This window comes from Nerophis lumbriciformis, linkage group LG32 (assembly GCF_033978685.3).
Source record: "Nerophis lumbriciformis linkage group LG32, RoL_Nlum_v2.1, whole genome shotgun sequence".
NCBI lineage: Eukaryota > Metazoa > Chordata > Actinopteri > Syngnathiformes > Syngnathidae > Nerophis > Nerophis lumbriciformis.
In genome coordinates, this window is record NC_084579.2 from 11,689,391 (window position 1) to 11,750,338 (window position 60,948).

At 37.5% G+C, this 60,948-nt stretch overlaps 2 protein-coding genes across 2 annotated transcripts in view; one reads left to right on the forward strand and one right to left on the reverse strand.

The window, feature by feature from the left end:
- Positions 1-12,786, reverse strand: part of oaz1b (ornithine decarboxylase antizyme 1b) — a 15,931-nt gene extending 3,145 nt beyond the window's left edge. The window contains 4 exon segments of the mRNA XM_061927457.2: positions 3,888-4,060; positions 4,148-4,234; positions 4,236-4,287; positions 12,449-12,786. Of these exon segments, the coding sequence (XP_061783441.1) occupies positions 3,888-4,060; positions 4,148-4,234; positions 4,236-4,287; positions 12,449-12,573 (437 nt within the window). The 5' untranslated portion in view covers positions 12,574-12,786.
- Positions 12,787-17,518: 4,732 nt separating this feature from the next.
- On the forward strand, positions 17,519-58,210 carry ermp1 (endoplasmic reticulum metallopeptidase 1). Its single transcript, XM_061927114.1, has 15 exons — positions 17,519-17,867; positions 28,199-28,503; positions 35,684-35,811; positions 35,891-35,996; positions 36,092-36,238; positions 41,457-41,549; positions 43,673-43,885; positions 43,961-44,181; positions 50,346-50,520; positions 50,594-50,784; positions 50,853-51,005; positions 53,197-53,399; positions 53,484-53,599; positions 53,668-53,831; positions 58,021-58,210. The coding sequence occupies exons 1-15, from the start codon at positions 17,587-17,589 to the stop codon at positions 58,195-58,197; spliced, it is 2,673 nt and encodes an 890-aa protein (XP_061783098.1). The 5' UTR covers positions 17,519-17,586; the 3' UTR covers positions 58,198-58,210.
- Positions 58,211-60,948: the final 2,738 nt, after the last annotated feature.

A 60,948-nucleotide genomic window follows, 5' to 3' on the forward strand; every position in this document is an offset into this window, starting at 1 on the left:
CGCTTAATTCAATACTCGCCGTCATTCCGGGTGGATTGACAAAAGACCTCCAGCCGCTAGATATTGGTGTCAACAGGGCATTCGAAGCTAGACTGCTAACTGCGTGGGAACAATGGATGACAGAAGGCGAACACACCTTCACTAAGATGAGGAGGCAGCGCCAGACGACGCCAACATCTGCCAGTGGATCGTAAATTTGCCCAACTTTTCACTTCGGACACCGAAGACGAAGGATTTACGAATGAAGAATAACTTCAGAAAGTGAGCGCTATGTTTATTTTGTGTGTTGTGACATTAACGTTCGAGCAACATTATGTTGCTATTGCTCTGCACTATTTTGAATTTTACTATGTTTGTGATTGCACATTTGCGTACATTTTGGGAGTGAACAGAGTTGTTAGAACGCTGGTTTTTAATATATTATTAAAGTTTGACTGACCTATCTGACTGTTTTTTTGACATTCCCTTTAGCGCAGCGTAGGCGCGGCTTATAGTCCGGGGCGGCTTATTGGTGGACAAAGTTATGAAATATGCCATTCATTGAAGGTGCGGCTAATAATCCGGTGCGCCTTATAGTGCGGAAAATACGGTAAAGCCGCTGCTCCTCCACATCGAGAGGAGCCAGATGAGGTGGTTCGGGCATCTGGTCAGGATGCCACCCGAACGCCTCCCTAGGAAGGTGTTTCGGGCACGTCCGACCGGTAGGAGGCCACGGGGAAGACCCAGGACACGTTGGGAAGACTATCTCTCCCGGCTGGCCTGGGAACGCCTCGGGATCCCCCGGGAGGAGCTGGACGAAGTGGCTGGGGAGAGGGAAGTCTGGGCTTCCCTGCTTAAGCTGCTGCCCCCGCGACCCGACCTTGGATAAGCGGAAGAAGATGGATGGATGGATGTTTCATATTCTCATGAACATATATTCTATTATTCTCAAAATATATTTTCAGAAAATATTTTTCTTGTGTTATTTTCATAAATTACGTTTTTTTCTTGTCACTTACTCATCTGTTTTTTTCATGTTAATCTCAAATTATTTTTTCTCATGTTATTTTATTCTCAAAAATATGTTTTACACTAATTGTATTCTCATAAAAATATTTGTTTTTTTTGGTCATGTTTTTGTCATAAATTACTCATTTCCCCCATGGTGACTATTTCCTCATAATGTTCCTGACTTTCTGGTGGGCATTATGCTTATATCTTTGCAATATTACAACTTTTTTCTTTTATTTTTTTATAAATTTTGTAGTAGTTCCCGCATATTCGGAGATTTCTTCTCTGCTTTACATTGTGAATATTTCTTAACTAATCTATTATGGCAGTGATTTTTAAACTGTGGTACAATGTACAACTATTGGTAGGTTGTATCCATCTACTGGTACGCCAAATAAGTCTGTGAATATGTCCTATATATAGAGTATCATTTTTAATGTTTATGCTTTGTGTGTAAAAACAGTAGCCAAAATATTGAATATACTTTTTAAATAAAACCTCTGTCTTGTTTTTAATAACTACTTGGGCCTATTATACTACTGTATTTCGATGTTGGTCATTATGGTGGTGGTACTTAAGAGAGCCAAGTGTTTTCTGAGGTGGTCATTGGTGAAAAACTTTTGAGCACCACTGTATTAAAGGTACCAAAAAGTGGTTTGATTGCATTATCCGCAGAAGAAGAAAAAAGTACTGCACTGTGAATCCAGCAGAGGGTGCGGTCTCACGTCAATCCATTTAACTTTTTACAGCAGGAAGATTCTTTGACAGATGGGAAGTACATGACTACCGTATTTTTCGGACTATAAGTCGCAGTTTTTTTCATAGTTTGCCCGGGCGTGCGACTTATACTCAGGGGCGACGTATGTGTGAAATTATAAACACATTACGGTAAAATATCAAATAATATTATTTAGCTCATTCACGTAAGAGACTAGACGTATAAGATTTCATGGGATTTAGCGATTAAAAGTGACAGATTGTTTGGTAAACGTATAGCATGTTCTATATGTTATAGTTATTTGAATGACTCTTACCATAATATGTTACGTTAACATACCAGTTGGTTATTTATGCCTCATATAACGTGCACTTATTCAGCCTGTTGTTCACTATTCTTTATTTTAAATTGCCTTTCAAATGTCTATTCTTGGTGTTGGCTTTTATCAAACAAAATTCCCCCAAAAAATGCGACTGATACTCCAGTGCGACTTATATATGTTTTTTTTTCCTTCTTTATTATGCATTTTCGGCTGGTGCGACTTATACTCCGAAAAAGGCGGTATATTTATTAGTGCTGTGAATCTTTGGGTACCGCACGATTGGATTCAATTCTTGATTCAAAATTAATACTTTTTTAATAACATTGGATGCCAGTTCTATGATTAACTAAATTCCTCCATAAAATAGATACAAACTTTGATCACTTTCTATTTTAATTAAAAGAAAACAGTTTTTGGTCAATAAAATGCTTCCCTAACATTTATTTAAATCAAATACAAATAAGGCAACAAAAGAAGTATCTTCTAACTAGGGCTGCAACAACTAATCGATTAAAATCGATTATAAAAATAGTTGGCAATTAATTTAGTCATCGATTCGTTGGATCTATGCTATGCACAGAGGCATTTTATTTATTTTTATTTTTTATAAACCTTTATTTGTAAACTGCAACATGTACAAACAGCTGAGAAACAATAATCAAAGTAAGTATGGTGCCAGTATGCTGTTTTTTTTCCAATAAAATACTGGAAATGATAGAAATGTAGTTTGTCTCTTTTATCCGATTATTAATCGACAGATTAATCGATGATCAAATTAATCGTTAGTTGCAGCCCTACTTTTAACATTTCTCTAAAGTAAATCTACATCAACAATAAGATTTGCCTGAATGGCTGGACAGGACAGATTGCAAAAAAATATATATACCGCATATTACCAAATAAACGCCCTTGGGCAAATAAACGCCCATGTCCTAATAGCCGCCCGGGGTCTGACCCCATTTTGTGAATTAACCACCTCTTCCTAATAACCGCCTATGTCCAAATAGCCGCCCATGGGCTGTTATTTGCATAATTTAGATTAAAATGCAGTATTATTGTTTTGATGGTTTTATAGAGTACTTGGTACCATAATTTTATTTTTCCTGTATGCTGCTTTATTTAAAACTTGAGTACTGTAGCCTTTATTTTATTTAAGTGACAGTATTATTGTTCTGTTTTAATGGTGGGTTTTATACTTGAGTACTTGGTACCATAATTTTATTTTTCCCGGTAGGCTGCTTTATTTCAAAAGTTTATTTATTTTTAGTATTGGTATTCTATGTGACAATTGTTGCACTACTGCCATGTAAAGGCCTTGTTGAACTCGTCTTTTGATAGCCTCTTATTTTTTTGTTTGTATGTTTACAATAGCTTTTACATTTAAAGTTTTTTGTACGAAAAAAAAAAATACTGGACAGTAACCATTGTAACCAAATAATGGCCTGGTGCAGGCTGGTGCAAAAATAAATAAAAGCCTTGTGCAAATAACCGCCTGCTTCTTTTAAACGCCTGTCTCCAAAATCGATTGTGAAATAAACGCCCGGGCTACTATTTGGTAATATACGGTATATATTTATTATTTTCTTTTGAATCCATTAAGAATCGTTACAAATTAGAATAGCTATTAATCAGGAAATATACATATTTTTTGACACCTCGGGTATTTATACTGTAATTGTTTGTGTGTGTTTCAGAAATGTGAGAGGCATATATTATTGTAGGGCACACACTATCAAAAATAGGCATTTAGGGGCTTTATAACCTTTGCTTGATTGACCAAAAATGATTTTTACACTTGAGTGAGCTGTGTTTTCTCTATCCCGAATCAGAAGTGGAAAAATAAAAGGTGGCGCTCACCTCTCCTTGCTGCCTTCAGGAAGTGGGTCAAGGGGGATCTCCACAAAGAGTGCACTGCTGCTCAGGACAGCATCCCACTCAACTGTCTTGCTGACGGTGGGGCGACTTTGGAAGTGGAGTATCCCGGGGCGACCGTTACCCGCCGGCTCCTCACTAACGGTCAACTTCTGGTCCTGGGTGAGCAACAACAACAACAACAACAACAAAAAATCAGATGGGAAAACTGACACCGCGGGAACTTTTGGGGAGTTGCGCCTTACTGAGTAGAGCAACCGAGCTGAAGGAGCGTGATCCCGTGTGCCATTCCCTCGCCCACCTGGGATCTTCAGGGGTGGGAGAGGGGCATCAGGAACACCACAGAGGCCCCGGGCCGCGGGTACTACTACAGTGCATGGATAGACTAAGGGAAGAACGCGGGTTAGTTAGCACTGGAACTCACTCGGTCGAAGCTTGTTAATTAAACGTGGTCAATGTGCTGCCACCAGCAGGGGGGGCTGTTGGATTTGGTGTCTTAGGAACATACAGGAAGTTGACATCTACACTCTAAAATCTCTCTTCTGGACAGCATTAGTCTGCTTGAGACAACATGGAAACGGGGGTTCAGAATATTATATATGCACATGGCAGGGCAAACGAGCTTGAGACTAGCAATTAGAGATGTCCGATAAATGCTTTAAAATGTGATATCGGAAATTATCGGTATCGGTTTCAAAAAGTAAAATTCACGACTTTTTAAAACGCCGCAGTGTACACGGACGTAGGGAGAAGTACAGAGCGCCAATAAACCTTAAAGGCACTGCCTTTGCGTGCCGGCCCAGTCACATATCTACGGCTTTTCACACACACAAGTGAATGCAAGGCATGTTTGGTCAACAGCCATACAGGTCACACTGAGGGTGGCCGTATAAACAACTTTAACACTGTTACAAATATGCGCCACACTGTGAACCCACACCAAACAAGAATGACAAACACATTTCGGTAGAACATCCGCACAATAACACAACAGAACAAATACCCAGAACCCCTTGCAGCACTAACTCTTCCGGGACGCTACACTATACCTCCCCCCCGTTACCCTCTTTCCATAACTTGAGTTGATTTATTTTGGAAAACCTTGTTACATTGTTTAATGCATCCAGCGGGGCATCACAACAAAATTAGGCATAATAATGTGTTAATTCCACGACTGTATGTATCGGTATCGGTTGATATCGTAATCGGTAAGAGTTGGGCAATATCGGAATATCGGATATGGCCAAAAAAGCCATTATCGGAGATCTCTACTAGCAATAAATCAAATGGACGTCGCGTTAATGCGTGAAGAGTGTAAGCTAAAAATGCGGCTTTGTTCCAAGCGTTCTAATCGAGAAATATGAAAAAGCTCCTATTAAAGTCCTGAAAAAAGTGGTTCACAAAAGGAATATTCAAGTCAGGTAAATTACTAAAGTGCACGGAGGGAAATGGTCCTCTTACGAGTCGCTTTCATCTTGTGGAGTACTCGGAATATGTGCGTGTCTGCAGCGATCACTTTGTAAAAGGTTTGTTTGAACATTAACAACTATCTTTATGAGAACCAACAACAAAAATATGTCACACTGGACCAAAAATCTAAATATTTATTACTAGAGATGTACGATAATGGCTTTTTTGCCGATATGCAATATTCCGACATTGTCCAACTCTTAATTACCGATTCCGATATCAACCGATACCGATATATACAGTCGTGGAATTACCACATTATTATGCCTAATTTTGTTGTGATGCCCCGCTGGATGCATTAAACAATGTAACAAGGTTTTCCAAAATAAATCAACTCAAGTTATGGGAAAAAAAATGCCAACATGGCACTGCCATATTTATTATTGAAGTCACAAAGTGCATTATTTTTTTTAACATGCCCCAAAACAGCAGCTTGGAATTTGGGACATGCTCTCCCTGAGAGAGCATGAGAAGGTTGAGTGTGGAGTGTGTTAGGGAACGCATACACACAAAGTACTTACAAGCAGACACGGTGTGTAGACAGGAAAGGGAGAATGGACGCAATTGGCTTAAAAACTAAAGATAAAGGTGAAGTTATAACACTGGAACGCCCTCAGGAAAAGGTGCTTTAAAACATGGCGAGCGAGCTATCAGCTTACGTCCATCCGCAGTCTGCAGTGTTTGAGCTACTTCTAAATTACTTATCCTTGTCTCCATGGCGACAAAGTAGGTTTGTCACAAGTATCATCCCTGCAGGACGTGGAATAGCTAAACATGCTTCGATACAATAGCTCACCAGCGTCACCGCTAAAAAAAAAGCAAGTGCTCACCAATGTTAACAAACGCCTTGGGTGGATCTATACCTAACATCCACTGTAATCATACCTAGTACAAGAGCGTATCTAGTCGATACTACAATGATTACATTGATATTTTTGATCGTCACAAAACCTTTTTTTCAAAATTGATATTGTTTATAAACTCAGAAAATACGTGCCTGGACACACGCCTTTATTTGTTTACTTACTACTAAAAGACATGTTGTCTAGTATGTTCACTATTTTATTTAAGGACAAAATTGTTCTTTGATTGCTATAAGAAACATATGTTTAATGTACCCTAAGATTTGTTGTTAAATTAAAGCCAATTATGCAATTGTTTGTGGTGCCCTTCATTTAGAAAAGTATCAAAAAATGTTGTGCCGGTACCAAAATATTGGTATCGGGACAACCCTACTCGGAACTTTAACATGACGTTACCGTAAATTCCGGACAATAAGCCGCTACTTGTTTCCTACGCTTCGAACCATGCGGCTTATAAAACGGTGCGGCTAAATTATCAAACATTTTTCCGCTGATGGCCAGGATGCAAATAGTTTTCAAAAAACAAGCAAATCTGACAAAAGGTGTGTTCTTGTTTGTGCACCATCTTTTAGACGAGTTTGCTTACTGCAGGTTCTGCAGGGTAAACGTCTACAGTACTTTGTTCTGTTTAGTGCTTTTAAGCAGAAGTACAAGTGCCGGTCCGTTTTCTCGTCGTTCAGTGTTTCTGTTCGAAGGGATTCTTAATTCATCACTCCGTGCAACGTTTGTGTAAGTTTTACAATATAACAAAAAAATATTTATACTTACTAAACCTTCCCATTTGTGATGTCTGTAGGAATGTTTTCATGCAAACTTGCTGGTTCTATCATAACGTAAACAAGGTAGCATTGTTAGCATTAGATAATATGCTAACATGTTACGAATGTCTGTGTTAGTATTATTAACTTACAATGGCATTATTTTTGTATTGTTTAAGTTTCACAAATTCCTCAGTAAATTTACCAAAACGTCACCAATGAGTTAGTCTGTTTAGCTGATTGGAACGCCGGCTTCCGCAGCCAGTGCGTCCATGATGATGACTTCTGTTTTGTTTGATCATCCATTTTACTGCCATGTTAGAGACATCATTTGGAAAGCATTAAGATATGTGAATAAAAATGTACAAAATCATTCTGTGTGAATAACTAATTTCACAATGTATATATCTGTGGCTTTTAGTCTGGTGCAGCATATAGAAAAATACTTTTTCCTTCAAAAATGTTATGGATGCTGCTTAGAGGTGGGAATCTTTGGGCATCTCACTTATTGTACGTATGCATATTAATGCAGTTTTAAATTTATTTTTGTTTCACTAAATAAGCGTTTAAAACTTGCAACTTTTAAAAACAGTGTTTTTGTAAAAAACGTTAAATAATTCCAATCACACTTATCAAATTCATGGAAATGTGTGCAAAACTGGAACATGAGTGCCTTATAATAAAGGAGCTGGTCGGATCGCACGGCAAGGTGGCTCGCTGCAGTCAGCAAAATTTAGAACTGTCTGCATTACTTTATTTACAATAGATAAATTAATCATCAAATAACGTCTACTAACCGATCCATCTAAAAATCAATTACTTCCCCCACCTCTAGTGCTGCTTATATACCTGTGCGCTCGAAAATCTGCAATATACGGAAGTTTATTTCCACAACCAGAGGTCTTTGTAGTTCTATTTAGGCAAAGGAATTATAAGATACCTTAAAAGAACACAAACTAATGCAATCGCTTGTCCTTTGTTTGCAATAAATCTCTTGCAGACTCAACAGCATACTGAATCTTGATATTGCTAAATATCATTGGAAAACAAACATTGCTGAACCATTAAAAAAATTGCAATAATGATTTGTAGATGACAGTAAAATATGCAGTTTCCCACACATTCATTTATTTGTGGCGGCCCGCCACGAAAGAATTACGTCCGCCACAAATGGATTTTTCGGCTTTTGACTCGCTCGACCGCTCATAAAAGCAATGGGACTGTCTGTGAATGTTGCTTGTAGTTACAACTCCGGTGCAGTAGGTGGCGGTAGCCTACTATGCATTGTAACTCCGCCAATAGCACTTAATTCACCTGGTGGGCCAGAAGAAGAAGAAAAAGAGGGACGGACGGGATAAAAATACTCGCCGGCTACTTTTCATAATGATGGCGCTTCCTACGTTTCTACCTCAAACGTCCAAAAGCTGCTGAAAGCCTTGATAGAGGATGCCATGGGGGAAAAAACTTAAATGGTGCCTTTTGGCGATAGTTAGCAGCTTGGTGGCTCATAGCAGGCTAGCTAACGCTTGCTAGCGTGGTACCATTGCTTCATTTTTACAGGTGTTATAGGTAGATAGGTTATAGCTGCATCGCTCGCGGCTCGTCATATATTTAACGTTAATCCGCGATTTCACCGAACGTTTCACTGACGGTTTCGCCTGACGCTGCTTCATTAACACCGCCGCTGTTTGACTCGTGGGCCGGGCAGACGCACGTAGTAACAGTCACCTGTTTTCATACCGACGAGCTAACGTGTCCAGGCTATAACCCTGTTGTCAATAAACACACATGGACTGAAGCTAAATTGTCCACTGCAGCATGTGAATGCAATGAAAAGAATAAAATCTGAGCCAACCAGCTGTTAAAATGTTGTCCAGGTTAATGTTTTGGCCATTAAAGGCCCTTCATTTCAAGATTTCAACTGTGATCGGGCTTTAAACAGGTGGCTGACCTGTTCAGATGAGTGTAACTGCTTCTGGTCAAATAATGTGAAATAGCATTTAATTTTACATGTACGCAATGCCATTTAAATGTAATTATAGAAACTAATAATAATAATAATAATAATAAATACTGTGTAGTGTTGTAAATAGTCAATGGGAAGAATTTTAGTAAGATATAAGCCATGAGCACTACACAGCCAGAAAAAAACCTAGGCAGGACAAGTAAAAATATTGGGGCAAGTAGATTTGAGAAGTCAAGCAAGTAGAAAAAAACCTTAACGTTGAACCCTGCATGTGTTGAGCTGCTGCCGCTTAAGGTTAGACGGCACTGTACATAGAGCGGTTCTGCTCGTTAGTAATAAATTCTAATGTTGGATGTTCACTCCTTCACACAGATGAGTATAGAAAAATATTTTCAACGGCCGAAAAGGGCTCGACTTGGAGAGGAGGTAGGCCTACAGCAGGAGGAGGAGGAGGAGGTTGACTGACTGTGGCAGGACACCTCTGCCTCTGTTTCACTTCATGTTGCTGGTAAATAATATGGTTGTAGTAGTAGGCTAAAGTTAAATTATTTAGTATTCACTAATTAAAGGGGCAGAGCTTTAAGAAACATTTTAGCTTTTATATTTTATCCATCCATCCGTCCATTTTCTACCGCTTATATATATATTTTTTGTAAGAACCACAATTAATAAATATATTTCAGTGAATCACTAATTGTTCAAATCTGTATATAAATATGTACATAAAATGTTGTAATTATATTCCAACTCCGCGTTCTTCTTGGTCATCGCCGCTGCCGCCGCCACCCCCCAACCACACCACCACAAATAGATGCCTGTCCGTGGGAAACACTGATATGTGTACCAAGAAATCAACTGCGAAAACTAAAGTTATTATTTTTCTTATTAGCATCAATATCACAGCAGTATGGCGCTCATAAAGGTCAAACAAAGAATACTGTCTTTCACGGATTAATTATGGACCTGTACAGATGTAAAGATAAGATGCGCCACCAATATTTTCTCCTTTAAATCCTTGTGAGTGTCCACGGAAATGCAGTCGACTAAGTTGATAATAAATTGTTTAAATCTTTAAAATAAAATATTTTACTTCAGTGTATAAATCCACTCCATCCCATTTCAATATTTTTATGATAGCTTGTATACTTGACTCTACTTGTCTTTTTTTTATTATATAAATATACCCAAATCTGCACTAACCTACTCAGTGGCCTAGTGGTTAGAGTGTCCGCCCTGAGATCGGTAGGTTGTGAGTTCAAACCCTGGCCGAGTCATACCAAAGACTATGAAAATGGGACCCATTACCTCCCTGCTTGGCACTCAGCATCAAGGGTCTGCTGCCCACTGCTCCCCTCACCACCCAGGGGGTGAACAAGGGGATGGGTCAAAAGCAGAGGACAAATTTCACCACACCTAGTGTGTGAGACAATCATTGGTACTTTAACTTTTAACAACACTAGCCTAATGGGACTCTCACCCTCCACCTGAAACGCAACACAGCAATATGCCAAACATTAGGTAAAAGACTATTACATCACCGTCGTTTAAAATAATGCATCACAAAATTCACTCAGTTATAACGCTAAATTAAAAAAAATGGTACTTTGAGGTTTGAGAAACATTGCATTAAAACAGCTGTATTTCTGAATAATAGAAACATTGTGTTGAAACAATTGCAATGCTCGATTATAACAGGGTTTACAGAGAAACGTTTAAAACCGGTTATAATGCCTTAATTATAAGTGTTTATTGAGAAACATTGTGTTGAAAGTAGAAATAGCCGATAAATGCTTTAAAATGTAATATCGGAAATTATCGGTATCGGTTTCAAAAAGTAAAATGTATTACTTTTTAGAACGCCGCTGTGTACACGGACGTAGGGAGAAGTACCGAGCGCCAATAAACCTTAAAGGCACTGCCTTTGCGCGCCGGCCCAATCACATAATATCTACGGCTTTTCACACACACAAGTGAATGCAAGTCCTACTTGGTCAACAGCCATACAGGTCACACTGAGGGTGGCCATATAAACAACTTTAACACTGTTACAAATATGCGCCACACTGTGAACCCACACCAAACAAGAATGACAAACACATTTCGGGAGAGCATCCGCACCGTAACACAACAGAACAAATACCCAGAACCCCTTGCAGCACTAACTCTTCCGGGACGCTGCAATATACACCCCCCGCTACCCCTTAAAAACCCCGCCCACCTCAACCTCCTCATGCTCTCTCAGGGAGAGCATGTCCCAAATTCCAAGCTGCTGTTTTGAGGCATGTTAAAAAAAATAATGCACTTTGTGACTTCAATAATAAATATGGCAGTGCCATGTTGACATTTTTTTTCTCCATAACTTGAGTTGATTTATTTTGGAAAAACCTTGTTACATTGTTTAATGCGTCACAACAAAATTAGGCATAATAATGTGTTAATTCCACGACTGTATATATCGGTATCAGTTGATATCGGAATTGGTAATTAAAGAGTTGGACAATATCGGCAAAAAAGCCATTTTTGGACATCTCTAGTTATAATACTGGATAAAGGTGTACATTGAGCATATGTTGAGTAACGCAGCACAATAATAGTGTGGTGAGACGCAACCTCACCACACACAAACCCATTCATTGGAATATTTGTATTAAAAATGACTATTTAACTCGTAGTTTAAAGCGATATTACAATATACATACAGCACGCTCCTGCACTCCGTGGGCTTTTCTATAAGTGTCCCATTGTTTTTTTTAGTTTTCCTAGCATCCATGCCAGCTTTTGGAGTTTATACTGAGGCTACAAAAGAGCTGCAGCGGCGGCGGCGTGAGCGCGCATGGCTGCGTCACTAGGCACAGTGACGACGTGATGACGTCACACCACTCTTGTCTTGTTACGTGGTCGTCAACCCTGACACCAGCGTGTCAGCTCACGAGACCAACGTGGGCCTGAAACGTGGGCTTACCTGGGAAAATCACTAAGGCTTTTTTTAAATTTGTTAGACAATACTTTAGAATGATGACCAGGTTTGGTTATTATGACGATTTGATGGTACAACAACAAAAAAACAGATGGTTGTTACATATGTTAACAGCGTGACGCAGTATTATTTATTTAGTACTTAAGTCAGTTTAAAAAAGGCCACTGACAAAATACAGTGAGTCATTCTAAAAAAAAAAAAGGTTAATATTATGCGTTATTTCTAAAAGTAGCGCTGATTGTTCCGCTAACTACCCGATGACGCAAGCTAGCTCACTAGCATAACGTTAAGCAACCGTCGCTAACGTCAAGTTTAACCGCCAGTATTTATGTGAATAAACAACGCACCTCTTAACATTAACGTTTTAATTATACTTCCACTTTACGTGATTTCGAAACGTCGACTTAATAAATTGTACACAAAAACATGCATTTTATTTCACTTCCGCTTTATCAAGCCCGCCCCTCCCCCACACACAGTTAGCGTTAACCGGTTTTCTTTTTTTTACTTACTTCCCAATCATGTCACAAATACCGCTACTCAAATCCGCCATGGTCGTAAGAGTGTGTTGTTTTCCTTCCTTTTCGCGAGCAAAGCAATGACTGTTTAGGATCCGCTGGAGGTTGGATTTTACCATCCGGCCTCGGAAAGAGACACGACCGTCCGACTGCTCTCTTTGCTATGTTCTCAGTTGAGCCAGGGGACGTCAAGCGACCCGAGCGAGGGCGTGGTACTTCCGGTGATTTTTCAAAATACAAACATAAAATGCGTATCGCTCGTGGTTTTTTTCGCTCACTCTTTAAACAAAGGCCGGCTTTTGTTATGAAAGCAGCCGTACATTGAGTGTTACTCTCTGTAACTTGATATATTGACAGAAACGTCAAATGCTAAGGATGCTAACACATATGACGACTTCTGCCGTCAAATATCACCACGTATAGTAATAACATTTGGGAATCGACACAAAGATGCACAAAACTTTCAAGTCGATTATGTCTACCATCAGGAAATGTCCCCATTCCATATGATTCACAGATGCTAATAAACGCCTCGCTTCAAGGCATAAGCCAGTTAGCCTACATTTGATGGAAAAGTACTGAGAGCAGATGGGAAAAAAAAAGAAGCTGAGCACAAACGTAAACATTTTTTCACATTTGTATTATTTAAAACCCGCACTTAATAAAATAGTATTTTGATTTCATTCATTATACATACTGGAATCAAAGTTGTTGCAGATAGTATCATTTTTAGCGTGCACTTTATACAATCTGCTTCCAGAAACCAGAAATCGCAATTATAGTGATGCTATTGGCAGATATCATACGCAGTTTATTTGTGTAATAGTCTCATTTTGCGGGGAAAAATAGCTTTTTAGTGTATGTCCAAATATGTTCATTTGATTATGTACTGCTGTGTATTAGACATTGTCTCGGAGTACTGCAATGTTTACCTTTAAACACATTTCTGTTATTTGCATGCGGTCAACTCAAGCTATTAAAAAAGATACCTGCCATACTCGTTTTTACCACAGAGTGACGACAAAAACAGTGTAAACAAACTATATTGGACTTTTACGGCATTATTTTATTTTAATGTTTTTTATGGCAACATTTTAATGAAAATCAACCATTTTTTGCTTGCTTTAAAATCTGCCATATATTTTTTTTAAATCGAAAAACGGCCCTATTTTTGTTTTTTGATTTGCGTTTCAGAATTGGAAATAGAATGAACGGAAAGTACAAGGACCAAATTCAAATAAACCAATCGGGTTTTTATTTTTATTTTTTATTTCCATTCATGAAAATAATAATAATAATTATTTTTTAAATCTTTATAAATTTCACTTCTACGGCATTACAAAGATAGCTGTCTGTCAGTACGTCACAAGATAAAACGCAGTAGACTATGCAAATAGGCGATGACGTCACATCAATCTAATTGGACGTTTCAATTATTGCTCTGAAGCGACACCATACCATCATTCACTTCTGTCTATGACCTGCAGGGCTTTGATTCTCTTTCAAAAACAGTGTTGCTTTGAGTGCATTGTGGGCCAAAAAGAAAACCTTTAGAATCTCGTGTACCAAAAATGGTACTGGAGAATCGTGCAGAGATTCTAAAACTGTGGCACGGTTACCCCTCGTGGTATACGGTCTTCATCTTGTAGGACGCCAAAAAAATCACTTAATTAAATATTCTAATGACGTGACTTGAGCCCTTATCACAGTGTTACTGTTCAAACTATGTAATTGGTAAATGGGTTATACTTGTAAAGCGCTTTTCTACCTTCAAGGTACTGAAAGTGCTTTGACACTATTTTCACATTCACCCATTCATACACACTGATGGCGGGAGCTGCCATGCAAGGCGCTAATCATGACCAATCAGGAGCAAGGGTGAAGTATCTTGCCCAAGGACACAACGGACGTGAGTAGGATGGCGAAATCTGGGATCGAACCTGAAACCCCCAGGTAGCTGGCATGGCCGCTTTACCAAGCGAACCACACCGTCCCCAATGTCTATCCATCCATTTTATACCGCTTGTCCCTTTTGGGGTTGCGGGGGTGGGGGGTGCTGGAGCTTATCTGTAATGTATAATGTTACAGTGGCCAGAAATATTGAATATGCTTATTAAATTAAACCTCCGCCTTGTTTTTAATGAATACATAGGCATACTGCGCTACTGCATTTTAATGTTGGTCATTATGGTGGAGAGCCAATTTTTTTTTATATGGGTCTTAGTAAAAAAAAAAAAAATCATGCATGAGCTTCCGATTTGTGAGCCTCTGATTCAAATGTTGGGCAATATTAATGGTTGATCATTTTGACTTAGAAATGTTATTGAATAATTTTGTCACTCGTGCAAAAATAATGGCAAAAGTACAAAAACAATGTCACAAATGTTGTGTATAGAATCATAGCTAAGTTTATGGTTTGTGAAACTTTTAATTCATTTGCGAAAACCCTTTTTAAGCATGTAGACCACATTAGTCTGGGTCCAGAGTCAAAACTACTGAATGTTAAATTGTCAAATATGTAACAGAATTATCAAACAGACCCTGAAGATTTATAAAAACGCAGTTTGTGATTTGGGACTTGCAATAAAGAAACAACCAGATCAAAAATCATCGAACTTAAAGTTTTCTAATTTAGACTAAAGATTCATAAAAACAGTTTTTTGGTTGTTGTTTTTTTTCATTTCAACCCGGACTAATGTGGTCGACGTGCCTAAAACGTGTTAAATGTGCAGTTATTGCATTATCACAAGCAGAATAAAGGTTTTACAAATCACAACCCTTGTTTTTATTTAAACTTCGGGGTCTGTGAGATCATCTAGCCCAGATTTGAGGAAGATGGGTATAGTACTTTCTAATCTGGGCCTGGATTAATGTGGGCCAAATGCCTAAAAAAAGGGTTAAAAGTGTATTAATTACATTTTCTCAAATAAATGAAATGTTCCATAAATCACAAACTATGGGATGATCTAGTCCGGAGTAAATAACTTTAAATACAGTGGTTTTTAATCTGGACCTGGACTAGTGTGGTCTAAATTCTCTTTCTTAAGGAAAAGGGGCTATAATCTCTTAAAATTCAGAATGTATGCACAACCCGAATAAAATTTTCAATGTGTGGAGTTAAACTATGGAACAGGTCAAAGAATGTCCAACCTTAGTTCAGTTTAAAAAGCGATACAAAGACATGATTTTCAATATATACAAGAATGAGGATTTCTAACAATCACAAGGTGTATACATTATTATTATTATTATAATTATTTGGGTAGTTATTTGCTTGTTAATGGATGGTGTTAATACTTGTATGTATGTGACTATATATGTGTATATTGTACATATGTACTATATTATATTTTTGTGCCAAAGAAAAGTAAGTAGAAGACTACTGATATAATGCAATAAGACCAGCAAATGATTGGATATAATACTAATTATGAGAAAGCTTAGGTATTTTATTTATAAACTAGAAAATTCCCTTGCTATCCATGCCCTGGACCTCTGGCCGGGGGTCGTCGGAAGCCGGCGTACTTTGAAGATGTTGCCGAGTGTCTGAATCCGAGAGTTTTAGGTGTAACTGTAAGAAATAATTTACAGAGCTAGCCGAAAACGTTAGCATGCGCACATTAAAATGCTAACACTTAGCATGTGTGCTAACAGTTAATATGTCTCACATTTCAAGTAACACAATGTAAAGTGTATGGCTGCGGGAATATAGAAAAAAAATGTAAAATTAGATGAAAAAGTTAGCTTGGTTAAGTTAGCTTGCTAGCAAGCTATTGTTTGCATGCTAACAGTTTTTGATTGATTGAAACTTTTATTAGTAGATTGCACAGTACAGAACATATTCTGTACAATTGACCACTAAATGGTAACACCCCAATAAGTTTTTCAACATGTTTAAGTCGGGGTCCACGTTAATCAATTCATGGTAATTCATGGTTAACAAGTGTCACGTACCAAGTAATATGACTCTGGGGTAAACGGTTACAAAACTAGTTCAAAAAGTTATTTTATTTATAAATAAGGGTTTGGGAGTACATAAGTTTCACTTCCCACTATTTTTGGACATGAAAAAATATATTGTTTTAATTTTTTATGTGTTTTCATTATGAAGTATTTGTCTTTTATTTCTGTACTTTACTGTGATGTTACTAAGATGATTTCCTTTTTAAAAATGATGTATTTCCTTTGTTTTTAATAAAATAAACCCCTACTAGTAATAATACATTTTTTTCCAAATAAAGACATTCACAAACCATACACTTTGCTATAATAGTTATTTACATTTATATTTTTGTCACATTATTCTTGTTTTTGTTCTAATCATAACATGTCAAGTAAAATGTATCAATCCGGTGTTGACTTATTGACTACTATTTCGAATAGGAAGCCAACTTTAATCTCTTCACACAGAAGCTTTGGCAATAAAAACAATAATATGAAGGGAAATGCATTTGTTTCATTTCTGATAAATCGAATGTTGCCGTAAAAACGTTTGCTCTTTTTTTATTTATTTGTATTTTTATTTGTCTTTTTAAACTTTTTTTTTTCACACGAGGGCCACTTTATTTCCTCTCTTTTTTTTAAATTTATTTTAGTTTATTATTTTTACTTTTATTTATACATTTCAACATTTACAAACAGACAAGAAACAATAATCAAAATAAGTACAAAAATAGTACAAAACAGCGCCAGGGGTTAAAAATTCAAAGTAACTAAAATGGAATGCAAAAAATGTATATATAAAATAAACAAAGTGCAAAGCTATAGGCTCACTCAATTTCAGTACATAACTTAAATTTGGAACACAGCATCATCATTTTCACAGCTTTTTGGTTGTTAGAGGTAGAGAGTGTTTTAATGTAAAGTTCTAATTCTTTTTTAAAGTCACAAAAGACAGGTCGGGTATTGAGAAACTTGCATTTATGAATATAAAACTCAGCCAATAGAATAATGAGGAACAAGGTTTGCTCTTATTTGCGTTTTTCCCCTTTTTATGACGCACTACGGAGGCCCGCCCACTATGATGAAGTTTTGTCCCTCCTCTCCTTCCGTCGACCCGTTCAGGAAGGGGGCAAAGAAAGCAGCGACGCCTGGGAGCGACGCTCGCAAGCTGATGTGCCGCTGGCTTTAAAATGGAAAGCGACACCACTGTCCGGAGAATAAAACCATCGTCGCTCGGGACACATAATAGCTATGCGGTGGCCGCGGGGCACCGATACGCCGGGGACTACAACGGCTGGGGCGAGGACGAGCCGAAGAGGAAGCCCGACGTGAGCTTGTACCTGCTCAGAGAGGGTCTGGCAACCTCCCTGGTCTGCTTGTTTATTTTGCTGCTGTGGGCTCTGGTTCAGTTGTCGCTCCAGCATCTCGTCATAGGGAGGCCGGGCGGAGAGTTCAACGCGGACAGAGCGAGGTGAGTTACCCGCCTGAAAGACACTCTCATGCCGCCTCGACCTATATGGCGTGGCGGCTAACGGCCCCCCATAGCGGCACCGGGCAGCTAACCTTTCCTCCAGTTTTACCCACCAAGAAACCATGACGTGATTCTTGAAACCCTACCTCACCTGCAAGGTAAACGGAAGTCGTTAAAGTGACAGTTGAGGACGTACAAGTTTGTTTTGGCCACTTTTTGGTTGCTTAACAACACTGTAGATACAGGTGTACCTAATGTTGTGGCTTATAGGTTGTTAAAAAAGCACTGTAGATACAGGTGTACCTAATGTTGTGGCTTATAGGTTGCTAAACAACACTGTAGATACAGGTGTACCTAATGTTGTGGCTTATAGGTTGCTAAACAACACTGTAGATACAGGTGTACCTAATGTTGTGGCGTATAGGTTGTTAAACAATGCAGATACAGGTGTACCTAATGTTGTGGCTTATAGGTTGCTAAACAACACTGTAGATACAGGTGTACCTAATGTTGTGGCGTATAGGTTGCTAAACAACACTGTAGATACAGGTGTACCTAATGTTGTGGCGTATAGGTTGCTAAACAACACTGTAGATACAGGTGTACCTAATGTTGTGGCGTATAGGTTGTTAAACAATGCAGACACAGGTGTACCTAATGTTGTGGCTTATAGGTTGCTAAACAACACTGTAGATACAGGTGTACCTAATGTTGTGGCGTATAGGTTGCAAAATAACACTGTAGATACAGGTGTACCTAATGTTGTGGCTTAGATTGCTAAACAACACTGTAGATACAGGTGTACCTAATGTTGTGGCTTAGGTTGCTAAACAACACTGTAGATACAGGTGTACCTAATGTTGTGGCGTATAGGTTGCTAAACAATGCAGATACAGGTGTACCTAATGTTGTGGCTTATAGGTTGTTAAAAAAAACACTGTAGATACAGGTGTACCTAATGTTGTGGCGTATAGGTTGCTAAACAATGCAGATACAGGTGTACCTAATGTTGTGGCTTATAGGTTGCTAAACAATGCAGATATTGGTGTACCTAATGTTGTGGCTTATAGGTTGCTAAACAACACTGTAGATACAGGTGTACCTACTGTTGTGGCTTAGATTGCTAAACAACACTGTAGATACAGGTGTACCTAATGTTGTGGCTTAGGTTGCTAAACAACACTGTAGATACAGGTGTACCTAATGTTGTGGCGTATAGGTTGCTAAACAATGCAGATACAGGTGTACCTAATGTTGTGGCTTATAGGTTGCTAAACAACACTAGATACAGGTGTACCTAATGTTGTGGTGTATAGGTTGCTAAACAATGCAGATACAGGTGTACCTAATGTTGTGGCTTATAGATTTCTAAACAATGCAGATACAGGTGTACCTAATGTTGTGGCTTATAGGTTGCTAAAAAAAACACTGTAGACACAGGTGTACCTAATGTTGTGGCTTATAGGTTGTTAAAAAAACACTGTAGATACAGGTGTAACTAATGTTGTGGCGTATAGGTTGCTAAACAATGCAGATACAGGTGTACCTAATGTTGTGGCGTATAGGTTGCTAAACAACACTGTAGATACAGGTGTACCTAATGTTGTGGCTTATAGGTTGCTAAACAACACTCCAGATACAGGTTTACCTAATGTTGTGGCTTATAGGTTGCTAAACAACACTGTAGATACAGGTGTACCTAATTTTGTGGTGTATAGGTTGTTAAATAACACTGTAGATACAGGTGTTCCAAATGTTGTGGCTTATAGGTTGCTAAACAACAATGCAGATACAGGTGTACCTAATGTTGTGGCTTATAGGTTGCTAAACAATGCAGAAACAGGTGTACCTAATGTTGTGGCTTATAGTTTGTTAAAAAAACACTGTAGATACAGGTGTACCTAATGTTGTGACTTATAAGTTGTTAAAAAAACACTGTCGATACAGGTGTACCTAATGTTGTGGCTTTTATGTTGCTAAACAACAAACCAAGGACTCTAGAAAGAGGTTCCGCAGCCTCCGAAGCAGAACCTCCAGATTCTGTAACAGCTTCTTCCCTCAGGCGGTAAGACTCTTGAACACATCATAATTATCCCCTCAACTCCCCCCAAAATGGATTAACTCGCTGGAATAAAAAAGACAATATAACATACATACATAAACGTGGATGCATGTGGAAAAGTGCAATATATTTATCTGTACAGTAATCTATTTATTTATTTATATATGCACCTTACTGCTTTTTTTATCCTGCACTACCATGAGCTTAAGTAACGAAATTTCGTTCTTATCTGTACTGTAACGTTCAAAATTTGAATGACAATAAAAAGGAAGTCTAGCCTATTCTATGTAGATACAGGTGTACCTAATGTAGTGGCGTATAGGTTGCTAAACAATGCAGATACAGGCGTACGTAATGTTGTGGCCTATAGCTTGCTAAACAATGCAGATACAGGTGTACCTAATGTTGTGGCTTATAGGTTGTTAAACAACACTGTAGATACAGGTGTACTTAATGTTGTGACTTATAGGTTGTTAAAAAACACTAGATACAGGTGTACCTAATGTTGTGGCTTATAGGTTGCTAAACAATGCAGAAACAAGTGTACTTAATGTTGTGGCTTATAGGTTGTTAAAAAACACTAAATACAGGTGTACTTAATGTTGTGGCCTATAGGTTGCTAAACAATGCAGATACAGGTGTACCTAATGTTGTGGCTTATAGGTTGTTAAAAAACGCTGTAGATACAGGTGTACCAAATGTTGTGGCTTATAGGTTGCTAAACAACACTGTAGATACAGGTGTACCTAATGTTGTGGCGTATAGGTTGTTAAAACAATGCAGATACAGGTGTACCTAATGTTGTGGCTTATAGGTTGCTAAACAATACTGTAGATACAGGTGTACCTATTGTTGTGGCGTATAGGTTGCTAAACAATGCAGATACAAGTGTACCTAATTTTGTGGCTTATAGGTTGCTAAACTACACTGTAGATACAGGTGTACCTAATGTTGTGGCTTATAGGTTGCTAAACAACACTGTAGACACAGGTGTACCTAATTCAATTCCAAAATCCACAATGTCCGATAGAGTTCTAAAACGTTATGACAGACCACCCCAAAAAAAGGAATGAAATTTTACAGTTTTTTTACAGAACGGAACACTCAACATGTAGATTAAAATAAAGAAAATGGGATTTACAATATGAACTATGATCAATAAAACACTGAATATTAACAAAATATGAACCTGGCTCCTCTTTTACTTCTCAGACCAGCTACTCAATAGACATCTTTTACAATCAAGCAAAACACAACAAAAATGTAAAAAAAACAACAGCAAAATACGAATGCAAAGTGTAATAAACACCTACAATATGATATATTATCACTTTTATGCAGAACTTTGTTGGCAAAATCTGCATCCGCATCTGTTTCTGACACACACGTTTCGGGCTGTCTGAAAACCTTTAATGGGCCGCATTTTGCCCAGATACAGGTGTACCTAATGTTGTGGCTTATAGCTTGTTAAACAAGCAGCGAGCTGACAAACTACAACAATTACAAACATAACATTAATTATGGTATTATCTTTGCAAATTGTGCAGGTATACCTAATATTGCCTTTACAGCTCTTTATTATCCCTCCATCAGAGGTGTCCAAACTTTTTCCACTGGGGGCCACTCACTGAAAAATGAAAGCATTCGGGGGCCATTGTGATATTTTTCTTTTTCCAAACAATACAATATTTATTGTAGCCATTAAGGCTCTCCTCAGTTTAGGAATAGGAATAGGGTCTCAGTCATGTCAAGTCATATGTAAACGCTGAAATATCTATGATATTTTATGCCATTTTTTTTTCGCAAATGAAAACCCGGTTTGGTATGGCAAAAACACAAAATATGCAATATTTCTCCCCCCAAAATTTCACAATGGAATATTTGGTGTGAAGTAATTGGAGCCTTAAACAAATAAAGAATGTACATAAACATTGCATTTGATTTATTATTATGTTTTATAACAATGCGTTTAGAAAAATATACTTAAGGGCCCAGGGATCCAAAAGGCATCCACTCTAAAGTGTTAAAAATAAGTCATATATAAATATATATATTTTTATTGACCTTTAATGCTTAAATATGTAAATTAACTTTAGATCTATCTGTTGATTATCCATTTTAATTTTTTTGAGCAGTCACAGTTTAAAAAAAACAGACTAAAGGGCTAGGGGATTCAAAAGGCACCCACTCATAAAAGTGTTAAAAGTCATATATCAATAAATAATATTTTTACGAAATAAATCTAAACCAACTTAAGATGTATCCGTCAATTATGCGCTTTTATTATTTTTTGAGTAATGACATTTTTAAAGTAAAAAAATGCATGACAAAAATAGCTCTGTGCCACACTTTGGACACCACTGCCTTACAAGAAAGCAAATTAACAAACAAAAAAATAAATCCAACAACATTACAGACATCCATTGACACTTAACATTTTTTGATATGATGTCATTTGCTTTCAAATGCTATGAATTAAGTAAGCAGGCTTTGAAATGATGGCAGTGTAAAAAACAAACAAACCTCTTTTCAGGAGCAACGAGGATTATGGCAGTCAGATGTTGAAAGTTCTGACCCGAGGGATTAGGAGGTCATTTTGGCCGCTTTCTTTATTAAAAAAAAAAGCAGACGAGCTCGTGTTTGATTAAAGTGTCCAAGCCAGGGATGTCCCGATCCAGGTTTTTGCACTTCTGATCCGATACCGATATTGTTTTTGCACTTCCGATCCGATACCGATACTGACCGATACTGGCCTATCCGAGCATGTATTGAAGTTTAAAGTTATTTAGCCTACTTAGTTGTCAGAATCATGTTGAAAAGGGTTTTAGTACTCTTGATAACAACTAGCCAGCTGAATTAGGGGGGTTTGAATAATACACAATGGTTGGTAACAAGAAACTGACCTGTTTATTCAAGGATAAACACAAAATAGACAATATTATACATGACAAACAGAAATGGCATCATTGAACTAGGGCTGGGCGACATGGCCTTTTTTTAATATTGCGATATTTTAAGGCCATGTCACGATACACGATATATATGTGGATATGTTTAGTCCATGTCACGATACACCATATATATGTGGATATTTTGCCTTAGCCTTGAATGAACACTTGATGCATATAATCACAGCAGTATGATGATTCTATGTGTCTACATTAAAACATTCTTCTTCATACTGCAATCATATATGCTACTTTTAAACTTTCATGCAGAGAAGGAAATCACAACTAAAAAAATCACTATTTTTTTCATATGGTGTTGATCTGGAAATGTTTGCCTCGGCATTTTGATGGTGTGGACGTGTGGCACTGAATGGAGATAAGCGTCTCGACAGACGTTACAATATTTGAACAATGATGACGAAAACTGTTTTCAAACTGTTTTCTCTGTCGTGTCCGTGTGTCGAAAATTGTTATGCGCTTATTTTTTTATTTGATTTTGTGCGTGGCATAGATTTGCCGTGCGCAATTGCACAAGCGCGCACCTTAGAGGGAGCGTTGGTCACACGGCTGCGCTAGCATCACAGCTAACGTTAGCCATGCTACCTCTCTGCTCGGGGAGGGCGTATACGTATGTGACGTATGTCGTGACAATATGTGACGTATGTCGTGACAGTATGTGACGTATGACGTGACAGTATGTGACGTATGACGTGACAGTATGTGACGTATGACGTGACAGTATGTGACGTATGTCGTGACAGTATGTGACGTATGTCGTGACAGTATGTGGCGTATGTCGTGACAGTATGTGACGTATGACGTGACAGTATGTGACGTATGTCGTGACAGTATGTGACGTATGCCGTGACAGTTTGTGACGTGTGTAAGAAGGTGCGCTTGCTGTCTGTGAGAGGAAGACACAGGAAAGAGTGAGAAGAGCCTGTCGTGTAATGCCAGCAGCTAAAAGCAACTGCGTGAGAATCCACAGACCTGTGGATGTGTTGAAGGTGTGCTGGAAAATGCGGAACGTAAATTAGGGAGCAGCAGAAAAGTGGAATGTATTATTTAGATAGGTGCGCTGGAAAACACGGACGGGAGTTTTTTTTAAAACTGGATGTGGATCGGCATTTTCCCCTGCCTTGCCGATACGCATTTTTTGTCAAATATCGGCGGCCGATCCGATCCAAATATCGGATCGGGACATCCCTAGTCCAAGCATGCGAGCGCATTAATGGGGAAGTGGAATGGCGCACGTTGTCAGGGTGTACAGTAGTACCTCAATTTACGTTTTATAGCAAATGATCAAAAAAAACATCTCGATACTCAGTAGTAGCACCTCAGTTTACGAGCTTGATTGGTTCTGTTAAGGAGCTCCTAACTTGAAACTCACTCCCACTGAAATTAATTGAAATCAATTCAATGGCTGACCCCCCCCCCCCCCCCCCATTCACAATTTTAACATGTAACATGCCTTTTAAAATGATATGCTAACTGTTTGGTAAGAAATAGTGTATAGAATTAATAAAATATATTGTACGACAAACAACTACAGTAATTTTTTGTGGTAATGTAATAATACTGTAAAAGTCTACTCACCATTATTACATTATCTCCTCCCTGCTGTTTCTCCGCCAAACACCATCCGCAGCTTTTCCATATTTTCATGGATACATGTCCGCTCTTTAAATATTTTAACATCCTATGCTGGTCTTTGACTCATTATTCTTCTGTATGGTGCAGACAAGCAGTGATACGCTCAAATTGGTCATGTTTTTGATTATTTATTTTTTTAATACAATAAATATCCACTTCTTCCCAGAACTGTCCTTTGCACCCACTTTCTTCCTTTCCATGCTTGGAAAAACATTAAAGTTATGTTCATCCATAGCTATAAGCTAATGTTAGAGAATGAGACCAGATTTTTAAGGCGGACCTTACGGGGTTCTGACATTTGCTACGCCAACTAATGGTGGGCATGTTTCTAACTCAATTTTTTGCTTGTAACTTAAAGCATAGCAATTATCTCAGAGACAAACAGCTCTTATCTCAAAACACTCTTAAGTTGAGGTACCAATGTTCGTTAATAGCCATCTCTTGGATTTTGCTGCACATTTGACAATGTGTTGGCTGTGGGGCTGCAACGATTTATCGATTAAATCAATTAATTCAAACAGCAGTAAATATATTTTATCCAAAATAAATTAATTTGTTTAATACTACTTCATAAATATATATATCAAGTTTTAATTATATTTTGGGAGAAAAGGCCGGCTTGTTTACATAACTCTTGTGAGTAGAGATGTCCGATAATATCGGGCTGCCGATATTATCGGCCGATAAATGCTTTAAAATGTAATATCAGAAATGATCGGTATCGGTTTCAGAAAGTAAAATTTCTGACTTTTTAAAACGCCGCTGTACGGAGTGGTACACTGACGTAGGGAGAAGTACAGAGCGCCAATAAACCTTAAAGGCACTGCCTTTGCGTGCCGGCCTAATCACGTAATACCTACGGCTTTTCACACACACAAGTGAATGCAAGCATACTTGGTCAACAGCCATACAGGTCACACTGAGGGTGGCCGTATAAACAACTTTAACACTGTTACAAATATGCGCCACACAGTGAACCCACACCAAACAAGAATGACAAACACATTTCGGGAGAACATACGCACCGTAACACAACATAAACACATCAGAACAAATACCCAGAACCCCTTGCAGCACTAACTCTTGCGGGACGCTACAATATACACCCCCCGCTACCCTCTACCCCCACCCACCTCAACCTCCTCATGCTCTCTCAGGGAGAGCATGTCCCAAATTCCAAGCTGCTGTTTTGAGGCATGTTCAAAAAAAAAAAAAAGTGCCATTTTGGCATTTTTTTCCATAACTTGAGTTGATTTATTTAACATCCCCGCTGGATGTTTAATGCATCCAGCGGGGCATCACAACAAAATTAGGCATAATAATGTGTTAATTACACAACTGTATGTATCGGTATCGGTTGATATCGGAATCGGTAATTAAGAGTTGGAAAATATCGGATATCGTCAAAAAAGCCATTATCGGACATCTCTACTTGTGAGGTTTTTTTTTTGAGAGAGAGGAAGACCAATAAAGTAGAAACGCACAAACATCCTTTTTAAATTTTTTAATATACAAGCAATTAAACCAATCTAAATAGCGACACACACATTTCAGTAGCAAGGTTACTGACAGAAACCACTCAAAAGATGAATGCATGCTTTCAATGGGAAAGAGTAGCGCCATCTGGTGGATTGTAAAAAAAAGCTTTGATTTATATTCTGTTGTTTCGATTGTTTAATGCATGGAATGCCTGTAACCTTAAATACACAAACATCGTTTCTGCACGACCACTGCAATAGAGCGGACATGAGAGCGGTGGTGTGAGTGCCGTTATTTATGTGGCAGCGAACAGCTGATATATTTTTATTATTTAATTAATGCACACATGTTAAAAGTGCAATTTCAGTGTCGATGATTTTGCATTTATTAGAAAAACAGAATGAAGGTTGAAAAAAACGTTTCTTTAAGCAATTTACCTTAATATACGTACTAAGGCTAAAAAGTGTGTTCTATCCCATTACTGGATTAATTGAACAAACTAGTTAATTGTTTACTCGATTACTAAAATAATTAATAGCTGCAGCCTTAGTTGGCTGTGCTAATATTCTTCTGACACCACATGGTGCCGCTGTCATTAATTTGGTTTGATTCAGATTTCTTGGTCCCCGCTGGGGAAATTTAAACAATATTTAAACAATAGACATTACACATCACGAACAAAAATAACAAAAAGACATCATACATGACCAACACATTTATAGGTTTGTCAATCAATCAATTCTTAAAGGGGAACATTATCACAATTTCAGAAGGGTTAAAACCATTAAAAATCAGTTCCCAGTGGCTTATTTTATTTTTCGAAGTTTTTTTCAAAATTTTACCCATCACGCAATATCCCTAAAAAAAGCTTCAAAGTGCCTGATTTTAACCATCGTTATATACACCCGTCCATTTTCCTGTGACGTCACACAGTGATGCCAACACAAACAAACATGACGCATAGAACAGCAAGCTATAGCGACATTAGCTCGGATTCAGACTCGGATTTCAGCGGCTTAAGCGATTCAACAGATTATGCATGTATTGAAACGGATGGTTGTAGTGTGGAGGCAGGTAGTGAAAACGAAATTGAAGAAAAAACTGAAGCTATTGAGCCATATCGGTTTGAACCGTATGCAAGCAAAACCGACGAAAACGACACGACAGCCAGCGACACGGGACAAAGCGAGGACGAATTCGGCGATCGCCTTCTAACCAACGATTGGTATGTGTTTGTTTGGCATTAAAGGAAACTAACAACTATGAACTAGGTTTACAGCATATGAAATACATTTGGCAACAACATGCACTTTGAGAGTGCAGACAACCCAATTTTCATCAATTAATTAATATATTCTGTAGACATACCCTCATCCGCGCTCTTTTCCTGAAAGCTGATCTGTCCAGTTTTGGAGTTGATGTCAGCAGGCCAGGGAAGCTACGGTCGATATTCTTCTCTTGATCATCTTCGGCGGCATAAGGGACGGTGTGAGCCAAGACATCCAGGGGGTTTAGCTCGCTCATCTGCGGGAACAAACTGCCGCCATTGCTTGCTGTGCTACCGAGGACCTTTGTCCCTGAATTGCTCACACACTCCGGCAGATTCAATGGTGGTCTGGCGGCAGATTTCTTTGACTTTATCGTTGGAAATGCATCTGCTTTGAGTGTCGCAGGATATCCACACATTCTTGCCATCTCTGTCGTAGCATAGCTTTCGTCGGTAAAGTGTGCGGAACAAACGTCCAATTTCTTGCCACTTTTGCATCTTTGGGCCACTGGTGCAACTTGAATCCGTCCCTGTTCGTGTTGTTACACCCTCCGACAACACACCGACGAGGCATGATGTCTCCAAGGTACGGAAAACAGTCGAAAAAATGGAAAATAACAGAGCTGATTTGACTCGGTGTTTGAGAAAATGGCGGATTGCTTTCCGATAACGTCATCGCTCCGAGTGCGAATAATAGAAAGGCGTTTAATTCGCCAAAATTCACCCATTTAGGGTTCGGAAATCGGTTAAAAAAATATATGGTCTTTTTTCTGCAACATCAAGGTATATATTGACGCTTACATAGGTCTGGTGATCATGTTCCCCTTTAAAGTAAATCCGTAAATCGGATTGACTTGAAATTTGTCAGACGGTTTGATTGGCAGAATCTAAAGGTCACCATCTTATAAATGTCTCCATGCAGGTGGCACCTGGAGCGCATCACCAGCGTCGGGCCTCGGCCGACGGGCAGCCATGAGAACGAGGTCCTGACGGTGACCTATCTGCTGGAGGAAATTGACAAGATACGCCAGGAGACGGTGCAGGGCACGCATTGGATCACCGTGGACGTGCAGAGGCCCACGGGCTCTTTCTCCATCGACTTCCTGGGCGGCTTCACCAGCTACTATGACCGCGTCACCAACGTGGTCGTGCGTCTGGAGCCGAAGGGCGGCGCGGAGCATCTGATGCTGGCCAACTGTCACTTTGACACTGTGGCCAACAGTCCAGGTATTACAAAAAACACCCCTTTGCCCCTTAAATGACATTTTTTTATATTTTATATTAGGATGTAGGCATGGGCGATATGGCCTAAAGATAAAATCCCTGATTTGTTCACAAAAAATTGGATTTACGATTTCAAAAACAAGTTTTTTTTTAATTGGATCAAAAAGGAGTAGTTTGAAATGACACTGCCTACACTGCATCTTACTCTTAACAACATTTTGATTTGTATAATAAATTGTACTTTTAATTAAATATTTGTCAAATAATTAAATGAAGAGCTTCCCTTGGGAAGCAATACTTCTGCTTGAATTACAGATGTCCGATAATATCGGACTGCCGATAATATCGGCCGATAAATGCTTTAAAATGTAATATTGGAAATTATCGGTATCGGTTTCAAAAAGTTAAATTTATGACTTTTTAAAACGCCACTGTACGGAGTGGTACACGGACGTAGGGAGAAGTACAGAGCGCCAATAAACCTTAAAGGCACTGCCTTTGCGTGCCGGCCCAATCACACAATATCTACGGCTTTTCACACACACAAGTGAATGCCATGCATACTTGGTCAACAGCCATACAGGTCACACTGAGGGTGGCCGTATAAACAACTTTAACACTGTTACAAATATGTGCCACACTGTGAACCCACACCAAACAAGAATGACAAACACATTTCGGGAGAACATCCGCACCGTAACACAACATAAACACAACAGAACAAATACCCAGAACCCCTTGCAGCACTAACTCTTCTGGGACGCTACAATATACACCCGCCGCTACCTCAACCACCCCCCAATCCCGCCCACCTCAACCTCCTCATGCTCTCTCAGGAAGAGCATGTCCCAAATTCCAAGCTGCTGATTTGAGGCATGTTAAAAAAAAAAAATGCACTTTGTGACTTCAATAATAAATATGGCAGTGCCATGTTGGCATTTTTTTCCATAACTTGAGTTGATTTATTTTGGAGAACCTTGTTACATTGTTTAATGCATCCAGCGGGGCATCACAACAAAATTAGGCATAATAATGTGTTAATTCCACGACTGTATATATCGGTATCGGTTGATATCGGAATCGGTAATTAAGAGTAGGACAATATCGGGATATCGGCAAAAAAGCCATTATCGGACATCTCTAGCTTGAATAGAATAATTCTGTTAACAAAAATGTAGCATTGCACACAAATAAACAATCTCCAAAAGGGAGATAAATAAAGAGCGAGCTTCTGTCTTGAATAACATATTTTATAACATATTAATAAAAATGTTGCATTATACAGTACAGGCCAGAAGTTTGGACACTCCTTCTCATTTCAATGCGTTTCCTTTAATTTCATGACTATTTACATTGTAGATTGTCACTGAAGGCATCAAAACTATGACACCTGTGAAGTGAAACCCCTTTCAGGTGACTACCTCTTGAAGCTCATTGAGAGAATGCCAAAAGTGTGCAAAGCAGTAATCAAAGCAAAGAGTGGCTATTTTGAAAGAAAACAAATAGAATATAAAACATGTTTTCAGTTATTTTACCTTTTTTTGTTAAGTACATAACTCCACATGTGTTCATTCATAGTTTTGATGCCTACAATGTAAATAGTCGTGAAAATAAAGAAAACCCATTGAATGAGAAGGTGTGTCCAAACTTTTGGCCTGTACTGTACATTGTATCCAAATAAATAATGAAGTAAAACATCGAGAGGACTGTAGTTTGTTTCAGTAAGTGGAATAAGTAAACGCAGCCGTTTTTATTCACACATAAATGGTAAATGGGTTATACTTCTATAGCACTTTTCTACCGTCAAGGTACTCAAAGCGCTTTGACACTATTACCACATTCACACACACATTCACACACTGATGGCGGGAGCTGCCATGCAAGGCCCTAACCACCACCCATCAGGAGCAAGGGTGAAGTGTCTTGCTCAAGGACACAACGGACGTGATGAGGTTGGTAGAAGGTGGGGATCGAACCGGGAACCCTCAGGTTGCTGGCACGGCCACTCTCCCAACTGCGCCACGCCGTCTCCATCTTGGCGGTGTGCTGAGCAATTGCTTTAGTGGTCGCTCTCCACATACAAAAAAAACTCTAATATATCTATAAAAGCGATATATCGCCCAGGCCTATTCAGATGTGCTGATTGATCTGCCACCAACCCGTAGTAAGTCTTTCATTGCCGAACACAAACGCAGATCCCCTTTGGCTGACAAGATTTATTTATTTATGAATTTAGTCCCCCGTATGGTAAAGAACATAATGTCTTGGCTGTCTTGAGTTTCCAATAATTTCTACAACTCTTATTTTTTTGTGATAGAGTGATTGGAGCACATACTTGTTGGTCACAAAAAACATTCATGAAGTTTGGTTCTTTTATGAATTTATTATGGGTCTACTGAAAATGTGAGCAAATGTGCTGGGTCAAAAGTATACATACAGCAATGTTAATATTTGCTTACATGTCCCTTGGCAAGTTTCACTGCAATAAGGCGCTTTTGGTAGCCACCCACAAGCTTCTGGCAAGATTCTGCTTGAATTTTTGACCACTCCTCTTGACAAAATTGGTGGAGTTCAGCTAAATTTGTTGGTTTTCTGACATGGACTTGTTTCTTCAGCATTGCCCACACGTTTAGGGAAGACCTTAATTCTAGCCTGATTTAGCCATTCCTTTACCACTTTTGACGTGTGTTTGAGGTCATTGTCCTGTTGGAACACCCAACTGCGCCCAAGACCCAACCTCCGGGCTGATGATTTTAGGTTGTCCTGAAGAATTTGGAGGTAATCCTCCTTTTTCATTGTCCCATTTACTCTCTGTAAAGCACCAGTTCCATTTTGAGCAAAACAGGCCCAGAGCATAATACTACCACCACCATGCTTGACGGTAGGGATAGTGTTCCTGAGATTAAAGACCTCACCTTTTCTCCTGCAAACATATTGCTGGGTATTGCGGCCAAACAGCTAAATTTTTTGTTTCATCTGACATCACATGGACAAAGTGTAACTAACATGGATCACTAATGCAACTACTGCCATTTTGTGGAGTTCATATAAAAATAATTTTTTTACAGACACATGCCAATGTATTTGTTTTTGGTAGACAAGCACCTCGTGATCACAGATAATCAAGAGCTGTTATTTTGAGCATTTCCTGTTAACGTTATCATAAAACAACTTAGCAGGTACAAGTGTATGTCAGTAGTTTGTGCATGTGGTGAGGAAGGGTATGTGCCAAGTCCTGTTCCACTACTTAACGGTTCACACAACTGGGTGAAAACGCTTCTCTCCAAGTGAGAGTTTTGTGGGTGTGCATAAACAAAAATACTTCATAAAGGAACCATAATTGGTGTAAACCATAACCCATTCCAGATGAGCTCAGCAATATGTGAAAAGTGGACGGGTTTCACTCAATAACTGTTATGATTAGAGCGACATTGTTTTTGTGGGTGTGGCGCGCTGCTTGGAGGGGATATGAGAAAATGTGGTAATTTATCAAAAATAGTTCTTGGCAAACGAAAAAAATGGAAGGAATTTTAGGGTCAATAGGTTGCCTCAAGGCTCTCTGAGAGGGAAGTAGGAAGACAAAAAGTGAGTGCATCCCTCATCACATCGCGATTCAAATTTAGTGACTTCACATCAGATTATTTATAAAATTATTTTTTAAAAGCGTATTCTACAATTTTTTCGGCCCTATATTAGACTTTAAAGCATAAAAATGGCTACATTAACTAAAAAGTATCCATACCACACTAGTAGTGGCCACTACAATAGACCAAACCACTGTCCAGTGTCATGGCCACTGATTGGCTAAGCATCAGGAAGCACTACTATATTGGATTAAAAAAAGTGTAAAGGGGACTAAAGGGTGTTAGTCTATGTCGAGAGGGCTCTCGTAATGTTGAAAAACATATAGAAGTTCAAACTGTTTTTTATGCTCTTGCTTTGAAAATATTTGATTTTATAATTGATTCCTACTCCGCGGAAATGTCTGGAACCCATTCAACAGCGATAAACGAGGGACGACTGCACATTGGGACCTCGACTTTTGAACCCCTTATTGTACGAACTTTGTACAACGGCGTGGCGAAGTTGGGAGAGTGGCCGTGCCAGCAATCTGAGGGTTACTGGTTCAATCCCCACCTTCTACCATCCTAGACATGTCCGTTGTGTCCTTGAGCAAGACACTTCACCCTTGCTCCTGATGGGTCTGGTTAGCGCCGTGCATGGCAGCTCCCGCCATCAGTGTGTGTGTGTGTGTGTGTGTGTGTGTGTGTGTGTGTGTGTGTGTGTGTGTGTGTGTGTGTGTGTGTGTGTGTGTGTGTGTGTGTGTGAATGGGTGAATGTGGAAAATAGTGTCAAAGCTTTGAGTTCCTTAAAAAGGTAGAAAAGCGCTATACAAGTACAACCCATTTACCATTTTCATTTTACGAAACAAATATGATTTGGTGCACGAACCATGACTCAGTGTACAAACGTTTCACCCTCTCTTAAAGTGGATTTTTTTTTTATTCCTAATCCTTGTAGCGACCTGGCTAATAAATTAAGGAGTTTTTGTGATTTTAAATTGAGTGCACCACAGGGCTAGTGACACTGTGTGTGCGTATGGGCAGGACGGCTGCAAATGAGGACACTTCAGCTAGTTTTTGTTTCGGCTTTGGTTTTAAATTGAAAGTTGATCCATCACCCCCTTATGTTTGTTTGAAATACAGTATTGTGTGTGTGCAAAGTGTACAAACCTTTACTAAAATATGGACTTTTGCCGAGACTGGAACCCATTATTCATGTTTACATTGTTTCTTATGGAGGAATTTGCTTCAATACACACCTTTCTTCTCATGACCCCTTTTCAAGAATCAATTAGGTTTGTAAATCCGAGGTTCCACAATAGTCCAAAGCCATGCGGCCTAGCTCAAAATGTCACAGTGTGAGTTGGCATTCATGTTTCCTTTCAATGAACCACAGTTCCCCAGAGACCGGAGCGCACTCATGCAGCCCCACACCACGATGCTAGTACCACGTGTTGTTTCCAGCTATTTAGACAATAAATCCTGTGTGGTGATGTTAAACCAATACTGCTGTACACGCTGCACACTGACTACTCTAAAGTCGCAATGAAGCGCCTAATTTTCCAACTCTTCTCTTCTAAATTGAAAGGCGCTTGGTTGTATGTGTAGCAAATTTGGGGGGAGGTGTGGAGGATTAAAGTGGCTCACATGAGGGGCCGACAGACATTAAACCTTCAATCCACAAAGCTGCAGCACATGATTTTGACCATTTTTAAACCATTTCTTCCCCCTTCGCAATTTTGCCCTGTTTTACTCTTAGGCTCTCTGTATCACATGCCCACTGCTTTTCCTCTCATGGTTTCTTTTTTCCTCCTTTCTTCCCTTACAATCATCACACAATGCAACAGGAGCTGGAGCTCAACCAGGTTGGCGCATTCCTGGGATATTTTCCCACACGACATCCTCCCTTTTATTGCCGTGTTTTGTGTATTATTTGTGCTGGGTGACTGTAAACATCCCTTTCAATATACAGCACTGTAGTACAGTATGTTATAGGCGTAGAACATAATGGTAACATTTTAGCTTTGTGTTATAGGTGACATAGCAAATTAGTATACTACCTAATCATATTTTTTATTAACTCTTTTTATATATGTAGAAAGCAAATTAGTGTAATACCTATATGTATATTCTACTAATAACTTTTGTTTAATATGCTGACAGCAAATAAAAAACTACTTTGGACACCCCTTTACTTTAGAAGGATTTCATAGAAGGATATTATAGAGACGTGTAATTTAAGAAGCGTAATTTAAAAAAAAAAAAATATATATATATATATAATTGCCATATTATTATGTTTTTATTATTTTTCCTTTTTGAAATGAATTTTTATTGTGATATATTTATAAAAATATTTGTTCAAATAATTTACAATTAAATATGTATTATATATAATAATTGTAATATATTCATTATCAATAATACATATTTTGACATTCTACACTTCATCGAAATAAATTCTCAAATTGTATATAAATGTGCTCAAAATAAAATAGAACTGAACGATCATTTATGTACTGTATATTATAACATATATTTAAAAAATTCTCATTATTTTCATTTTTGGAGTTACTTTTATTGTGATATGATTTTAACATAACTTGTATGATTAAATGTTTATTTATGTTATTTAATATATTAATATTTCTATTTATAATTTTTTTAAATGAAATGTATTCCGGTAATCATTACTATTAAATATTTAATATACATTTAATTAAATATTTTTATTTCTACATTTCATTAAATAAGTATTACATTGTATATATCGGTAGATTAACTCTCATTGAAATAAAAAAATATATAAATAACATGTATTCACTCAATGACTTCTCAATATTAATGTTAGTTTAAAAAAAATGTTTTTTAGTTTTGAATTGACCTTTTATTGTGATAATTTTAGTAAGTTATTACAATTAAATATTTGTTTTATTTGTATTAATTTTAGAATATTAATACTATATTTATATTATTTTTAATATTATATTCATTATTAATATAAATTATTTTAGTATTTATAGTTCATTAAAACAATTTGTTAAATGTTATACATTACAGGCCAAACGTTTGGACACGCCTTCTCATTCACAACACAACTGATGGTCCCAACCCCATCGACAAAGCAAGAAATTCCACTAATCAACCCTGATAAGGCACACCTGTAGAGTGAAAACCATTTCAGGCGACTACCTCTTGAAGCTCATCGAGAGGATGCCAAGAGTGTGCAAAGCATAGTGTGGCTATTTTGAAGAAACTACAATATAAACATGTTTTCAGTTATTTCACCTTTTTTTGTTAAGTACATAACTCCACATGTGTTCATTCATAGTTTTGATGTCTTTAGTGACAATCTACAATGTAAATAGTCATGAAAATAAAGAAAATGCATTGAATGAGAAGGTGTGTCCAAACTTTTGGCTTGTACTGTATAGATTTGCTCTCATTGAGAGAGAAATGTTTAAGTATAACTGACATTTATGTTCTCCATTATAATATATGACCTGGTAGATAATCATATGATAATGACATGTTAATTGAAAGTTACCAAATATGATTCCTATTTCTTAGTTTAATAACATTTTGTTTATGTTTTTGACCCCTATGTCCTGTCTTTTAAGGGGCGAGTGATGACGCTGTGAGCTGCGCCGTCATGCTGGAAGTCCTCTACTCTCTGGCCAACCAGTCGACTCCTTTCCAACACGGCGTCATCTTCCTCTTTAATGGCGCAGAAGAAAACGTCCTGCAGGTAACAAAGCTGTTTGTCTGGCATTTTATTTACATTGCATGTTCACGAGATTTAAGACATTTTTTTTTGTCTCCCTTAGGCTAGTCATGGTTTCATCACTCAGCACCCTTGGGCCAAACAAGTGAGAGCCTTCATTAACCTGGAGGCAGCAGGTGTCGGGGGAAAGGAGGTTGTTTTCCAGACAGGTATAGTACCATTTGTTCAGAGTAATATCATAATAAGAGTAGCAAATCTTGCTATACGTAATATCTACAAGAAGCCATGTGTTTTGTCCCAACAGGTCCAGAGAATCCATGGCTGGTCCAGGCGTACGTCCAAGCTGCCAAACACCCCTTTGCCTCCGTGGTGGGCCAGGAGGTCTTTCAGAGCGGCGTCATCCCCTCAGACACCGACTTCCGCATCTATAGGGACTTCGGTAACATCCCAGGTAACATAAAGGAAGTAGCTAACTTTTGTCAGGGATCCTTCAGGCGCACATTCTTACATTTTCATTTATTTGCTAGCCATTTAAAAAATGCTTGAACCTATTGCTGAGTTCCAATACTTTAATTTTAATTTTTTTTGGTAAAAGAAAACTAATACAAACGTGCTCCATTGGGAAAATGAGTAATAGCACTGGAGACCTCTGATGCCTATCTGTTTTATCCAGTGCTTTCATGCTTTCATTTCTATTTTTATCTATGTTTCTGTTTTATCTAGTGTTTTTCATGTTTTAATTTCTATTTAAATTTTTTATTTATATTCTAACTTTCAAATTTTTATTTTTTTAATAATTTGTAGCACTTTGAGATTTTAACAAATGTAAAGTGCGTTACAAATGTAATGTAATTCATTATTATTATTTATTATGAATGTAAATACAAATGACAAAAGTAAACACTACATCAAAATAAATAATTAAACAAATATATTATTATATTTTCATTAAATATGTATTTTTTTATAATACTGTTACTACTAATATCACTACAATTTGATAACTTTTCTTTCTCCATTATTTCTGTAGGTGTTTTAAAAAAAGCCTTAAAAAATGACCCTGAACGTGTTATGTAGGAATCTTGGTTTTATGTAATCAGGGTTTTGCCTTGATGTAACTGAATGTGGTGCACCGCCACGACAAAATCATTGCCGCCATACTTTGAAAATAAGGGTTATTTTTACGTAAAACCAAAGTAAAGTAATATAATGTATTGTAACGTCCAGACGAAGTCACACAGTCTGACGTTATTTTTAACTTTTATTGCCAATCTTAACAATCGAGCCATACTTTGAAAACAAGGTTTTTTTTACGTAAAACCAAAGTAAAGTAATATAATGTATTGTAGCCTCCAGATGAAGTCACACAAACTCTGACGCTATTTTTTATATTTTATTGCCAATCTTATTATAACAATCGAGCCATACTTTGAAAACAAGTTTTTTTTTACGTCAAACCAAATGTAAAGTAATATAATGTATTGTAGCCTCCAGACGAAGTCACACAAAGTCTGACGCTATTTGTATCTTTTATTGCCAATCTTATTATAACAATCGAGCCACACTTTCAAAACAAGGTTTTTTTACGTAAAACCGAAGTAAACTAATATAATGTATTGTAGCCTCCAGACGAAGTCACACAAAGTCTGACGCTATTTTTAAATGATAAATGATAAATGGGTTGTACTTGTATAGCGCTTTTCTACCTTCAAGGTACTCAAAGCGCTTTGACACTACTTCCACATTTACCCATTCACTCACACATTCACACACTGATGGAGGGAGCTGCCATGCAAGGCGCTAACCAGCACCCATCAGGAGCAAGGGTGAAGTGTCTTGCTCAGGACACAACAGACATGACGAGGTTGTAGCCTCCAGACAAAGTCACACAAAGTCTGACGCTATTTTTATCTTTTATTGCCAATCTTATTATAACAATCGAGCCATACTTTGAAAACAAAGTTTTTTTTTACGTAAAACCAAAGTAAAGTTATATAATGTATTGTAGGCTCCAGACGAAGCCACACAAAGTCTGACGCTATTTTAACTTTTATTGCCAATTTTACTATAACAATCTGCAAAATTCCAACATGTTTTACCTCCCGTGCAAACATTTTCGTTTTAGTGCTTCCCCAGACACACAGCAACACTTCCTCATTCTCTGCCAATCCGCTGTCAGGAATGGACGGTGTGTTTGAGATGGTGGGAAAAATAAACATCAAATCCACACCACACAAGCATAAAACATTACCACCAGCAGGTCGTTACAGTATGAATGGATATATATATATAGCCTATTATTTGTGCACTATTGACAAGTGATTCACCGAAAACTTGGCCACCGAAAAAAAGACTTTAATCACCGAAAACAGCGCTGCCGAAACCGGATGTAAACAAGGCGCACGCGATAGTCAGCATGTCTGCGATGTGGATGTAACTTTAATATATCACAGATATACCCTCGTACAGGGGTCTAAAATAATATTTAGAGGACAGTGGTGGCTTTTAAGGAGAGAAGGTCCAACTCGGGGACATCGAAGGACAAAAGTAGAGTCTCTAAACACAAGTACAGCCTATAATAACACCAGAAAAAGATGCTAGATTTGTTGCTAGTCGTTTTTAAGGATGTCAGTAGTCTCTAGACCAGGGGTGTCAAACTCATTATATTTCGGGGGCTGCATGGTGGAAAATCTATTTGAGTTCAGTCTATTTATTTATATAGCACATTTAAAAACAACCCCAGTTGGCCAAAGTGCTGTACAGACAAAAGAAACAAAAAAAGGGAACGTAGTGTCACATTTACATTGTAACACAGAAGGATGAATAAAACAATATACCTTAAAAGAAGTGCAGAATATATCACCGAAAATGTAATAAATAAATAAAAAATGTATAAAACAATAAATAAAAATGACCAAGATATCCTGCCTAATGGGATTTGAACGCCAGGGAGTAGAAATATGTTTTTAACCTAGATTTAAATTGTCTCAGAGACTGGGAGGATCTAATAGATAGTGGAAGATTGTTCCGCAGTAGGGGCTCTGCCACTGAGAAGGCTCTATGTCCTCGGGTTTTGAATCAGCCAGGAGGAGCTGGTCTGAAGACCTCAGGGTCCTGCTGGGGCTACTTTGTGTAAGCATTTAAAAACAATAAGTACAATTTTAAAATAAACTCTTAAAGTAACTGGAAGCCAATGAAGGGAGGCGAGTACAGGGGTATTGTGCTCACGTCGTTTGGTTTTGGTTAAAAGACGAGCAGCAGAATTCTGCGAGCGCTGCAGCCGCTGGAGAGAGCCCTGATCCAGGCCTACGTACAAAGAATTACAGTAATCCAGGCGTGACGTCACTAATGCACGGACAGCTCTTTCAAAGTCAGTCTGTGGAAGATACTGTAGCTGAAAGAAGCTAGATTTAATGACAGCGCTACTTTGTTTGTGCAGCTTAAGCAAGCTGTCAAAAATAACTCCAAGGCTCCTTGCTGATGTGTGGCAATATGAGGACAGAGGACCAATCAATTCCCACGCAGGCCGGACTGGTAAAATCATGGCATTAAAATGTAAAAATAAAGACAACTTCAGATTGTTTTCTCTGTCTTACTTTGGCCAAAAATAGAACAAGCACATTCTGAAAATGTACACATTACAAATAATCCTCAAGGCAAAACACTTCAAGTTTGTTGGAAATTCTGATGAAATAAATGGTGCAGTTTCCGACAAAACCCATGAAAAACACAATCAGCTCAGACTATGTCTGTGTTTTTACAAAGCCAATAAACTTGAATTGAAGCACTTCCGGTTTAGCATTCTCATGCTGGCAGTTCACCATTAAAAACGTTTCAAAAAGCAATCGAGTGTTTTCTCAATCCGCCGCATTGGTGAAATCCGCAACTGCCACAACACATTCATTTATCATCATTAAAATATAACATTTTTAGTTTTTTTGCATTTATAATATAAACAAAACATAACTGCTATTTGATGTGTCAGTGTTATTTGTAAAATTATTTTAAAAAAGCAATGTGAAATCCAGTAATTAAAAAAAAACACCTTTAAGCTTTTGTTTGTTTTTGCTTTCACTATTTTCTAATTTAAAAAAAAGACCAATATAATGGAAAAAAATAATGTGTAAATAAATACACATATATGTATGTATATATTTGTATATATATTTATATACAAGTGTATATAAGTATATATACATATATATTTCGTTTTTTCCCATTATATTGGTCTTTTTTTTAATTAGAAAATAGTGATACCAAAAACAAACAAAAGATTAATGTGTTTTTTAATTACTGGATTAAACATTGCTTTTTTTAAATAATTTTACAAATAACAGTGACACATCAAATAGCAGTTATGCATTAGATTTAATTAATTATTATTCTGTTATTACAATACATACCATTGCTACTCATATTGTTACTACTACTATTACTACAATTTGATTACCGTATTTACCGCACCATAAATTGCCCTGGGTTATAAGCCGCGCCTTCAATGAACGGCATATTTCAAAACTTTGTCCACCTATAAGCCGCCCCGTGTTATAAGCCGCATCTAACTGCGCTAAGGGGAATGTCAAAAAAACAGTCAGATAGGTCAGTCAAACTTTAATAATATATTAAAAACCAGCGTTCTAACAACTCTGTTCACTCCCAAAATGTACGGTAATGTGCAAATGTGCAATCACAAACGTAGTAAAATTCAAAATAGTGCAGAGCAATAACATCAATAACTTAATGTTGCTGGAACGTTAATGTCACAACACACAAAATAAACATAACGCTCACTTTCTGAAGTTATTCTTCATTCATAAATCCCTCGAATTCTTCTCCTTCGGTGTCCGAATTAAAAAGTTGGGCGAATACGGGATCCAAAATGGCCGGCTCCGTCTCGTCGAAGTCATTGCCTTCCGGAAAGCTCGGACCACAGTTGTGACCGAAATATCCGCCCAGGCATTTACGATCCACTGGCAGATGTTGGCGTGTGTCGTCCGGCGCTGTCTCCCTGTCTTAGTGAAGGTGTGTTCGCCTTCGATCATCCATTGTTCCCACGCCGTTCGCAGTCGTGCTTTAAATGCCCTGTTGACACCAATATCGAGCGGTTGGAGTTCTTTGGTTAATCCACCCGGAATGACGGCGAGTGTTGTATTTGTGTGCTTCACTTGTTTTTTGACACCATCTGTGATGTGGGCGCACATGGAGTCGTATATCAACATGGAACACACAAAGGAAATGAAACGTAATATCCGCGCGCTTCTTCTTCTATGGGGGCGGGTGGTTGCTTACAGTAGAAGAAGAAGCGCTTCCTCTTCTATGGGGGCGGGTGCTTACCTTGGCGGTTGCTTATCGTAGAAGAAGAAGCGCTTCCTCTTCTACGGGGAAAAAGATGGCGGCTGTTTACCGTAGTTGCGAGACCTAAACTTTATGAAAATGAATCTTAATATTAATCCATATATAAAGCACACCGGGTTATAAGCCGCACTGTCAGCTTTTGAGAAAATTTGTGGTTTTTAGGTGCTGCTAATAGTGCGGAAAATACGGTAGTTTTTCATTTCTACATTAGATATGGAGGTGTTTGGAAAACGTCTTAAAAGTATCATGAAAGTGACATGTTTGAACCTAATTTTAATATCATACATATGTGTTTATATTCCCTATTTTTGCAGGTATTGACCTGGCTTTCATCGAGAACGGCTTCATCTACCACACCAAGTATGACACTGCCGACAGAATCCTCACAGACTCCATACAGAGAGCAGGTATGCAGATAAAACACGCGTAATGTTTTATAAATGATTGATCAATATTTGCACTCGAGGCTCGCTTCCAGACATTTTGCACCTGCCTCCAGTTTCATAGTGCTCAGCGCTGCGCTTCTCATTATCTGCACACACAAAAATGCATACAGCGTGAACGTACCTGCCGCTGGCTCATTATCTGGTGCTTGAGTTATTGTGCTTAGCAGGCTAGTCTGTCAGCATTAAACATGCACACACACACACACACACACACACACACACACACACACACACACACACACACACACACACACACACACACACACACACACACACACACACACACACACACGCACACGCACACGCACGCACACACACACACACACACACACACAGGCAAATGCTGTCTTCTCAACCCTCCTCTCTTCCTCACCTGCTTGCCAGTACTGGACATCTCCTTTTGAGTGCACATGAATTATTAGAGAAAGTGAAGTATTTTTAGTCAGGCATGAAGGAGGAGGCACCGTGCAAGAGCTATCACTTGCGGGTGAAGGCACGACTCTCCGGCAAAGCACCCAACTGTTTGTGCTGCAGGAACAATAAGCACATTGTTTTGCCCGCATGTGTGTGCAGTGCTTTTTTTTTGACCTCATGCAAGCAGGGAAAGTAGGCCTCATGCTGCGGAACACCACTCTTTTGTAGCCACATTTCTGTGCTACATGTGCATTTTTTATGTATAATAATATATAAAACATGTATTTTTAGCATTTAATCACAAATAAATGAAATATATAGAAATCAAAATTCTGAATGTTTTTAAAATACTATTATTAATAGTTCAACTTTAAGTTTTTGTGATACTATTGAAGAATATGTATTTTTTTATATTTAATCACAAATAAATGAAATATACAGAAATCAAAATTCTGAATGTTTTTAAAATACTATTATTAATAATTAAACTTAATTTTTTTTAAATAATAATAAAAAATGCATTTTTTTGTATTTAATCACAAATAAATGAAATATATAGAAATCGAAATTCGAAATGTTTTAAAATACTGTTATTCATAATTCAACATTAAGTTTTTGTAATAATATTGAAAAATATGTATTTTTTTGTATTTAATCACCAATAAATAAAATATACAGAAATACAAAATCTGAATGTCTTTAAAATACTAATAAAAGTAATTTATAAAAATATAAAAACAAATATCTATAGTTTGGTTTTTATAAATTATGATATTGAAAAAATATTACACATTTTTAGCATTTAGTCACAAATAAATACAATGTATAGAAATGCCAAATTCTGAGTATTTTAAACTAATATTTGTTATAAATAAACATACTATTTTTCTAGAGTTCTTTCTTTTCAATTGCAAATTGTCTTCAAGCCTCTCTTTCGCTTTTTTTCCCGGGCCGGAGCAGGAGGGGATAGAAAGAGGAAAAAAAGGAAGACGGGGAAAAGAGGGGGATAAGACAGAGAGACAACAACAACAAACACAACAACAACAAACACAACAATAACAACCACAACAACAACAGAACAGCATCAGCAATTACAATATGTGACTATGATTGTAAAAGTGATAGCAGAGAAGCAATTAGTGAAATAAATATTAATAACACAGAAATGACAATGAACATTATTACACTACAAATGGAGCAATAGCAATAGCACTATTGATAATGAATAATAACAATAATTACCTCCTATTATCAACAATACAATTGTTTCAAATGCAACAATACATATATGTAATAATAACTTCAAGTACAAAAGAAAGCAGATAAATTGAGGGGTGGAGAGAGGAGCGAACTGTATTAACCTTGTAGATTGTTATAGTAACAATAGGTTAAGCTTTGTGAGTGTAACGTGTCTTACCCAGTTTCCCCTAGGGGAACAACGTTAATATATGTCTCGTTCGCTTTATACTTTTGCCATAAGTTGTATAGCTTTACAGATGCCATGTCTGCTCTTTGGGATAGTAAAGGAGTTTACACCTGCTATTTTTTATTCTTTGAGGGGTGACATTTATTTAAACCGAGTGGATGAAACACCTGGCGATGAGGAGGATTTAAGGGAAATGTAATGTCTACCATATTAGATCCATTAAATCTCTACTTCCTGCCTGCAGGTGACAACATCCTGGCCGTCCTCAAGCACCTGCTCAATTCCGAAAAGCTGGCTGGCTCCTCGGAGTATCGCCACGGCAACATGGTGTTCTTTGATGTGCTCGGAGTGGCCATAGTGGCTTACCCGGCACATGTTGGTACCATCATCAACTACATGGTCGCCATGGCAACTTTCGTCTACCTGGCCAGGAAAGCCTCCTTGCCCAGCAACCGGGGTTGGTGGAATAATGACTAACCCAATTCCTAATATTATTATTAATTATGGTAATATTTGCATCAATCTGCAGCAGGGGGGCGCTACGTTCGAGAGCTGGCCTGCGCCACAGGTGTTGTGGTTCTTAGCTGGTTGGTCACCCTGCTCTCCGTTCTGATTGTTGCTGTACTGGTGACGCTGCTGGGCCGCTCCATGTTCTGGTACAACCACTTCTATGCCGCCGTGTGTCTCTACGGAGCCGCCGCCACGGGCAAGATGGTGCTTGTGCACACGCTGGCCAAGAACCTCTACTATGGGGTGAGCTTTTCTCCCTTTGGGGCAGCATGAGGCCAGGGTTCTACATTGTTGTCTCGCAAATATGTCTATAATAATACAGTTTATGTATGGAAAGAATGTAATCAAAATATAGTCATTGTGTTCCTACCAAAAAAAATCCATATTTACCTCAGGACTTATAGAATGCAATTTTTTTTTAAACACAAATAGCATTTATACCCTTTTCTGGTTACAATAAAGATTATCTAAGAATTTTGTGACTTTTATCAAGTATTTTGGTCAAAAGATAAGTGATTTTTTACATTATATTTTTTGGCTAAAATTAAAGCAAAATAAGATGGGGATCCCTGTTCAGATTTTATCCAGTACTTTATTATAAACACTCAAAACATTTTTGGGACAAGCGCTAGAAAATGGATGGATGGATGGATGTCTAAAATTAACAAAAAAGATACATTAATTGATATCTCTGTGACATATATCCAGTATTTTATTCAAAACAAAATTGAGTTATTTTATTTGTTTACATTTGTAGCATTTTTTGGTTAAAATTATAAAAGTACATTGAGATAAATAACAGAATATCTCAAGATGTGTGTGTGACTTTAGCTAGTATTTTATTCAAAACACAACTCATCGTTGTTTTTTTAATAAAAATAACTTTTATCTGAATTAATGGCAATTTTTAGCAAAAAACAAAACAAACTAATGTCATGATATATTACATTTTTCTCCAGTATTTTACCCACATTTTTTAGTAAGACGTGTGTTTGCTGTTTGATTTTGGTTAGTTTATTTTTTGATAGGTTTATATAGATAGCGCGTGTGGGTGTGTGTGTGTGTGTGTGTGTTTAGGGGATTTCATAAAATCACCTGATGAGCAGGGAAACCTGCAAAACAGGCTTGTAGGGATGATATAGCCTCTGTGTTTTTTCTGACCTAACGCATATTCCGCTCAACCCCGGTATTGAGCACTGTATAATGGATAAACCACAGAAAACCTCGACTATACTTATATATATATATATATATATATATATATATATATATATATATATATATATATATATATATATATATATATATATATATATATATATATATATATATATATATATATAGTCTTGTGATTTTTTTCCCACACATACATATATATATATATATATATATATATATATATATATATATATATATATGTGTGTGTATATATATATATATATTTCTATATGTATGTGTGTATATATATATATATTCATATTATATATATGCATGTGTGTGTGTATATATATATATATATATATATATATATATATATATATATATATATATATATATATATATATATATATATATATATGTTTTTGTTTGTTTTTGTTTTTACCTTAATAAAAATTTAAAAAATATATATATATTTATTTTTAATATTTTTTTAACATTAATAAAAAATATAAATAAATATATATATATAAGACAGTATTTATCCAAAGCACAAATAAGTTGTTTAATAAGTCTAATTTTAGGAATAATTTTGGGCAAAAACTAAAATAAAAATACAACTGCAAAGAAATACTAACAGTTTTATTTTAGATTTTTGTATCAATTATAATTTTTATTATTATTAATTTTTGGCTTTTCTTATTAAATAATTAAATACTGTATTTATTTCATTTACACAACTGCAGAGAACACCAAGCATCTTGTTAGTGGGTGTCATTGTTTGTATAAACAAATTGAATTTCAACCTTGAAAGATTATAATATGTTCAATATAATGCATTTAAATAATAATGAGTCACTATTTTCCACTGTTTCCCCCACAAGTCATTTATCTGTAGTGTTTAAATTTAAAAAAAAAAAGTGGCGATATGGAGAAATACAGGAACAGAAAGCACAGAACAGTGTGTAGCTCCCCACAGCACTCTCAAATTCACGCATAAACGAAAGTTAGGAGTGAGGGGAAATGTAGTGTATTCACCAGTGTAGGCCAAAGATTAAATGAAATCCAATGGGGGTTTTTTTTCACTGAAGCCATAAGGAATGTGGCAGAACTGGACCTGAGAACTTATCATTTCCTCTCAACATGAGTCTGCTCCCTCATTGCCTTGTCGTTACATTTTAGTTTTAAGACCAGGTCACGGTACTTCTGCCACTCTTTATGCCCCGTGACGACTTCCTGGCGTCGCAGTTATTTGTTCCTCTTACTTCTTGCTCCTTCCTCAACACACAACCTCACTGTGTGTGTGATAACAAAGATAGATGTGTCTAGACAGTCAACAACAACAGATCTATTGAACAGAGTGAAGATGCCTTTGCTGCAGGGAACTTCTCTACAGTGCGCTATTTAATACCGGCGGAGGGCTGAAGCAGTCAACAAAATCTCGTCCTATTGATTGGAACTTTTATTAGTAGATTGCACAGTACAGTACATATTCCGTACAACTGACCACTAAATAGTAACACCCGAATAAGTTTTTCAACTTGTCCACGATAATCAATTCATGGTAAACATAATTTGTATTCAAAATAATCATTATTTTGACTGACCCTGACAATGGGTTTGCAGTACAAGTACAAAAGCACACAGTCGAGACCTTTGCCAGGGACACACAGTCCAAAACATGCAACATATCAGTGTGCCACGGGGTTCTGTTCCACTCCAGACCAGTAGGTGACAGTAATGTTACACTAATGCTCCATCTGCTGCTCCCAATTGGCCAAATGCAGATAGATCAGTATTTTTCAACCTTTTTTGAGCCAAGGCACATTTTTTGCGTTAAAAAAATCCGGAGGCACACCACCAGCAGAAATCATTAAAAAACAAAGCTCAGTTGACAGTAAAAAGTCGTTGTCGCAATTGTTGGATATGACTTTAAACCATAACCAAGCATGCATCACTATAGGTCTTGTCTCAAAGTAGGTGTACTGTCATGACCTGTCACATCACGCCGTGACTTATTTTGAGTTTTTTGCTGTTTTCCTGTGTGTAGTGTTTTAGTTCTTTTCTTGCACTCCTAATTTGGTGGCTTTTTCTTTTTTTTTGGTATTTTCCTGTAGCGGTTTCATATCTTCCTTTGAGCGATATTTCCCGCATCTACTTTGTTTTAGCAATCAAGAATATTTCAGTTGTTTTTATCCTTCTTTGTGGGGACCTTGTTGATTTTCATGTCATGTTCGGATGTACATTGTGGACGCTGTCTTTGCTCCACAGTAAGTCTTTGCTGTCGTCCAGCATTCTGTTTTTGTTTACTTTGTAGCCAGTTCAGTTTTAGTTTCACTCACTTTTTGTTTATTTTTGGTTCAAGCATTAGACACCTTTTTACCTGCACGCTGCCTCCCGCTGTTTCCGACATCTACAAAGCAATTAGCTACCGGCTGCCACCTACTGATATGGAAGAGTATTACACGGTTACTATGCCGAGCTCTAGACAGCACTGACACTCAACAACAACACGTCATTTGCAGACTATAATTACTGGATTGCAAAAAATATTTTTAACACAAATAGGTGAAATTAGATAATCTCCCACAGCACACTAGTTGAAAAACACTTGAGATAAATTGTAACTATAAAAGTACTTAAAAAATACATTAAACAAACTAATTTAGATGTGAAACAAAATGTAATGGCTTTTTATTTTTCCCTTGTGGCGTCCATTCCAAGTTTGGTGGATTTTTGTATTTATTTTTTAAACTACTTGCACCAACTATGTACTGTATCTAACTGACCAAGTGGCTAACTAAAAAGCCAAGGAAATACCAAACAAATTGGGTAAATACATAAGTAAATACATTAACTAACTAGTATAGTAGCAAGCTAACTTAACAAATAAGTAGCTTAATGGGTAAGTGTCTGACGAAACAAATAGGTAACTAAATAAATAGATAGGAACCTCACTGGCTAACTGAGTAGCTAATTGGCTAACGGCTAAGTCCCTAATTGAGTGACTAATCAAAAATTAACTAATTAGCTAAAAGATACGGTTACTAAATAGCAAAGTAGCTACATTAAGTAGCTAACTGACTGATTAAGCGGCTGACTAAATGATACGTAACTAAGTAATCAGATAATTACCTCACTGGCCAATAAACAGCTAATTAGTTAATTCAGTAATAAGTAATTAACTGATTAGCTAACAGATATGGTTACTAAATAGCAAAGTAGATAAATATCTAAGTAGCTATCTGATTTAGTAAATAGCTTAGTTGCTAAATTGGTAAGTGGCTGACTGAATTTTTAGGTTACTAAGTAAATGGTTAAGTACCTCACAATAATGATTAACTAATTTGCTAACTAATATGGTTACTAAACAAAAATATAGCTACGTAGCTAGATATCTAACTGAGTAGATTAATAGATAAGTGACTGACTAAATGATAAGGTAAGCAAATACCAACTGAGTAGCTATGTAGCTAAATCTCTAATTGCGTAACTAATAGGTAATTAACTAATTAGCTAACTGATGCGGTCGCTAAATAGCATAGTAGCAACATAGCCAAGTCATTTTCTAACCAAGTCTTTTGTTCCAATTTGCTAAATAGCTTACTGCTCGCTAGCAAACAAATTAGCCACTGCACCCAAGTAATTAAGTAGCTATTATGTAACTACCTTAGCTGCTGACAGACTAATTGGGCAAAAAGGGAGCGAACATTGCACAGTGCAGGTGTACCTAATGGAGTGTCCACTGGGATTATAAACAAACTGGACTGACGTGTTTGCTTGGTAAAGTAAAACCAACATGCATTTTGTGGCGACTCCAGCTTAGGTAGGCAGGTAGGTCTTTATTGTTATTGTATAAGTACAACGAAACTTTCTTTTCAGCACAAACCTGCTCAAGATTAGACAAAGCAAACAGTGTACAGGGTTACAGAACAGGAACGCTGATGAGGCGCCACAAGGCGCCCCATAAAAGATGGGAAAAAGGTAAAACGCTGGGGAAGGATGAGTAAAAAAAAAATACAATATAGACTGGGCTCCTAAGGCGGCCCAGTCTGGAGTGGGAAAAAACCTCCATAGCAAAGCACATATACATATTACAACATACATCTCGAGATATTTAGCAACAGAGGGGAGGGAGTGCGAGGTCATGATGGTAGGGGCCGCAGCTCTCAGGCGCTGATCATCCATTCATCACCCCTATGGGATTACCAGGTCTAAGTGTATGTGTGTGTGTGTGTGGCAATGCTTGCTTAATGGGGACATCGCTCTGTTTACACAGTCACCTTTAGGGGATCTCTGACAGTATGGGGATAAAAAAACAGGTTCCCTAAAGGGAAACCTTTTTAAATGATAGTCAGATCCATTCTGAAGATGCCTAAGTGATTTTTAAAATAGTAGATTAAGAGATAATCAGCAAGACTGGTTAAGTAGAACAGTTTTTTATGTTCTTTATGTTCAATGTTGTTAAAAAATAAAAGTTTAAATGAGTTTGTATTTTATTTCTGTGGTTTAAGGTAAGTTAAGATAATCCTTTATTGATCCCACAACAGGGAAATTTGGGTTGCTTTGTTTACCTGTTTCAAATATTGGTAAAAGAGAAAATAAATTTTCTTGAAAAGTGAAACATTTGTTATCCTGACATTAATAGTACTAATATATTTTTCCAAAAACAAAATCTGGTTTAGTGTTTCTTAGGATTATATTTTCATACAGCATGATTATAAAACATTATTACCTTAAAGTATGATTCCCATTCAGAATTGTCCATCCTTCTTTATATGGTAGTTGGAGTTGCAGACAACTTCATTACTGCTAAATAGCAGTTTTCAGTCATGCCACAGAAGATGCAGGATTTGCTTTAACATTTAAGTGGTGAAACTTCCTATAAGAGGACAGCTGTAGTGCTGTATTCTGACCATCATGTCATATTTCATTTCAACTTTTTTTTTTTTTTTTTAATGGTCCTCTGTAGTCACATACAAGTTTGTGTGAATTATGCAAAATGATTTAAATTTGGTTCCCATGAACCATATTAACTCTTTTTCCCCAGGGTCCCCCAGTAAGAATGATCAGCACATTACTTCATCAATCCAGAGATTTAAAGACGTTTATGAGCTAACTGGGCAGTGGCCATTTTACCTGATTTTTTTTATGCCTCCACAACCTGTAGAAAGGGTGGTCCCCACAAGTGATGATCAAGAACTTGGTCCCCATTGCAAATGATAACCAGTATGTGTGTGTATTGTTAGGGTGTGCGTCTGCTAGAGCTGGGTGAACTGTACTTCGACGTGAACCTGATGCTGTGGTGCTGCATCCTGCTATGGTTGACCCAGAAGGGCCTTTGTTCCGCCTACGTGCCCATGCTCATGGTGGCCTTCCCCCTGGCCACCAAACTGCTGCTCGCCAAGGAATTTAAGAATAGAGGCAAACACTTTTAATCAAAATCCACATTATTATGCAGAGGAATAACAGCTGATGATGATGATGATGTTTTTAGGAGCGTCACTCAAGTACAGCGTCCTCTACCTGCTGGGTCTGGCCTTGCCCTATCTGCACTTCATGTTCCTCATTTGGGTGGTCTTTGAGATCTTCACGCCGATCATGGGACGCAGCGGCACCGAGATACCGCCGGAGGTGGTCCTGGCCGCCATGGTTACCATTGGGACTATATTGATCTCTTCCTTTTTCGTGAGTGTGCCACCACAAACCGCCTGCCATTCAGATTAGTCTCTCGAGTAACTCCCTTCATCTGTCAGATCCACTTCATCTATTTGGTGCGGAGCACAAAGCGGATCTTGACGGGCCTGGCATCCATCTTCACGGTCATGTTCCTCTTAGTGTCCTGCAGTCTCCTCTTTCCTTATTCGGGAGACCCTGACATCCCACGACCTAAGAGGATCTTTTTGCAGGTTCACTTGGAACACACACACACACACACACACACACACACACAAATGCACAGTTTTGAATGAATAGCACCCTCTGCTGGATTGAAGTCGTGAGATATATTGATTTATTAATTTATAACAACATCCAACCTTCAAAACAGAAACTGTTCAAACATGCAGATCAGCCAGTAAGATCATTGGTCCTGCCCACCACTTCTTTGACTGAAATAAAACCGAAAATACTGCTTATTAAACAGATAAATATGGCGTGAAATAATTAAAAAGGTCATTGGAATAAATTGTATAACAATTTTAGATATTTCACTACTTAATGGAATTTTCTGTAATTTATTGTACTTGATGACTTACTTTCCATTCATTCATATTTTAATTATCCATTTATTTTGTCGTGTGTTTATTTTAATTGTGGCATTAATCTTCAATCTTTATTTATTTATTTTACAGTGGCCAATTTAGAGGAATTTTCTGTAATTTATTGTACTTGATGACTTACTTTCCATTTTAATTCATTCATATTTTAATTATCCATTTATTTGGTCGTGTGTTTATTTTAATTGTGGCATTAATCTTCAATCTTTATTTATTTTTTTATTTTACAGTGGCCAATTCAGAGATGTATTAATTCTTGTATGTTTTGTAATCCGTCTTGTAATGTTTTGCATTTTAATTTAAATTATTATTAAATTATTTTATATTTAATAATGCTCAATAAAAAATGTGTGAAATAATTAATAAAGTCATTAACTAAATTGTGTAATTATTTGAGATATTTCACCACAAAATTTTTAAATTAATTTATTGTAATTTAAATTTAATGATTGTGCATTTTAAATAATTCATCAATTAATGGTTGTTTATTTAAATTGTGGCATAAATCTACAAATGCTTTTGTGTTGTTTTTTTTTACAGTGGCCAAATTATTTTAATTATTGTACTTACTGGAATCTGTCATGGTTTTGGTAATGTAATTGACTGTTTTACATTTTATTTTATTTTATTACAATTATTATTAAATCATTTATATTTATAAGTGTTTAACAAATGATGTGAAGTAATTAAAGGTCATTGAATAAATTGTATAATTATTTGGGCTAAGTCACTACTAAATAAAAAATAATTTCATTTATTGTACTTAATGAATTACTTTCCATTTTAATTCATTCATTCATATTGTAATTATTCATTTAATTGGTCATATGTTTACCAGTATTTTAATTGTGGCATAAATCTTCAAACGGTGTCTAGTTTTATTGAACAGTGGCCAACTTTAATTCTTGAACTTTTCGGAATCTGTCATGGAATTGGAGATGTAATCAACTGTTTCATATTTAAATGATATATTAAAATAGGATTAAATAATAAATATTTAATACATATGGCATTAAATAATTATAAAAGTCATTAAATAAATTCATAAAACATATTTAAAATCTAATCATGTAATATATTGTAATTTAAAATATGTTCCATTTGAATTCATCCATACTTTAATCATCAGTTTAATTGGTAAATGTTTCTTTTATTTGTTTCATATATCTACAAATGGTTGTGTATTCTTACAGTGGCCTACTAATTTTAATTCCAATTTACTTGAATTATTATACATATTGGAATCTGTCTTTGAATTGGAAATGTAATATTTACTAAAACAATTATTGAATAATCATTTATATTTAATAATACACAATTAATAATAATAATTGAGATTTAATGAATTACTTTACTATTTTAAAATTCAGATTTGAATTATCCATTTACCTGGTTATAACATTTATTTTAATTGTGGCATAAGTGTTTAGCTTTTTTATACAGTGGCCAATTTGTTTTGATTCTCGTCTTGAATTGGGAATTTGGAATGTAATAAACTGTTTAACATATTAGTTATTTATTTAAAAAAAATTTTAAATAATTGATATTTATTCATAATTTTTTTTTTGATATTTATTTATTTAGCTTTAATTTTAGTTAATTGCTACACAAATATTGAAATGTGAGTCTTTTTGTTTTTGTTTTATCATATAGTGGTACTGCAAACTTATTATAATGTATTATATATTGATTGGTACAGTACTTATAATAATGCATGTTTGGATCATTTAATTTCATTCGCTTTCTATTTATTTTGGCACAAATCTTCAAATGATGACTTTATTTTAGTTGTACTATACCGTGGTTTTACTTATGTTGGCAGCACACCACTCGGACCTTCCACGATCTCGAGGGCCGGGTGGAGAGTCAGGACTCGGGCGTGTGGATCAACAGCTTTGACTACACGGGCATTCAGCACATCACGCCGCACATCCCTGAAATCAACGACAGTGTCCGCACGCACTGCCGCGATGACCACCCCTTCTGCGGCTACCCCTGGTTCCTGCCTGTCAAGTTCCTCAGCAAGTCGGTGACGTTTGAAAACTGAACTCTCAATCTACTTTTTTTTATTTTTTATTCTTGACTTGTGCCCTTTTGGTTCGTTTCTAGGAAGAACTGGTACCTCCCTGCTCCTCAAGTGTCTCCAAGCTCCCCGGTGGAGTTCAGCCGGGTGTCCAAGGAGAAGACCCCGTGGGGAACCATCAAGATGATCTTTGATGTCAACGGTCTGAGTCAACGCTTTAGAAGTAGGTCTGATATGGCAGTACGCTAACTGTATGTCTGTCCAATGTAGGTCCCAGTCACATGTCGCTGTACTTGATGCCTCATAAAGGAGCCAGTCTCACCTCCTGGTCCTTCGGTGACGGCACACCTCAGTTTGACCTGAGTGGAGAATATTTTGTCTTCTATTCACACGGCTCGAATGCGCCCACGTGGACCTTCTGGTTTGAAATACAGGTAAGCAACTATCTTGCCTTTGTAGATTATTTTTAGTTGTTTGGATTACACTGGTACTTAGGTTTTTGTAAGTCATTTGTTCGATAATGTCTGACGGCGTGGCGCAGTTGGGAGAGTGGCTGTCCCAGCAACCTGAGCGTTCCTGGTTCAAGCCCCACCTTCTACCATCCTAGTCACGTCCGTTGTGTCCTTGAGCAAGACACTTCACCCTTGCTCCTGATGGAGCCTTGCATGGCAGCTCCTGCCATCAGTGTGTGAATGGGTGAATGTGGAAATAGTGTCAAAGCGCTTTGAGTACCTTGAAGGTAGAAAAGCGCTATACAAGTACCGTATTTTTCGGATTATAAATTGCTCCGTAGTATAAGTCGCACCGGCCGAAAATGCATAATAAAGAAGGAAAAAAACATATATAAGTCGCACTAGAGCAGGGGTCGGCAACCCGCGACTCCGGAGCCGCATGCGGCTCTTTGATCACTCTGATGCGGCTCAGCTGCATACTTGCTGACCCTCCCGATTTTCCGGGAGACTTCCGAATTTTAGTGCCTCTCCCAAAAATCTCCCGGGGCAACCCTTTCTTCGATTTTCACCCGGGCAATAATATTGAGGGGGTACCGGGATGGCACTGCCTTTAGCGTCCGATTTTACACTATTTGCGTGCCGGCCCTACACACGTATGTGACTGCAAGGCATACTTAGTCAACAGCCATACAGGTCACACTGAGGGTGGCCATATAAAACAACTTTAACACTGCTACAAATATGCGCCACACTGTGAACCCACACCAAACAAGAATGACAAACACATTTCGGGAGAACATCCGCACCGTAACACAACATAAACACAACAGAACAAATACCCAGAATCCCATGCATCCCTAACTCTTCCGGGCTACATTATACACCCCCGCTACCACCAAACCCGCCCACCTCAACCGACACACGGTCATTCTTTTTTGGTGTGGGTTCACAATGTGGCGCATATTTGTAACAGTGTTAAAGTTGTTTTATATATACGGGCACCCTCAGTGTAACCTGTATGGCTGTTGACCAAGTATGCCTTGCCGTCACTTATGTGTGTCTGCAGAAGCCTCATACAACATGTGACTGGGCTGGCACGCTGTTTATGCAGGTTGTAGAGGGCGCTAAAGACAATGCCATGACGGCACGCCCTTATTATTGTTGTTTTGGTGAAGATAAGCAGACATCCGATAGAATAGTCGCCCCGAATTCCGGGACTCTCCTGGAAAAATCGGGAGCGTTGGCAAGTATGACGCTGTCAAGCGCCATTCATATAAAACTTGCGAGCCGCGTGTCTGGTTTATACATAGCACAAAGCAAAAAAAAACTTTGTATGCAGTGTTATTTCATTTTAAATTTCAAGAGTTTTGTGGCTCCCATTGTTTTCTTTAATTTGTGAAACGGGTCAAAATGTCTCTGAGTGGTAAAGGTTGCCGACCCCTGCACTAGAGTATAAGTCGTATTTTTTGGGGAAATTTATTTGATAAAATCCAACACCAAGAATAGACATTTGAAAGGCAATTTAAAATAAATAAAGAATAGTGAACAACAGGCTGAATAAGTGTACGTTATATGAGGCATAAATAACCAACTGGTATGTTAACGTAACATATTATGGTAAGAGTCATTCAAATAACTATAACATATAGAACATGCTATACGTTTACCAAACAATCTGTCACTCCTAATCGCTAAATCCCATGAAATCTTCTTCCTCTGTGTCGCTTCTAAACAACTCTGCCAACTCCAAAGGTAGACAATGCGCCGCTTCCTCTTCTATCGGTACGTCGCTTACGTCCGAGTCATCGTCAGTTGCAGTTCCAATTATTCCAGCCTTTCTAAATCCGGACAGGATGGTTTCGGTTGTCACTGAAGCCCATGACGTGTGTGTGTGTGACGATTGCTGATGTACGTCTAGTCTCTTACGTGAATGAGCAGTGTTGGGTTAGTTACTGAAAACCAGTAACTAGTTACAGTTACTAGTTACTTTATTTCAAAAGTAACTCAGTTACTAGCTCAGTTACTTACACCAAAATGTAATGCGTTACTGTGAAAAGTAACTATTTAGTTACTTCTTTTTTTTTTAAGGCTCCCATTAATGCCCTTTTAGCCTTCATTTCAGTACTGTTATTGCACTGGAGAATAATACAATGTGTTGATCAACTTGACATGCATTTGCATCACTGAACTCAGAAAGCAATGTGGTCTACGTACAACACACAAAGACAAAGATATGTTTCAAAGGGCCAATTTATTTCAGGCCAGAACAAATTGACAAAACTATTTTAAATAGCTGCAACATAATGACACTTTAACTTTTACTTTAATTAGATAGGATCTTTGATCCAAGACACAACTTACATTTAACTAAAATGTTCTTTTCTTTGTGCTCAACAAAAGAAAAGTATTGAGAATGTCTCCATGTTAAGAAACTCAAATTCTGGCTTTGCCATAATGTCTTGTTAGTTGTTATGAGAGTAGCGTATGTGTGTGTGTGTGGCCCTTTAAGATATGACAGCATGTGAGGTGAGTGACGTCAGTGAGTGAGTGGGCGAGAGAGGTGAGGGACTGGCGACAGTGAGTGCGTGCAGGTGCTCTAGCTTGGTGGATGGCTGCGTCCAATAAAGTCACAAAGTTGCAACAAACCGCCGACCTCGTCATTCACCCTCAGCTGTAAAGACCCACTTCCGGGTAAAGTAAAGGTTGTTAGCCCCGAAGTTCATAGGCCCTGGAGGAACGTCTCCCCTGCGCCCCTCAACTACGGTCTGGGAGCCCCGCCCCCACCCACACAAAGCACGCCTCTTCTCTGCACGCCTCTTCTTTTCCTTGTGACACAAGAAGGAAGACACCGCAGCGCTGCAATAAAACACACTCAGATCTTCTGTTTCTAGCCGATACTGTAGTAACGCATCATGTAGTAACGGTAACTGAGTTACTGAATATAAAAAATAACGCCTTAGATTACTAGTTACCGCCGAAACTAACGGCGTTAATTTGTAACGCGTTGGTCCCAACACTGTGAATGAGATAAATAATATTATTTGATATTTTACGGTAATGTGTTAATAATTTCACACATAAATTGCTCCAGAGTATAAGTCGCACCCCCGGCCAAACTATGAAAAAAACTGCGACTTATAATCCGAAATATACGGTATATATACAGGAAAAAGGAGGCGTCTATTTGGACTTGTCTACCTGATTAAGTGTGGCTTGGCATCTATGAGAGCGGAGGCCATGATTGAAAGGAAACAACCCAATGTAGTCATTATCACTGTAACGGTACACAAAAATTTCGGTTCGGTACGTACCTCAGTTTAGAGGTCACGGTTCGGTTCATTTTCGGTACAGTAAGAAAACAACAAAATATACATTTTGGGGTTATTTATTTACCAAATTTGCAAAATCTTCCACCAAAAATATTTTTCTTAGTGGAATATTTGATGTGAAGTAATGGGAACCTTGGATAGGTCAATAATTCATAATAACATTGATTTTGATTCAATATTATGTTTTAAGCAATGACAGTTTGAAAGAAAAAAAAAACAGCTTTGTTTTATTAGTCAACATTGCAACTTTTTCTAAATTACATTCGTGGGCCTTTAAAACATTAGCTGTGGGCCGCACACTTTTGACACTCCTGCTATAGATAATAAAAAATTAAATCTGATAAATCTAAGGATAAAAAGCAGAGCCTGGCGACGCATGCGCGTTTATCATAACTCTCTCTCTCTCTCTCTGTCTCTGCCCCTCCTTCACCATGCTTCTGCGCGCACAATTTGTTTTGTTTTTAACCCCTTCTTAACCCTGAACGTACATTGAAAATACATGCAACCCTAACTCAAAATGCTGGACATTTGAGGCATTTAAAAAACTCCGCCCTGACAGCACCGCAAAAGAGGACATGTCCGGTGAAAAGAGGACGTATGGTCAGTCTATCGTAGCCCGTTAGCTGCTAGCATGCCGTGTGTTGTGCCTTGGTGTGCATTGTTTACACAACGTGCGTTACGCTACTTAATACGTCCATGTGGAAACTCGTTCGGTACACCTCCGAACCGAACCGAAATCCCCGTACCGAAACGGTTCAATACAAATACACGTACCGTTACACCCCTATCACTGACCCAAACAGGTGAAGTACATCAATCTTGTTTCCGTTGTTCCTCCACAGCCGCCCAGCGATCCGATCCCGTCAGGCCCCGAGGGGATCATCTCAGTGGCCATCTCCACGCACTATTTCTTCGGGGACGACCAGAGTACACCTGAGCTGGAGAAAATCCTGCGCAGGTTCCCCTCTTGGGCTTTCCCGTCATCGTGGGTCAGCACTTACGACATGTACAGATACTGAAGGGGCCGCCCCCCCCCCCCCCCCCCCCCCCCCCCCCACAACAGAGATGTGGTGGAACTGTAATAAGGTTCTTGCTGCCTTTACACACACACACACACACACACACACACACACCGCCTGAGAGACCCCCACCATCACTGTGTCTAACCAAGCTAAGAAATCGGCTCACTTCCTGATCGGTGCAAAGACACGGGAGATTGGGGGTCGGCCTCTTTATTTATCTCAAATCTGTGGTGCCTTTTTTTAATCCTTCTCGTTCTCCCCCAATCTTTCTTTTTTAGCACCCCCCTGTTATCCACTCTAACGCTAACATGCTACCTCTCCTCTTCATCAGCAAAAAGCCCCCCTTCCTTTGCTAACACCACTATCAGCACTGCAGTATTCGCACTTAAACTGGAAAACCTTTTTTATTTTTATTTTGTGTCCATCCGTTGTCATGAGTCATATTAGCAACAAAGCTAATTGAGTCCAATTCACAAACCTGTGCCTGGAAGTTCAAAACAAAATATGTTAAGCTGTGAAATCCACTTTTTGGGGGGGTTTGTCTTTAAACATCCGACCTGATAAATGTTTAGTCGAGAGAAACCAGCAATACAACGTAAGACATATTTATCTTCATGCGTTGTCATGGAAACATGGCATCCAGGATATCTTTATATACTGTAACAGGAAGTGAAGTTGCTATTTGCTGGGGATGGGCATCATCATCAGAATGATTATAGATCATTAAATAATGTAAAAAATTATTAATTGACAAGTACAGGTAAATCTTATCATACATTTTGTATTAGTTTGGTCCATTTTGTGCGACTTTGATTGAGTTTAAAAGCAATTGAGGCAAAATATTGCACTGCTTGCTGCCACCAGCAGAGGCGCTGTTGATTCACGTTCAAAAAACAATAAAGTTGAGTTTCGGACAGTAAGTCTTTTCAAGACACCAGCATGGAAACAGGAGTTTAGAACATTCCTATCAATAAAAAAAATCTGTTTAAAAAATGATAATGAATTTATTGTTATATTTTATCTAATAAAAAACATGTAAATTAATAAAATGAGCTATTAATTGATGGTAAATCTTACCCAAATAATTTTTTTTATTATTTATAAAATTGTAATCAGGTGTTCTCTAAATAATAAACAACATATACACATTTCCATTAATAAAACAAATGTTTAAAAAATAACAGTGAATATATTTAATTATTTTATGTAATAAAAAAAACAATAGAATGTGGCAGTAATTGATGGTGAATCTTAACTCAATTTAGTATTTATAAAATTGTAATGAGTTGTTCTCTGAATAATGAACAACATATACACATTTCCATTAATAAAACATGTTTAAAAAATAACAGTGAATATATTTTAATATTTTATGTAATACAAAAAAACAATAGAATGTGGCAATAAATGATGGTAAATCTTAACTCAATTTAGTATTTATAAAATTGTAATCAGTTCTCTAAATAATAAACAACATATACACATTTCCATTAATAAAACAAATGTTTAAAAAATAACAGTGAATATATTTGAATATTTTATGTAATAAAAAAATAATAGAATGTGGCAATAATTGATGGTGAATCTTAACTCAATTAATAGTGAATATTTAGAAAATTGCAATTAATTGTTCTCTAAATCGTAGAAAGAATGTATTGTATTTTTTTTTTCCAATGTGTTAACAACAAAAAATATTGGAAATGGATTTACTTTCACCTATAAATATAATGCCCATCCCTAGTATTTAATTGACAAAAGCCTCGTTATTTTATCTAATAAGAAACATGTAAATTAATAAAATGAGCTATTAATTGATGGTAATTCTTACCCAAATAATAACATTTTTATTTATAAAATTGTATTCAGTTGTTCTCTAAATAATAAACAACATATACACATTTCCATTAATAAAGCATGTTTAAAAAATAACTGAATATATTGGAATATTTTATGTAATAAAAAAATAATAGAATGTGCCAATAATTGATGGTAAATAATAACTCAATTAACAGTGAATATTTAGAAAATTGCAATTAATTGTTCTCTAAATAGTAGAAAGAATGTATTGTATTTTTTTCCCCCCAATGTGTCAATAACAAAAAATATTGGAAATTGATTTACTTTCACCTATAAATATAATGCCCATCCCTAGTATTTAATTGACAAAAGCCTCGTTATTCTTGTCTGTATAAATACTGTTAAATGGGCCGCGAGCAAACACTGTACAACCACACTTTGTGCCACTTTAGTAGTAATAATAAATCATGAGATTACTGAACGCTGCTATCAACACTTTTTGCCGTCAAAAGTAGCGTTTGCCCTTGCCATCCATCACACGTCACATGACCCTGTCACGCAAAGCGTCAAGAGATGGCTTGAAACTCTTCACACTGATCGTTGAAACTGCTGGCGCGGGCCTCCCGTGTACAGGGTGAAAACATCACCAAGACAAAAGTATTGGGACAGCCTAAGTCACTACTCGGTGTGTCTCAATGTTTTTGTCCATACAGTACAATTTTGATTGTTCCTGAATCATTTTAACCGAAGACCATACTTGCCAACCCTCCCGGATTTTCCGGGTGACTCCCGAAATTCAGCGCCTCTCCCGAAAACCTCCCGGGACAAATATTCTCCCGAAAATCTCCCCATTTTCAGCCGGAGCTGGAAGCCACGCCCCCTCCAGCTCCATGCGGACCTGAGTGAGGACAGCCTTTTTTCATGACAGGAGGACAACAGGGTGACAAGAAC

Excerpts from the sequence above, each read along its gene's own strand:
- ermp1 (XM_061927114.1), top strand. The coding sequence starts at position 17,587 with ATGGAAAGCGACACCACTGTCCGGAGAATAAAACCATCGTCGCTCGGG. Across the intron at positions 36,239-41,456 it reads GGACTTCGGTAACATCCCAG|GTATTGACCTGGCTTTCATC; the intron begins GTAACATAAAGG and ends CTATTTTTGCAG. Across the intron at positions 43,886-43,960 it reads CTCCTTGCCCAGCAACCGGG|GGGGGCGCTACGTTCGAGAG; the intron begins GTTGGTGGAATA and ends AATCTGCAGCAG.